Here is a 72,089-nt window from a genome sequence, read left to right as displayed (position 1 = left end):
CAAACACAAAGCAGAGACAAACAAACACAAAACACATACACACTCTCTTTCTCTCTTTCTCTATTTCTCTCTTTCTCATCGTCGCTTTATCTTCTCGCCGTCACTGTGATTTCATCGTCTATTACGTTCTGTATTTATCAGGTAAATCTCGCCGTCACTGTTAGTTTCATCGTCATTATTTTGTTTTTCTATTTATTTCTTTTGCATGTATGTGTTTTTATCGACCATTATGTTATTTGTTTAAGTATTGTTCGCATAATTAGTTAGTAAAACAATGAAGAAGCAAGATGAAGAAGTAAGATAAACATAATTAATATATATATATATATATATATATATATATATATATATATATATTTATAAATACATAAATTAAAAAAAAAAATTACATATGTAAAAATGCAATTCTTATATTTTCATAGAGGATCTTATTCTGCTCTATCGTATCCGTCCTCTCCTCCTTGGCTATTTGGAGGTTCCGTTCAGCAGTTGCTATATCGTCATATAGCCGCAAATCTTCTTTGCTCCGTCAAGCCATCTTCTTTGGCGTGCTTGATGCGGATCGAGCATCCGCAAGGTAGCTCTGAAACTTTCCTCAATATGGAGGAACCGGCGGATGAAGTTGTTGTTGTTCTCGATCATGGTAAGAGTCTTAAGGATGAAATCATTCATTTTGTTGGAGTTTTTGAGTTTGTTTTGAAAGATTAAGTAGAGTTTGTTTTAGCAGTTAGAGTTTGGAGATGAATATATGAGATAATGGAAATGTTAGTTGAGATATGCAATGTATTTATACTAAGCAATGCGTGGGTTGAGTTAATTGCTTTTTAATTAATATATATGTTAGGAAGTTGTGCCATAATCATCATCATATCTCTCAATAATGCTGCTTCAAATCCTATTACTAACCCTTCTCATTCGATATTATCCGTTCATATGTACAGTGATGTCAGTAATAATGCATGCATCGGAATTCTAACAGGCCGTAATTATGCATGCATCTAGTAATATTTAATTTAATTTTTTTTTATTTTTTAAGAACAAACAACAACGGTTATTTTAAAACAACCCGTTGTCTTTAGTTATAACAACGGTTTTGTATATTAAAACCCATTGTTATAACTTTCCCCCCAAAATTGAGTCACACTTTCCACAACGGGTTTTTATACATAAAACCGTGGTTAATAGTTTTAACAACGGTTTCCTTAAGTAAACCAACCGTTGTTTAAACCTTCTACAACGGACGCTTTAACAACGTCCGCTTTTTTATATAACAACGGTTTTTGACCGTTGTTATAGCCTGTATCTGTAGTAGTGTCTATTTTATGTGAATTTGGAAAAGTTGTTTGGTTGCATGTGAGAACTCCATTTCCATAGGAACTTTCACTTACCTAGGGGGGCCTCCGAGGCAATTCTAGGATTTGATGGACAGAGGATTGAACTCATGACCTCTAAGAAAGAAATAGTTTTAACAACCACTAGTCTCACATAATTTATGTGCTCCTTTACTAAACAAAATTGTACTCCCTTCATCCCGGTCATTTGTTAACCTTTTCTATTTTTGGGTGTCTCAGTCAATTGTTGTCCTTTCGATTTTGGGAATGCATTTGATGAGCAATTTGGTCGTATCAACCCAACTTGTTCCACTTGTCATTTAATTATTGGCTCCCTCCTCTTTTTTTGGTCTTTGTGCAAAAATAAAAAAACAACAATTGACTGTTGGAAATAGGGGCTTATTTAGCCAAGATGAGTTTTTCCAATTGTCCCACATTGGTGAGGAGATGTGAGATTTATGGGTTTATATAACTCCTCACACTTTACACTATCACTAGTGGGTCAAGGGAGCCTTTTGTGAAGGGCTTGCGATGTGCTTAATTCAGCTCGCACACGCGCGCGCTGTGCCCTAGCCTGGCCCGGCCTGGATTCGGATTCAGGATTTGACAATCGCCTGCGGCGAGCTGTGCCTATATTTTTGGGCCAAAGTCATGTGGTTTGTTATGGGCTAAAGTGACCAGGTGCTTCGTCAAATGTGGCTATTAGTGGGTGAGAGTTTCTCTCCATTTCCAGCCTTGACTACTTCGTAATAAGGACGGTTTTTGGCTCCTTAACTGCTCCTGATTCCACTTCGGAATACACAACATACATACTCTTTTTCTTTCAATCTTAAATATTTATGGGTAAAGATTTCAGTCGTTCCAATGCTCTCAGTCTCGAGTGGGCGTGCGGCGTGCCTGAGTGCAGTAGTGTAAATCCTTGGGGAACTACCGGTCAATTGCTGATCGCCACCACGGTTGTACCGGAAAATAGTTTTCAAGGCAGTGGCTCTCTTACCACGGCACTACAATTCGGGTTATATCTTTCTGTTTCCTTTATTTTCATTGTTACTGCAATATCTCACATTACAATTTGAAAACTATTTGTTGTTGCTGTAACAATGTCGTCTGTCTTATCAAAAACCCTTCCTGATTTGACTAAGCTTGAACAATTAGACGGTAATAACTATAAAAGGTGGTCAAAAAAACTGCTGATGTTTTTTGAGCAACTAGAAATTGACTATGTGTTGTTTAGTGACCCTCCTGCTCCTGTCAAGGAGGCAGTTGCCGCTCCGTCTGTAGAGGACACCCCCCTGTTATTTCAGTTTTTAAGTCAAATGAAGAGACTATTAAGAAATTTGATAAGGACAATAAAACTGTTAGATGCCAGCTTCTAAACAACATCACTGATGCCCTGTTTGACCTTTTTATGGTTCATAAGTCTGCCAAACTGATATGGGAGTTCTTAGAGGCTAAGTATGAGGCTGATGACGCGGGGAAAAATAAATATGTTGTGGGTAAATGGATGGAATTTCAGATGGTTGACGGGAAACCTATTAGAACAAGTGCATGTCTATGAGAATTTATGTGCTGATGTTGTTAATGAGGGTATGAAATTAGATGACGTTTTCGCGGCTAATGTACTGCTGGAAAAATTCCCTCCATCCTGGTCTGACTATAGGAACCACCTTAAGCATAAGAAAAAAGACCCGTCTCTCCAAGAACTAGTAGGACACATGATGACCGAAGAGGCAAATCGCCTTAAAGACAAACATGTTAGTCTATCTTTGAATACTTCTGTTGCTGCTGTTAAAGCTAATTTGGTTGAGTCTGGTGGTCCGTCCAATTCTGAGAAGTTAAAGGGTAAGGGTAAGGCCAATGTTAGTCAAGGTAAGAACTAGGGTCCTGCTAAGCATAATGGTCCAGGGAAGCATACCAAACCAGTAGCTAAGATTCAAAAAACCTAAGGGTCATATTGTCTGCTATGTGTGCGGAAAAACGGGTCACAAAGCCTATCAATGTATCGAGAAAAAAACTGCTGAAGCCAATGTTGCTGTGAGTGATGATGTCACAGTTGCTGTGGTTGTGGAGGCAAATCTGGTGGGTAATGCTGCTAAATGGGTCTTGGATACTGATGCTTCTAGACACCTCTGTGCTGATAAGGGGTTATTTGCTGAGTTCGAGGAGGTAGCTGATGGGGAATATGTCTACATGGATAACTCTTCATCTGCATTGATCACGGGCAAAGGCAAGATCTTTCTCAAACTCACCTCGGGGAAAAACCTTGCTCTCACTAATGTTTTGTTTGTACCCTCATTGCGTTGAAACCTCGTGTCTGGTGCCTTATTGAACAAAGCTGGTTTGAAACTTATTTTTGAGGCTGACAAGGTTGTAATGTCGCATAATGGGGAATAATTTGTGGGCAAGGGTTATATGTCTGGGGGTTTATTTGTATTGAACACTGATTCAGTTTTTAATAATATTGCTTTTACCACTACTACAAATCCATCCAACTACAACGCCCCTTTAACAACGCTTATCCACGAAAATCACCATAAGACGTTATAGAACGGATGGCGCGAATTTTACTAAAACTAATTACAACAGTTATGGTTCCATAACCGTTGTTATAGGTTTTAACAACGGGTCAAACATGCACAACCGTTGTTAATAATTTGGCGCAAAATTGGCGCAAAGTTAGTGAAAAGTAATTACAACGGTTATTTATAAACCCGTTGTTAATACTTTTTAACAACGGTTTACTATGGTCCCGTTGTTAATATTTTCTGTAATGACAACGGGTTTTTGTTTAACAACCGTTGTCAATACTTTCCATACTATAAACCACACAAACACAGATCAGCTACAGCCACACCACACAAACCCTAACACAAACACAATAAACATACACAAACAAAAACACAAACACAAACACACTTTCTCATCGTCTCTTTCTCTCTTCCTCATCGTCGCTTTATCATCTCGCCGTCACTGTTGGTTTCATCGTCTCTTACTTTCTCTAATTATCAGGTAAATATGCATGATTTAATTTAGGTTTTGTCATCTCAGTCTTTATTTTCTTTCTCTAATTATTTCATTTGCATGTGTTTTTATCGATCATTATGTTCTTTCTCTAAGTATTATTCGCTTAATTAGTTTTGTCACTGTTGTTTTTCTGCGTTTATTAGCTTGTAAAACAAATTAAATAAAATAAAACAAAGAAGAAGCAAGATGATAGAGATGAATTAATGCATGATAAACTTAATTAATATATATATATATATATATATATATATATATATATATATATATATATATATATATATATATATACATAAATTAAAAAACGAATTACATTGATAAAAATGCAATTCTTAGATATGCATAGAGAGTCTCATTCTCTTCTATGATATCCATCCTCTCCTCCTTAGCTATTTGGAGGTTTCGTTGGCCAGATTGCTATATCGTCATATAGCGCAACAACAATCGCCGCTTTCTGTCAAGCCATTTTTTTGGCGTCCTTGAGTGCGGTCCGAGCGTCCTCAAGGTAGCTCCTGTACCTGCCCTCGATGTCCAGCAACCGACGGATGAAACTTCTGTTGTGCTCGGTCATAGTAACAGTCTTACGGATGGTATCATTCATTGTTGATGAAGTTTGGAGTTTGTTTGAAAGATTTAGGGTTTGGAGTTTGTTTTAGCAGTTAGGGTTTGGAGATATATAGTGAGATAATGGAATGGTGGTTAGTTGAGATAATGCATGTATTTATACTAAGTAATGTGTCTTTTGAGTTGTTTTTTAATTAATATATGTTTAGGAAGTTGTGCCATCATATCTCTGCTTCAAATCTTATAACCCTTCTCATTCCATATATTGTCCATTCATATGCAGGGATTGGCAGTAATAATGCATGCATCGGAATTATAACGGGCCGCCGTAATAATGCATGCATCTAGTAATATTTAATTTAATTTTTTTATAATAAACAACAACGGTTATTTAAAAAAAACCCGTTGTCTTTAGTTATAACAACGTTTTTTTATACTGTAACCGTTGTTATAACTTTCCCACCAAAATTTAGTCACCCTTTCCACAACGGTTTTTCTACTTTAAACCGTTGTTAATAGTTTTCACAACGGGTTTCTTAGAAAAACCAACCGTTGTTAAAACCTACTACAACGGACGCTTTAACAATGTCCGCTTTTTTATATAACAACGGTATACCGTTGTTATAGCCTGTATCTGTAGTAGTGTACTTGTGCTTATATTGCCGAGTCTCTTGATGTTTGACACGGTAGATTAGGTCATGTGAATGTTGACTACATTAAAAAGCTTGGAACTATGAGTTTAATTCCAAGTTTGACGTGTCAAAAATTCTCTAAATGTGCTAGCTGTGTTGAGGCTAAATTAACAAAGAAACCTAGAAAACCCGTTACAACTAGGAATACGAGTCTTCTTGAGCTTATTCACACCGACCTAGCTGACTTCAAAAATGTTGCAAGTAGAGGTGGTAAAAATTATTATGTTACTTTTATGGACGACTGTTCAAGATACACCCGAGTATATTTGTTTAAGACCAAAGATGAAGCAGAACAATCGTTTATAAACTTTAAAAAAGAAGTCGAAAATCAACTAGACACGAAAATCAAAAGGGTAAGGTCTGACCGAGGAGGCGAGTATAAGTCTAGTTATCTAACCGATTTTTATGCTACAAATGGTTTAATACATGAGACTAGTCCACCTTACTCACCTCAGTCTAATGGTGTAGCTGAATGGAAAAATAAAACATTAAAAGAGATGATGAATGCTATGCTTTTAAGTTATGGCCTATCTGACGATATGTGTGTGAGGGGGGAAGCGGTACTTTCAGCTTGTCATATTCTTAATCGTGCACCTCATAATAAAATTGAGAAGACACCCTACGAGATTTGGAAGGGCTATCCTCCTAACCTAAGCTTCCTTAGGGTATGGGGGTGTTTGGCTAAAGTGGGTTTACCTGAATTTAGGAAACCTACCGTTGGACCAAAAACCTATGACTGTGTTTTTATTGGTTATGCTCAAAATAGCTTTGCTTATCGGTTCATGTCTTTAAGTGATCGTTCTGTATCTGAAGCTAGAGATGCTGTATTTTTTGAGCATGTTTTTCCATTACAGAAGAATGTTGATTTATCTCGTAGTTTACCTGTTACATCTAATGATATCTATTCACATACTAGTAGTAGCACTTCTACTGATCATATTGTTGAACCTAGAAGGACTAAGAGACCTATATATCCAAAGAACTTTGGAGCTGATTTTGTTTCAACTTTGCTGTCTGAACATGGATACACTGTTTATGCTAGTGATGAGTTTATTTCAGCTTTTTTAAAAGAAGATGATCCAAAAACGTATAATGAGGCAATGAAATCAATTGATGCTAATTTTTGGAAAGATGCTATTAAAAGTGAACTTGATTCTATTATGTCTAATCAAACTTGAGAGTTGACTGATTTACCTAAAGGTAGTAAACCCATTACGAGTAAATGGATCTTTAAAAGGAAAATGAGACATGACGGTACAATCAAAAGGTTCAAAGCTAGACTTGTGGTTAGAGGTTTTTGATACTTATTCTTCTGTGACTAAAATTTCGACTATAAGAACTCTTGTCGCCTTAGCTGCCATTCATAATCTTATTATTTATCAGATGGATGTTAAAACTGCTTTTTTGAATGGTGAACTAAGGAAAGAGATCTATATGTCGCAACTTGAAGATTTTGTGGTTAAAGGTCAAGAGAATAAAGTGTGTAAACTAAACAAATCACTATATGGTCTAAAACAAGCACCTAAACAGTGGTATGAGAAATTCAGCAACACTTTGGTAAGTAATGGCTATATGGTTAACAATTCTGATTCATGTATGTATTCCAAACTGGTAGAATCTGATTGTGTAATTATATGCCTTTATGTTGATGACATGTTAATACTTGGTAATAATTTGGAAGTAATAATTAAAACCAAAGATTTTTTGTCATCATAATTTGAGATGAAGGACTTAGGAGAAGTTGATGTAATCCTAGGGGTTAAGGTTATTCGAAACTCTAATGGAATTTCTCTAAGTCAATCTCATTATGTGGAAAAAGTGTTGAAAAAGTTTAACTGCTTTAATGAAGTGCCCACTAGAACACCCTACGACGCTAGTATACCGTTGTGTAAAAACTTGGGTAAGAGTGTTTCCCAAATAGAGTATGCTAAAATCCTAGGTAGTGTGATGCTTCTTATGAACTGTACTCGACCAGATATTGCATATGCGGTTAGTAGACTGAGTCATTATACACATAACCCTAGTAGTGAACATTGGAATGTTCTTCATCGTTTACTAAAATACCTAAAAGGAACATTTGATTTATGTTTGCATTATAATAAATTTCCTAATGTGTTAGAAGGATATTGTGATGCAAATTGGGTTTCAGGTAACGATGATATTTGTTCTACTAGGGGTTATGTCTTCACCATGGGTGGAGGTGCTATATCGTGGAAGTCTTCTAAACAGACTTGTATTGCATGCTCTACCATGGATTCGGAGTTCATAGCTCTTGAGTTGGTAGGACAAGAGGCTAATTGGTTGAAAAAGCTACTGACAGATGTACCAGTATGGGGAGGACGACAAATACCGGTCTCCTTACATTGGGACTCATAAGCAGCTATAGGTGTTGCCAAGAATAGTGTCTATAATGCTAAAAAATGACACATTCGAATCAGGCACGCTGCAGTTAGACATCTCATTGATAATGGAGTGATCGCTTTGAACTATGTGAAGTCTGAAAGCAATTTAGCAGATCCCCTTACTAAAGGGTTGTCTAGGAGACTAGTCGTTGAAACGTCGAGGGGAATGGGGCTTAAGTCCTTAAGTCAAGAGTGACTAGGTCTAAAGACTTTATTCCTATGGCGTTGTGTGATTCATAGCCTTAAGAGGTGGTGCTTTTGAGACGCTCTTGATAAATTATGCACCAGGTTGGACTTATGTCCTTAATGACTCGTGTGAGAAGTGCTATTGAGAAGCACTTGAGCCACCTACGTAGGTGTAATAATCATAAGACTATGAGAAGTCTTGTGAACACATCTTGATAGGTCCATTTTATATACATTTTGACCCCCTATTTTAGCTCTATTTTACATGTCATTTGCACTAATGTTAGTGTTTGTGAGCTAATTCCGTGTTCTAGTTGTGTTTGCTTGTTTTTCATTGTGTTTTGTAGGAAATTAAGCTTTTAGTAGTTTTTTCCCATCAAAGTATCAAGTACAAGAGTTCACGAGGCTAATGAGATCAAGTCTTAATCATGCAAAGGAGTTCCGGGAAGTTTAGGGGCATTTTGGGAAGAAATTTGAAAACCCGAGCAAGAGGAAACCAATCATAGTTGGTGGATATGTATAGAAATGAAATCCAAATGAAATCCCATGATAAGAGTTTGCATTGGATGCCAAAGGATGCCTAAGATACCTTAGACGGACACATTAAGACATAAGCATCGGATTCCGCATCAACATTAAGTGCAAAGTTACGACGGTATTAAGAGAAAATTGAGAAAACCCATGACCCCAATCGGAGTGGGGTGGCCCCGATCAGGGTTAGCCTCCTCTAGCTTGTTTCCATTACTCCCTTCACTCCTATATAAAGGGTGTTGATCTGGGACCTAAAACACATCTCTTAGACACTTCTTACACACTTCGTACACCACTTTTATACTCTCATTTTAATTCTTAGTTTAGTTTAGATTAGGTTTCCCTTTATCATTTCCTTTATGTTATAAACAATTTCTTTAAGCATTTCAATTTATATTACAAGTTCATTTACAATTTCCATTTTAAATATTTGTTCTTCTATATTAAAGTTCTATTTCCATTATCAAGGTAATTTCATTTCTAGTATTATTTTGTTATTCCTTCGTCCTTTACATCACTAGTTAGTATGTGATCTTTATCATTTCATATGTCATTAGATTAATTTTCATTATGCATAAGTAATTCAATTGTCTATGGAATAAGGGAAACCATGCATAAATAGTTCTTGCAATGTTGAAATATGATGTTATAGTATCGTTTCATTGTTTCTATCACATATTTGTATCGTCACGTTTAATCTTTGTTTAAAGGCCTTATACATTGATTAAGTTTGTTAATTTGTTCTATAAGTCGAGAGGCACGGAATCGGATTAGAATAAGCATGTGTAGTAGGACGACCTAGTAATAAACGAGAGTTTCTCTACGACCCGGTCTATGGTTGACACTAATATCGAGAGGTGGGTGTCTCTAAGCCTAAACAAATAACGATTTATCAACTTCTATGTTTAATTTGAGCATTTACATAATTTGCATATGTGACTCGACCTCCCTAGACTATTTCTTTATCATTATTGTTTTCTTCCATTATCCAACAAACCAATCATACGATAACCGACCTTGATAAATTTACTCTATAACAACTAATTAACAAACTACCGTCTCTCTGTGGATTTGACCCATACGTACTACATTCATTTGTGTCTAGGGTATTTATTTTTGCATAGGTGTGCGATAGCCTATCACATCTATTAGTACCAAGGTAAACACATGGCTCTAAAAGAGCGCGTTGCACATTGAAATCACGGAACGATCACAATCTAAAGGTATAATATGTGTTGTGGGGGGTATCAACCGAAACTCAGTTAGGAATTCAAATCACAAGATATTCTCTTACTGTAAGTAAGTTGTTTCCTCATCTCACTAAAGTGTCAATTCAAATCGAAAGATATTGATACCTAAGTATTCAATCCTTCTTTTACCCAGGAATTTTTCTCTCTCTGTCTTGCGCCCCTAGTGGGGGATTGTTGGAAATAGGGGCTTATTTAGCCAAGATGAGTTTTTCCAATTGTCCCACATTGGTGAAGAAAAGGGAGCCTTTTGTGGAGGGCTTGCAAGGTGTTTAATTCAACTCGCACACGCGCGCGTGCGCCATGCCCGAGCCCGACCCGGATCCAGATTTGTGATTCGGGAATCGCATGCGCGCGGCGGGTTGTGCCTATCTTTTTGGGCCAGAGTCATGTGTTTTGTTATGGGCTGAAGTGTCCAAGTGCTTAGTCAAATGTGGCTGCTAGTGGGTGAGAGTTTCTCTCCCCGTTTCCAGCCTTGACTACTTAGTAATAGGGACGGTTTTTGGCTCCTTAACTGCTCTCGATTACCTATATAAAGCGCGCCCCTCTTTATTTCAGAATACACAACATACATACTCTTTCTCTTCTTTCTCTTTCAATCTTAAATATTTATGGGTAAAGATTTTAGTCGTTCCAATGCTCTCAGTCTCGAGTGGGCGTGCCTGAGTGCAGTAGTGTAAATCCTTGAGGAACTAGCGGTTTATTGCTTATCCCCACCACGGTCGTACCGGAAAATAGTTTTCAAGGCAGTGACTCTCTTACCACAGCACTACAATTCGGGTTATATCTTTCTGTTTCCTTTATTTCATTGTTACTGCAATATCTCTCATTACATTGACGACCGGGACGGAGGGAGTAATTATTTATGGGAAAAGGGGTGCAGATGAACCTCCAGCACCCCCATCAGAAACGCCTCTGAAGGACTTAGGTAAGCAACTTTCTTCATTCACTACTACAGATACAGGCTATAACAACGGTTAAAAACCGTCGTTATATAAAAAAGCGGACGTTGTTAAAGCGTCAGTTGTTAAAAGTTTTAACAACGGTTGGTTTTTCTAAGAAATCCGTTGTGAAAACTATTAACAACGGTTTAAAGTAGAAAAAACCGTTGTGGAAAGTGTGACTAATTTTTGGTGGGAAAGTTATAACAACGATTACAGTATAAAAAACCGTTGTTATACCTAAAGACAACGGTTTTTTTTAAATAACCGTTGTTATTGATTTTTTTTAAAAAAAAAGAAAAATTAATTTATATATTACTAGATGCATGCATTACCATTACCGATGCATGCATTATTACTGCCAAATCCCTGCATATGAAAGGACATAATATATGGAATGAGAAGGGTTATAAGATTTCAAGAAGATATGATGGCACAACTTCCTAAACATATATTAATTAAAAAACAACTCAAACGACATATTACTAAGTATAAATTCATGCATTATCTCAATAACCATTCCATATTATCTCACTATCTCCACGTCCTAAACTACTCCAAACCCTAAATCTTTAAAACAAACTCCAAACTTCCTTCAACACTTCCTTCAACAATGAATGATACCATTCGTAATACATGCATCATGACCGAGTACAACAAGAATTTCATCCGCCGGCTGCTGGACATCGAGGACAGGTTCAGGAGCTACCTTTAGGATGCTCGGACCGCACTCAAGGACGCCAAAAAAAATGGCTTGACAGAGCAGAAGATGCTGTAGCTATATGACGATATAGCAAATGCGGAACGAAACCTCCAAATAGCAAAGGAGGAGAGGATGGATATCATAGAAGAGAATAAGACTCTCTATGCATATCTAAGAATTGCATTTTTAGCAATGTAATTCGTTTTTTATGTATTTATATTATATATTAATTAATTAAGTTTATTATGCATTTCTCTCCATCTTTTTCTTCTTTTGTTTTATTTAATTTAATTTGTTTTACAAGCTAATAAACGCAAAAAAAACAACAGTGATAAAACTAATTAAGCAAATAATACTTAGAGAAAGAACAAATAATTATCGATAAAACACATGCAAATTAAATGAAATAATTAGAGAAAGAAAATAATGACTGAGATGATGACAAAACCTAAAACCATGCATATAAAGCGATACCTGATAATTAGAGAAAATAAGAGATGACGACAACAACACTGCCGACGGAGATGATAAAGCAGCGACGATGAGAAAGTGTGTGTTTGTGTATGTGTTTGTGTTTGTGTTAGGTTTAATTTGTGTTTGAGGCTGTAGCTGATCTGTGTTTGTGTGGTATATATTGTGGTATTTGCTTGAAAGTATTGACAACGGTTATTACACATAAACCCATTGTCATTAGATAATATATTAACAACGGTTCCTTTAAAATCGTTGTTAAAAAGTATTAACAACGGGTTCAAATATAACCGTTGTAATTACTTTTCACTAATTTTGCGCCAAATTATTAACAACGGTTATAATGTGTTACAGAGTGAACTGTTGTTATTAGTTTTTATATTAACAACGGTTGTGCAAGTTTGACCCGTTGTTAAAACCTATAACAACGGTTATCAACACATAACCGTTGTAGTTAAGTTTAGTAAAATTCGCGCCATCCATTCTACAACGTCTTATGCTAATTTTCGTGAATAAGCGTTGTTAAAGGAGCATTGTATTTGCCTGGATTTATAGTAGTGATTATTGAGAAATTAGAGTCCCTATGAAGTTCCAACTGGTTATTTTTATACTCCCCCCATAAATTACAACTCATGTATTTTTAATCGGCAACCAAACAAGTCTTTAGCCTCAACCAAACAAATCCTTAGTTTTTTTTTTTTTTGTAAGCCACCCCTTTTGGGGCTGCAGTGGCCAAGTGATCATCGCCCCAGCTGGTAGTCGAACTCGGGACCTCTCAACTCCTGCATTTCTGCAAGTTTCAAGGTTTAACCCGGCTACCACTTGGTTAAATCCTTGGTCTTAACCAAACAAGTCGTTAGTCTTAACCACTAAGCCAAAAATCATACGATTGTAATATTAGTTAAGTGAAAATTCACATTTAATGTCGACTCTTTATTTAAAAAAGGGTAAATTAATAACTTATACCTGAAATAACTTCACTTTTCAAAGATTATACCTAAGATAACTTTGTTTCAAAACTTATACCTAAAATCCGAACTTTTTCCAAATTCAATACCAAATCTCAAAAACAACAAAAAATGACCATTATGACCTTATTCACTAAACCATCAACCACATAAATTCATTCAATCCAAAATCCACTATAATATACCCTACCCTACAACCACAACTAAGAACCACCTACTTCCCCCACGACACCCATCACCTGTGTCGGCACCTCCGGCGACGTGGTATCCCGTCGGAACTTGTCACCCCTCTTACTCAATTTAACCACCATCCCACCCACCAAAACAAACGCAGAAATCTACCGCCAAAAATCGACCACCAGTCAATCAATTCGTACGAGCACTAGGCGGTTTTGGTAAAATTCTACCAATTAGGGTTAAAGCGGTCTTATTGTTACGTCTGAATTATGATTATTTGTTTGTTGAATGATAGTTTGAATGCGTAACGTAAGTAAATAACAGAAGCAATTTTGGTGACGCGGAAAACCCAATTTGGGAAACAACCGCGGGGGGAGACGGAATCCCACCAAGATTTTCACTATAATTCGTGGGGAAGTACAGTTCTGACGTTTATGCTTATGGAGGATAGAGTATTAATCTCGTATTTTTCGATGATCTTCCTTCTTTGTATTGAGGCTCCTTATATAGTGGAGCTTGCTCATCTAGGGTTTCTTGCTTTTCCTCCAAGTATCCCTAATTTTACACGGGATAGGACTTTCCTTCTCTAGATATAGCTCTTCCACACGGATCCAAGGCCCGTGCCTTGCGCCGCACGCTGATGCTGCCACCCTAGCTCCCCGATGCCCTGCGTCCCACACTGCTTCCAGACCTGCTACCCTGGATCAGCCCATATCCAGATTTTGGGCCTAACAGTTTGCCCCCAATTTTCCGCTGACAGGGCTGTCGTATACCTATAAAAAATAACCAACTGGCTCTAACTAATATAGTTAGGGAAGTCGGGTCGATCTCCTCAGAGAGATGGGAAAATGTTAGCTTTGTCTAAGTTCGTCACGGTAACCAAACTGGGGGGGAGGGGTTGTATTTGAGTAATTGTTCTAAACTAATGAGAATGAGAAAGAGAAAAGGCAAACAAAAAGGATTAAGTAGATAAAGAAAGCAGCTAAGACAGACGGTTCACCATGATCATTCGGTCAAGTAATCTAGGTCTCAGGTCAATGCAAGTATGGTCCAAGGAATAGTGAAAATCTCCTTCCGGTCTCAATTCGCCCTAAAGCACAAATAGCTTAGCTTCCGCCCTCACTACAGTGCCCTAATGTTCGCTACGAGTCTCACCCCTTCCAACCTTCCGGTCCAGGTCAAGGTTTACTATGATTTAAATGCCTAATTGCGTCGACTCAATTAGACAGATACAAATAAATGCAGCGATTAACAACAAGGACTACACCAGCATTAACCTAATAATTCAATCACTATCCCTTCATAATCATGGATCCCTTAGTCTTAGCCAGGGAAATTAGCTATGCATCATCATCGAATTAACAACAATAACATATAAATAATAGGAATTAAACATGATAATAAAGCTAGTAAAGATTGAATAGGGTAATGATGAAAGCAATAAAAGAAAGATATGAATAAAACATCAATTATGATTAAGGAATTTAAAAGGAATAATAATACCGATCACAAATCCGAATCCGAGTAGCAAAGGTTAGAAGAAAAATAAAAATGAAGAAGCAGTAGAAAAATATAGAGTGAAAGTCCCCCCGGAAGAGTTGCGCGGTCTACTGTATTTAGTAGTATACGAAAATCCTCCTCTAAACCTAATCCATAGCCTAATTACAAAAGCCCATACGAAATTAGGCGGAAAAACTCTATTACAGGCAAAACCACTCGATCGAGTGGAAATAAACCACTCGATCGAGCAACTAAGCGACAAACCCCTCGATCGAGTGGAAATAAACCACTCGATCGAGTAACTCCTTGTAATGTCTTCTCGATTGAATACTCGAACTGCTCGATCGAGTAACCTTCAGTATATAAAGCATTCGATCGACTAGAAAAGTAGTCGATCGAGCTATTTTGGCACGTTAGACACTATGACACCTTCCGAAACCAGCTCACGCGTCTTCAAAGTGATAGATTCCTAGCTCTGGCTCCTTGTTCTCCATAAATGCATGCAAATGGGACGAGTTTAGGCTTGATTTAGCTCCTCTTCCGTTTATTCCTGCAATTTACATAAAACGAACCAAAGTAGACTATTCGGGGGTATTTGTAGCTAGATGCCACGTAAATAGTACGGAAATGCGTGTAGAAATGAGGTAAAAACCTTATATAAAATACACGCATCAAATCTCCCAAAACCAAACCTTTGCTTGTCCCCAAGCAAACTATGAATGCAACTAAGAAATAACAATGGAACGGGACCAACGCATCAGCCACAAATCATCCACCAAAACCAGTTTAAGGCAACAACTAACAAAGTGGCAAATGATAAGCGTAAACGAATTAAATCAATGTTTCAAACTTACTGAACCGTCGACCTTGCAAGACTCAAAAGTATCGGACTCTCACGGGTCGCTCATCACTCAAAGTTAGGCACAAGGTGAGTATATATGTGAAAGATAGAAAGAAGTGAAGACACTCACCTAACTCGACCTATAAGAACATGCATGCAGTTAACATGAATAAAGTCTCTACAACCGTACATATGCAATCCAACCATACTAATGACCAAGACACATGCCGAAGACTTACATTTGGGTAAGTGAGGTAATGGGTAAGAAGGGGCTAAGATGAATTTGGATATGTGGAGTTAGTAGCCAGGCTAGCAACAACGAATCTAAATATTGAACTGCATCCCAGCTTCGTACTCAATATAACAAAACATAACGGTGCAAATTCAATGCAGTCATCTCACAATACGTCATAAATTTGTCAGCTCCCCATAAAATATAAGTAAAACATGGGAGTAAAAATCATCCATATAATTTTCCATTTTTTCGCACATGATTTTTTTCTTTTCGTATTTCCAATTTTTTCTTTTCATTTTTTCCTTCTTTTTTTTTTCGTTTTCATTCATCATTTTTTCTTTTCATTCCCTTCAGTTCTTCCACCATCTTCTGAAATCAGATAAAAGTAACCAAACTGAAGTAAAGCATTCCAAACAGCTACACATCACTAGCTTGGCCAGGGTAGAAAAATTATAGTTTGTAGCTAGTAGGACAAAAAGGGCAATTTGGCTATGTGAGGCTCATGGGTAGAATGAAATAAAAGGGAACTGCCTCTCCTAACATGTGTCACCATCCACAGACCAAATGCATACATGTATTAAGAAGACTAGACTCATGCAAATCGATGTTACATGCCTTACAGAGAGTACTACTCACATCCTAAATGAAACCGGTCATGAATGTCACCAGTTTATAAAGCTCTAACCTCAGAATGTAATGTAGCTTGCCGATATGCGAGTCAAGTCTATTCGTTCAGATAAGAGAGAAACAAAAACTCGTAGATCATGCACATAATCATGCCAGCTGAATGTCAAGAATATGCAAGGCTAAGGTAAGGATTCAATGTAGCGTCAAAGTTCAAACGTTCCGACTCAAATTAAACGTGATTTTTTTTGAAATTTATGTGATTTTGGAAATTTGAATTAAAAAGAACAATGCATGCGAAAATAAATAAACGTGCAAACGAAAATGCAAGAAAACATGCAGACACAGATATGGATGCATACCTCCCCAAACCAAACCGTACAATGCCCTCATTGTACCAAAAATAGGGAAAGAAATGATAACTGAGGAGAAAAGGATAACTCGAGGCAGAAGACTTACAAAACGTCATGAAGAGGGACCTCCCCAAACCGACCATGAACATGGGAGGTCAAAGGAAGTCAAGCAGTAGCTCAACAGACGAAAAGTAGCAGCTGGGAGACGAAACAACTCGATCGAGTGTCTTGGAATAGCTCGATCGAGTGAATTGGTGTAAAAAAGGACTCGATCGAATGAAATAATCACTCGATCGAGTAAACGTGAATTCGCAGCTTGTCGATCGAGTAGAAATATTACTCGATCGAGTGAATCTCTTGCTAAAAGTACTCGATCGAGTAGAAAAACCTCTCAATCGAGTAACTGCACCTGCAAAACACGTATAAGAAGTATAGGGAATGTAGAATAAGCATAGGTTTGTGTTCTAAAGTTCAACAAAAAGCTAAAGGCAAGGAAATAGTTCAACAAAAATACAACAAAACAGTCCGGGTTGCCTCCCGGAGAGCGCAGGTTTAGAAGGTCCCGCACGATCTTTCTGGCATCAATTAACTGGCGCGTCAAGCTCGTCAAAGTACAAGACTTCAACACGATTGTCTGCTTCATTTGCCTCGTGATAATGCTTCACATATTGCCCATTCACCTTGAACCGATTTCCCTCGGGGCTTTCTAGCTCAACGGATCCAAATTTAGTAACAGCTGTCACCGTATAAGGACCACTCCACCTAGACTTGACTTGCCAGAAATAATCGTGATCGGGCATTAAACAAAGAACACCTTTTGCCCAACATGAAACTCCCGAGGTAGAATTCTTTTGTCGTGCCATCTCTTCGTCTTTTCTTTATAAATGCGCGAGCTATCATAGGCATTAAGCCTAAATTATTCCAACTCATCTAGCTGCAAAAGACGATTCTGACCACACAACTTAGGATCAAAGTTAAGCTCACGAATTGCCCACCAAGCCTTACATTCCAACTCAACAGGTAAATGACATGATTTCCCGTAAACTAACCTATAAGGTGATGCACCAATTGGTGTCTTAAAGGCAGTTCTGTAGGCCCATAATGTGTCTTCTAATTTAAGACTCCAATCCTTCCGTGATTTAGAAACTACCTTAGACAATATCTCTTTCAGCTCGCGATTAGAGACCTCAACCTGACCACTAGTTTGGGGGTGATACCCTAAACCACGCCGGTGTTGAACACTAACTTTAGACAGAATGGAAGTTATTTTCTTTTCTTTAAAGTGCATTCCCCCATCACTAATGACGACCCTAGGGACACCAAATCGGGGAAATATGACCTTTTTGAACATTTTTATCACGGTCTTGACATCACAATGAGGCGAGGCAATTGCCTCGATCCACTTCGACACATAATCTACAGCCACTAAAATGTACCTGTTACCTTTACTGGACGGGAACGGCCCTTGGAAATCAATGCCCCAGACATCGAAAACCTCAACCTCTAAGATACCATTTTGTGGCATCTCATGTCTATTTGAAATGTTCCCTGATCGTTGGCAGGCATCACAAGCTGAAACAAAAGACTTAGCATCAGCAAACAAAGAAGGCCAATAAAAACCAGACTGAAGTACCTTAGCCACGGTGCGCGATGGACCGTGGTGACCACCATAGGAAGAGGAGTGACAGCCTTCCAGGACTACTTTGGTCTTCCACTGCGGAATACACCGTCTGTAGAGACCGTCTGCACATTACTTAAACAAATAAGGATCGTCCCAAAAAATCTTTTAGCGTTATACGTAAAAACTACCTCTGTGGGATGAGAAAGGTCAGGCGGCAGCTTGCCACTGACAACGTAGTTAGCTATATCTGCATACCAAGGCTCTTGGTTAACAATATAGGATAATACAGCAAATAAAGTATCGTCAGGGAAAGAGTCATCAATAGGTAAAGAATCTTGTCGCGACAGTCGCGACATATGATCAGCTACAACGTTCTCAGCTCCTTTCTTATCTTTAATCTGCAAATCAAACTCCTGGAGAAGGATTATCCATCTCAATAACCATGGTTTAGCCTCCTTCTTAGCAAGGAGATGCCTTAAAGCTGCATGGTCATTAAAAACAGTAACTTCTGACCCAATCAAGTAAGAACGAAATTTCTCTAAGGCATAAACTACAGCTAGCAGCTCTTTTTCAGTGGTAGTGTACTTCACTTGAGCCTCATACAGAGTTCGGCTCGCATAATAGATTGCATTTAAAGCTTTGTCTTTCCGTTGGCCTAACACTGCTCCTAGTGCATAGTCACTGGCATCACACATTATCTCAAACGGCAAGTCCCAGTTGGGAGGTTGTATGATCGGCGCAGAGACCAAAGCCTGCTTTAATCTGTTAAAAGCAGAAAGACATTCATCAGTAAACACAAAAAGGGCATCCTTAAGTAGCAGCTGTGTAAGTGGTTTAGCAATTTTCGAGAAATCCTTGATAAACAGGCGATAAAAGCCGGCGTGGCCAAGGAAACTCCTCACCCCCTTAACATTAACAGGAGGTGGTAATTGCTGAATCACTTCCACCTTTGCTTTATCAACATCTATTCCCCTATCAGAAACTAAGTGCCCTAGGACAACTCCCTCGTTGACCATGAAATGACACTTCTCCCAGTTAAGCACAAGATTAACCTCAATGCAGCGCTGCAACGCTTTATCAAGGTTAGACAGATAGTTAGAAAAATCACTTCCATAAACACTGAAATCGTCCATGAAAACTTCCATAATAGACTTAATATACTCTGAAAATATCCCCATCATGCACCTTTGGAAGATGGAAGGGGCATTACATAAACCAAAAGGCATCCTGCGATAAGCAAACACGCCCTGAGGACAAGTAAATGTAGTCTTAGCTTGATCGTCTGGGTGGATAGGGATCTGAAAGAACCCTGAATACCCGTCTAAATAGCAGAAAAACTTATGAGAAGCTAACCTTTCTACCATTTGATCAATAAAAGGAAGGGGAAAGTGATCTTTCTTAGTGGCGGCATTCAGCTGTCTGTAATCTATACACATCCGCCAACCAGTCACTACTCGAGTGGGTATTAACTCATTTTTGTCATTCTAACCCCGGTAGTCCCTCCTTTCTTCGGGACCACCTGCACTGGACTCACCCATTTAGAATCAGCAACAGAATAGATAATACCTGCGTCGAGCAGCTTCATTACCTCAGCCATCACAACATCTTGCATCTTCTCGGTTCAAACCAAGATCGACCCTCGTCTACAAGGTTTGTGATCTTCCTCCAGCTCTATCCTGTGCATACAAATATCAGGACTAATCCCCTTGATATCGTCCGAAGAATAACCCAAAGCTTTCCTGTTTTTCTTAAGCACAGCGAACAAAGAAGTTAGCTGATCATTATCAAGCTTAGCACTAACGATGACTGGATATCGCTCAGTATCATCTAAAAAAGCATATTTTAGATGAGATGGAAGAGGCTTACGTTCCAGCACCTTTACCTCAATGGAGCAAAGGGTACTGATCATCTGCTCCACTTGCTCTCCCTCAGCGTCGGTGAGCTCATGCTCATCTAAATCATCTATAAGCAAATCCATCACAGCATCATCGTCATCTGGGTTATCTGCACACTCATCCAAAAGCATAAGAGCTTCTAGTGGGTCCTTCATAAAAGAACCCGACCAGAAGTCATAAATAGACTCGTCATTAATATCAACTGAATAGCATGTGTCCTCTATCATTGGCCGAGCCAAAATGCTAGGTAGACTAAAGGTGATCGCATCATCCCCTACTGCAAGAGTCAAACGCCCTTGTTTGACATCAATAATGGCCCCAGCTGTAGAAAGGAACGGTCTTCCTAATATAATTGGGGTCCGGGTGTCCTCAGCTATGTCTAAAACGATGAAATCTACTGGTATAAAGAACTTGCCTATTTTCACAGGCACGTCCTCTAAGACACCCAAGGGTCTCCTAACAGATCTATCAGCCATCTGTAGGATAATTTTTGCCAATTTAATATGATCCATATTCAATTTCTTGCAGACAGATAGGGGCATGACATTGACGCTGGCTCCTAAATCACAAAGAGCCTTATCAATAACCACATTGCCTATAACACAGGTAATAGAAAAGCTACCCGGGTCTTTCATTTTAGGTGGAGCCTTATTTAAAATTAAATTACTAGACTCTTCCATAAATGAAATGGTCTCAAATTCACTTAGCTCTCTCCTACGCGTCACAATATCTTTCATAAATTTAGCGTAAGTAGGTACCTGGGTAACAAGTTCGGTAAAAGGGACAGTTACCTGAAGGTTCTTCACAACGTCCACAAACTTACCGTACCGTCGCTCGACTTTCGCGTCCTTCAGACGACTTGGAAAGGATACTCTGGTAGCAATGAGTGGACCCGCGACTTTCTCTTTACCTTTATCAGTGTGTGATGTCTCCACGGCAGGGGAAGATGATACGGTAGCAGAATTAGATATCAAAATAGGGTCTCCGCTGCTTCTGGTACTCGATCGAGTACTTTCACCACTCGATCGAGTGGTTTTGTCTTGGACTTTACTCGATCGACCATCTTTATCACTCGATCGAGTGATTTTACTCGATCGACCACTTTGTTCACTCGATCGAGTAAAAATATCACTCGATCGACCATCTGTAATTTGGGCAATACTCGATCGACCACTTTTATCACTCGATCGAGTGATTGGATGGAGAATTTCACTCGATCGAGTAGATTTTTCACTCGATCGAGTGTCTGGACAACACGCAGCAAGGATTTCGTCTAGAAATTCATCCAAATCATCATTCGGGGTATTTTCAGCTGTCACAACCCCGTCTTCTGGTACTTTTGGCCCCTCATGAACAAAGCCACTTCAGAGATTCGTTGCATTATCTGGATCACATGTAGGTGGATGGTTAGCTTGGTCTTTCGCGAGTGTTAACTGCGCGACTTGTTCTCTCAACTCCACTATAACAGTTTCATTCTTGCTACATTTCTCCCCAAACTGTTGTGCTAAGTTCAACATCAAGGATTTCAGTTCGGCAATTTCCTCGTTTGTAGAAGGAGAGACCGGCTGCGGCGCCGGCGTAGAAAGAGTAGAATTATTCTTCATTTCCTCGTATAATTGAGAAAAAGGGACTCCTTGCTTGTATTTTTGATAAGTAAGGACATGCTCTATACTTGCCAGACAATCAATAGGGTCATGCCCTTCCATGCCACATCTACCACATAACTCCACATGCTCAGTAATTGAACAAACCTGTGCACTCTCACCTATAGCTTCCGTAATCTCCACATTACCTAGACTTTTGCTAGGACTTTCCACTGCAGCTGCTACCAATTCATTAACTTGCCCACTACCTCGGGGATTTCAATATTCTGCAACATGGATAGTCATCTCTTTAATAAGACACCACCCTTGATCATCTTCCACGTTTTTAGTGAATCTCCCCTTAGCTACACTATCAAGAATAGCTCTCTGGTTCCGATATAACCCGTTGTAAAATTGGGTGCAAAGGAACCAACGCTTGAACCCATGGTGAGGCACATAACGGACAAGCTTCTTGAACCTAGTCCAAGCCCCATCCAAGTCTTCGGTAGGCAATTGCTCAAAAGAAGTAATCTGAGCTCTCAAGGCATTGGTGCGCTGCGGTGGGAAATATCACCTGTAAAAGGCCAAAGCAAGGGAACTCCAGTCGGTTACACCGGCTGCCTCCTTATCTAGATCCCTCAACCATTCCCGGGCATCATCAGCTAAAGAAAAGGGAAAAAGAACTCCCTTCACTTTGTCTGTGTCACCCAAAGAAGAAGAGGAATGGTAGAGCAATACTCGTAAACAAACTCTATATGCCTCGCATGGATCTTCTTGTGTACCCCCCAAAGAGATTTCTCTCGACCAGCTGTATGTAAGATGGGTGGATTCCAAAGGTTCCCGACTCAGTAGTGGGTAATAGGAAACCTTTTGGAAGCGAATCCACATTAGGCTCTGAATGGCTGGCTATATTAGGCATCCTGGCAAATAGAATTTACAAAGCAAAGCAGGTGCGACGATGTTCTCTTATAGAACAGATAATCTGCAAAACTAATCAAAAACTTCGCAAAAATGAGATCAGTCTCAAGGAATAAATTCCTTGAGACGAGAGACAAACTTAAATAAAGCAACAAAATTGCGCCACCTCCCGGCAAGGCGCCAAAATTTGATGTGGTGTCGTATACCTATCAAAAATAACCAACTGGCTCTAACTAATATAGCTAGAGAAGTCGGGTCGATCTCCACAGGGAGATGGGAAAATGTTAGCTTTGTCTAAGTTCGTCACGGTAACCAAACTGGGGGGTTGTATTTGACTAATTGTTCTAAACTAATGAGAATGAGAAAGAGAAAAGGCAAAGAAAAAGGATTAAGCAGATAAAGAAAGAAGCTAAGACAGACGATTCACCATGATCATTCGGTCAAGTAATCTAGGTCTCAGGTCAATGCAAGTATGGTCCAAGGAGTAGTGAAAATCTCCTTCCGGTCTCAATTCGCCCTAAAGCACAAATAGCTTAGCTTCCGCCCTCACTACAGTGCCCTAATGTTCGCTACGAGTCTCACCCCTTCCAACCTTCCGGTCCAGGTCAAGGTTTACTATGATTTAAATGCCTAATTGCGTCGACTCAATTAGACAGATACAAATAAATGCAGCGATTAACAACAAGGACTACACCAGCATTAACCTAATAATTCAATCACTATCCCTTCATAATCATGGATCCCCTAGTCTTAGCAAGGGAATTTAGCTATGCATCATCATCGAATTAACAACAATAACATATAAATAATAGGAATTAAACATGATAATAAAGCTAGTAAAGATTGAATAGGGTAATGATGACAACAATAAAAGAAAGATAGGAATAAAACAACAATTATGATTAAGGAATTTAAAAGGAATAATAATACCGATCACAAATCCGAATCCGAGTAGCAAAGGGTAGAAGAAAAATAAAAATGAAGAAGCAGTAGAAAAATATAGAGTGAAAGTCCCCCCGGAAGAGTTACGCGATCTACTGTATTTAGTAGTATACGAAAATCCTCCTCTAAACCTAGTTCATAGCCTAATTACAAAAGCCCATACGAAATTAGGCGGAAAAACTCTATTACAGGCAAAACCACTCGATCGAGTAGAAATAAACCACTCGATCGAGCAACTAAGCGACAAACCCCTCGATCGAGTGGAAATAAACCACTCGATCGAGTAACTCCTTGTAATGTCTTCTCGATTGAATACTCGAACTGCTCGATCGAGTAACCTTCAGTATATAAAGCATTCGATCGACTAGAAAAGTAGTCGATCGAGCTATTTTGGCACGTTAGACACTATGACACCTTCCGAAACCAGCTCCCGCGTCTTCAAAGTGATAGATTCCAAGCTCCGGCTCCTTGTTCTCCATAAATGCATGCAAATGGGATGAGTTTAGGCTTGATTTAGCTCCTCTTCGGTTTATTCCTGCAATTTACATAAAACGAACCAAAGTAGACTATTCAGGGGTATTTGTAGCTAGATGCCACGTAAATAGTACAGAAATGCGTGTAGAAATGAGGTAAAAACCTTATATAAAATACACGCATCATCCGCGAAAGTCCAACCCTAATTATTTGCGCGGGAAATTGCAGTGTATCGTTGAGTGACTTCTCGCATACTCCTTTTCAATTCACATTTTCAAAACTCCAACCAACTCATCCTATTTAATCTCATCTGTCCCCCCACCTTCTCTCTCATCAATCATTTCACTTCCTCAAAACTCTCAAACTTTCCGTCTCCCCAAACCCATCCTCTCAACGTCCTTTCACTTTCAGCGCCGCCTTCCTCCGTATTTTCAGGTATTCTCACTTCTCTCTCCCCATTTATCATGGCCAAAACCCGATTTACATCATTTTCGTCTAATACCATTGACCTCATCGAGGACGACGACTTCTCTTCGCAGGGAGTCCTCAAAAAACCGCATTCTTGTGACTCCCACCTAACCCAAGAGGACATCCCTAGGATCAAAGCCCTGCTTGGCCTAGGTGATGATGTGGTGATCCACATCCCCAAACCTGGTCAGAAGGCAGACGCCTTTCGTGTAGGGTGGATCTGCCTGTATACCTACCATTTCGTCCTTGGCCTTAAATTCCCCTTTCCCCTGATGATCCAAGAGTTCATCCGCCTGAACTCCCTTCCCATGACCCAAATCGCCCTTTATACATGGAGGATCCTTCTGTACACTGTCGCTTTGAACAATAGTCTGGACGCTGGGATTGGGTTGTCAGATCTGGCCCATAGGTTTGAGTGCCGGTCGTTAGGGAACGGCCAATACATCTTCAGGGCCGTGGAGAAGACTGAAAACTTCCTTCAATCGGCGGCTAAAGGGAAAGATGATGGGTGGTACGAAGATTTCTTCTACGTCAGGCTTGACTCACTCCCTTTCCATGCTGATTATTTGTTCCAGCACTCGGGTTTTACCAAGAGTAAGTGTATTTGCATGTCTATTTTTGATTGCCCCTGTCACTAACTGTTCTTACTCTTTGATTTGATGCAGAACTCAAGAATCCTGAGAAATTTGAAGACGAAGAAATCTCTGTTGTCAAGCTCTTCTCTATCCCTGAAGACCGCAGACTGTTCCCCCTCCTGCTCTCTGGTTTAGACGACTCCGCCACTGAAGAAACCATGTCCTCTAGTAAATGTTCTCTTCTGGCTTCCAAAAGCTTCCACATCCATTTGCCCTTTATTCTGACCTTTTGTGTCCTGGTACCTCCATAGGAACTGCTAGACCCTCTGCTTCTGAGATTCTGATGCGTCAAGCCAGGAAAAGAACTGCTGACTCCGTTACCTCGCCTGCCTCTTCAAGAAAGAGATCCACCTCAAGAACTGCTCCAGAACCTATCGAGGTAACCCCAATATCACGTGCCCCTGGGTCCCCTATCCATGTTGATGACCTACTGCTGCGCTTCCCTGCTAACTTTGGGGATACTGAACGTGCCAATTATTGGCCTGCATTGGAGAGGCTCCTGACTCCGGCTTGCTCCAGGACATTTGATGAGACTGACCACCAGGAGATGACTGACCTAGCTGCTGAACACTGCTTCCTGGTGAGTCTACTTTCTACCGTCCTTTTTGTTTTCTTTTGCCCCTGTGCTTCTCTGATTGGAGGTTTTCTATATTGTAGGCTCTTCAATCGTCCCTCTACCTCCGCAATATGTTGCAAAGGGCCAAGGTTGAGTGCCTGGCTTCTGTTGGGAAAAACAAGGAGCTCACAGCCACCTGTGCCAAACTGAGGGAGCAGCTTCACGCGGCCAAAAAGGAAAAGGAGGCAGCCAAAGATCAGCTTGCGAGGACGCAGTAGGCCAACTGCGTTCTGACTTCTGGGCTGACAAAGGCAGAGGCTCGTGCTAAAGAGATGGCAGAGCTGGCCAGGAACGTGGGAGCCTACACTGCCTTTGAGGGAAGGATTGACTGTATCCGTGCTTATACTGAGGGGAGGCACACATCTTGGAACCTGGAGAAGGAGCTGGCTGAGTTTGCTCGTGCCTTTCCCAATGGTATGGATCTGAGCGCCCTGTTCCCTCCTGACGCTGAGGCTGTTGATCCGGAACCTGATTTCACTGCCATGGATATCTCTGGGGCTATCTCTAGGATTAATGCTGTAGAGGAGATCCTGGCTGAGGAGACTGGTGACAACGCTACTGTGACCCCAGAGGCGGTTCAGGTACCTGTAACAGAGAAGCAGATGGAACATGGGGAGCAGAGTACTGGTCAGGATGCAGCTATTGAGAGGATTGGCCTCTCTTAAGATTTTTACTTTAAATTATCTGGGGACTTGGCCCTGTGTGGCGCAAGTTTGTACTTATATTTCCAAACTCTTTTTATTTTGGTTTGTTTTGCGCCTGCTGGTATGCGAGCTTTGAAACTTTGATGGTGCCTGCTATAAGTAGCAGGCGCCTTAATTTGAAGTAGCGCTGGGCCTAGCTTTTAGGCCCTCCTTTTGTTATACTTGCGTTTTTGACATTGGTTTCTGGAGTTTTAATTCCACATAGATATATTCAGGAGGCTGACCTGGCTCCAGGTGCACAACCCTTGCCCCTGGTGATAGATATTTGATAAGATATTTTACCCATGACGTAAAATATCTTATCACTAGGATTAGCTGATTAGAGCGTACCTTCATTGATTGTTTCTGACTAACAAGGAATGTTGCGTTCCTTGTGGTTCCAGACGTTTGAAATTTTGTGCATGCACTTATGGCTCTACGTCATAGCTATGGATTTACTGAGATTAACGTCGAGGTATAGGTGGTCTTAGCATGCCGTACCCTGCGCGCTACCTCGGCGTATGCTCCCCATGTGGCTTGACTTAGTAAACGTCTCGCGACCTCACATGGCGTAGGTGGACCTCAAAGTGTTCCTCATCTAACAAGCAACCAACATTAGTATCAAAGCCTTTCCTCGTAGAAGCATAATGATCTCCAAAGTAGTGCAAATTACCTGGTGCTATCTCATGGTGTTCCAGGGCAACAACTGGATCTAGGAAGCCACAGCCTGGACTACTTGGTTTAAAAACGACTCCATTGGCTCAAAAAATGAAAAGTAGGGAAAATAAGTAAAAGTAAAAAAGTTTTCTAAAAAATAAAACACACCAGTACCTAAAGCATATACTACCCCCCCCCCCCCCCCCTCCCCCCACCCCACTTCCCTCCTTTTTTTTTTTTTGCTTCACGGACTTTTGAAAGGTCCTTTATACACTAAAGTTTTGGCACTTTGTCAGACAAAGTACCGTTTTAAGTGACGAATGTTCCAGGGTTTATCCAGGATTTGACAATGCTCTCAACCTGATATGGTCCTTCCTATTTGTAGGCGAACTTGCCTGCTTTGTAGTTCTTGGTATTTTCAAATACCCTTCTGAGTACAAGGTCCCCTACTGCGAGGGTCTTGATTTTGACATTCTTGTTATATGTCTTGGCTACAGATTGTTTATATGACGCCATACGTATGTAAGCGCTTTCTCTCAGCTCATCAACTGTATCCAGGCTACTAGCCATTTCAGCCTGGTTCTGCTCTGCTGTTTGACAACCATATCTACGCGTGGGTACCAGAACTTCGGAGGGTATTACTGCCTCTGCTCCGTATACGAGGCTGAATGGAGTTTGGCCTGTTGCCACCTTTGGTGTTGTCCTATCTGCCCAGAGTACTATTGGTAGCTCATCTGCCCACTTTTCTCCCAATTCCTCCAGCCGCTTTCTGAGATTCTCCACAATGATCTTATTACTGGACTCGGCTTAGCCGTTAGTCAGTGGATATCTGGGGGCTGACTTTCTCAGTGTTATGTTCTAGCGAGAACAGAAGCCCTCGGTGTTATCTGATATGAACTGGGATCCATTGTCACAAATGATCTCGGATGGTATCCCAAATCTGCTTATGATGTTGCGTTTGATAAAAGAGATCACCTGCCGCTCTTTTACCTCTGTCATTGCCTCTAATTCAATCCACTTTGAAAAGTAATCAGTCATGACTAGCATATACACTCTGTTTCCTGGAGCCCTGGGCAGCTTACCCACTATGTCCATGCCCCACATCATGAATGGCCATGGAGAGATACTTGGATGCATTGGTTCCGTCGGCTGATGGATTGCTGGAGCCACCTTTTGACATGATTCACAGCGTTTGGCATGATTAACGGCATTTGTGCGCATGGTGGGCCAGAAATACCCCTGTCTCAGGATTTTGTTAAACAAACTTCGTCCTCCAGCGTGGTTCCCGCACTCTCCGTTGTGTACATCGTGCAACACCGTTTCTGCCTTCTTTCGGCTCAAGCACCTGAGGCATGGTCCTGCCAACGATTTTCTAAAGAGAATGTTATCGATCAAGATATACCTGGAGGCCTTTATCCTGAAACTTTGTGCTTCCTTTTTGTCCTCGAGGAGCGTCCCATCCTTTAGCCAATTTACGTACGGTACTCTCCAATCTGGATTCTGCTGTCCTTCACTGGAAACCAGAGTCCTGGCCTCCTGCGTATACTGCACGTGTGCTGCTTCCTTCAACGGATTCTGGTCTGGCTCCTACTGAATGGCTGGGGTCAATACGTGGGTGATAGGTATATTTGACAGTTCTGTGGGCTGGAAGGTGGCCCCTAACGTGGCCAGGGCGTCTGCCTCCACGTTCTGATCTCGCGGCACCTGAGTTATTTTGAACGTCCTAAACTTTGACTTTTGCTCTGTGGCTATCTTCAGGTAGGCTATCATCTTTGAATCACGTGTCACGTATTCGTTGTTTACATGATTCACCACAAATAAGGAATCGCTATACACCCTCAGGTTCCTCACCTTAAGCCCCGACGCCATCTGCATCCCAAGTATAAGGGCTTCATACTCGGCTTCGTTGTTGGTTGCTTTGGACTCACACCTAACAGCTTGTACTATCATATCACCTTTAGGTGATCGGAGGACCAAACCTACACCAGCCCCTCTTGCATTTGAGGCTCTTTCAATGTATAAGGTCCATATTCCGCTATCCTGATTTCCCACTATTGTCAGCATTCCTTTTTCTGCCTCCCTGCGGGTAGCAGGGCAGAAGTCAGAGACGAAATCTGCTAAGGCTTGGGATTTTATTGTTGTTCTGGGTTCGAACTGCAAGTCATACCCACTAAGATGCACTGACCATTTAGTCATTCTGCCCGAAAGTTCGGGCTTCCTCATAATCTGTATACTTCCCTTTAACATGAAGGATTATAACGATTTAATAAAGACGATCTAAGGTCATAAAATAAAATACATAAACAAAAGTAAAAGGATTTAGAATTAACCTCAGGTCCTAGCAAAATTGGCCTAAGAACAATATCAAAATTGATATTCGCCTATTAGTTGCACCCAAGACGATCTGAGATATACCCTTTGATTATGCTAGAAATCAATCTAAAATTTTCTGTAAAATTTTATTGTCTTTGTGTTTTTGTGATGAGAAAGAGTAGGCCAGGTCAGAAAAAGAATTAGGTTAGAAATAATTCTCTACCTTTCTTTTTATATAGACCGAAATCCGAAATCAATTAGGAAAGAAAATTACTTCCCTAATTTTCGGCCATCGGACCGAATTATGGAGCAAAAATCTCTTTATTTTGGTCTTTCCAAAAATATATAATATGTGTTGAATTGTCATCTAGTGAGGATCGAACCCATGACCTCTTGGCTTGTGTACCCTCACTATTACCACTATGACACATTCAGCTTGTTGATATTAAATACAACTGATTATATTTAATTACGAATTAACAGATTAATTCGTCCAAACTAACCTTATATATATTTAATTAAATATAACTTATTATATTTAATTTATTTAATTGATGATTAATTCGTCTCAACTTAATATTATTTAATTTTCATTAAATAATTATCTCATCAACACATTGACTAACTTTTTAGTCATTTTGGGCATCAATGTAATTATATTTCTATAACCACATTTCTCAAATACGTCCTATAGGTGTGACCTTTAGGGACCAGTTGATTACCGCCATCTGTATGATAATAACGTCAAACTTTCTAGCAAGCCAACCGTTATTAGGTAAACGTTAATCAACTGATTAAATATACGAAGTATACCCTTGTGAACCTATAAGAGATTTACAAATGTTATCTCACTAATTTGTGGAGGACACAAGCTCCAACAAACTCCCACTTGTCCTCACAAGTGTATGTGCGATAACCGATTCTCATATCCTTTAAAATTTCTCCCACTCAATGTAAAACAATTTGCAAATCCGAATTCACAAAGGTCGTATTTTACAAGCGATCATTATCAAGAGTGGTTTCCCCGACTAGAGAGTAACTTAACTGATAAACGAATCATCATTCGAGCATGGCCATGCATTTCAGTTACTACTCCTCGAGTGGCCCTGAGAAATAACTATACCTGATAAGGGATGGATATTTTCCTCAACTCGAATCCTGCAGACGTAAGCACAGTATGAAATGACCCAGAAAAAATCTACTTGGCCCCAGTTACGGTAGACCGTGAGAAAGAAACCAAAGTCACCCAAAGACTGCCTTAATCCCAAGAGACAATTGATAGTCAAAAGAATCAACTCTAGGTACACAATGGATGTCCTATCCACGACCTGGCACCAAATGTTATAAAACATTTAGGACTCCATTACGTTGTCACAAAAGTTGTCCTACGAGGCATCGTCATAATCTCGTATCGGTGATCGATTAGTCAACCGTTTAACTTATGGCTCGTTGAACCCACCATCAATCGACTGCACAATATAATAGCCGGAGTTATCAGCTCACATTGGCGATTACGGACCAAAGCAAATATAATGTAATTCAGTTCACTTTGTGGCGTTCAATGTTGTCAGTACAATCCACATGAAAAACAAAATATTATATATATAAAACGATGAAGTTATAAATAATATATGAAAAAGATAATGTATCAAATCCATAATCAAGTACTACAACTTAGGAACATGTTTGATTCCCATGGAATTAACATGCCCTACATGCTTATCATAATTCAACGGTTTGGTGAGAGGATCCGCGATGTTATCATCCGTCGCAATCTTGTCAATCACTATCTCTTCTTGCTCCACGTAATCACGGATCAGGTGAGCCTTCCGAAGTACATGTCTAGATTTGTTGCTAGACTTTGGCTCCTTAGCCTGGAAGATGGCACCTCTATTGTCACAATAGATGGTGATCGGGTCATTCGAACAAGGAACTACTGAAAGCCCTTGTAAGAATTGACGCATCCATATCGCTTCCTTTGCTACCTCCGAAGCGGCATAGTACTCGGATTCAGTAGTAGAATCTGCTACAACACTCTGTTTGGAACTCTTCCAGCTGACCGCAGCACCATTAAGAGTGAAGACGAACCCGGACTGAGATTTTGAATCATCTCGATCCGTTTGGAAGCTAGCATCTGCTCAGAATCGGTTGCGCATAGCTTAGTATCGCCTCCATAAGTCAATACCCAATCCTTAGTCCTCCGTAGGTACTTGAGGATATTTTTGACTGCTATCCAGTGTGTTTCACCTGGAGTCTTTTGGTACCGACTCGTCATACTCAATGCATATGCCACGTCTGGACGTGTGCATATCATGGCATACATGATCGATCCTATTGCAGAAGCATAAGGAACACGACTCATGCGCTCAATACCTTCAGGCCGTGGGTGATCGAGACTTGCTCAACTGCATCCCAGTCGTCATAGGAAGGTTCCCCTTCTTGGAGTTGGTCATGCTGAACCTCTCAAGAACCTTATCTAGATAAGACTCCTGACTAAGTGATAACGTCCGTCGTGATCTATCTCGGTAGATACGGATTCCCAAAATACGCTGTGCTTCACCCATATCTTTCATCTGGAAATGGTTCTTCAACCATCTTTAACCGAAGATAGGAGAGGAATGTCATTCCCAATCAAGAGTATGTCATCGACATACAATATCAAGAATACAATCTTGCTCCCACTCGACTTGATATATAAGCATGGTTCCTCGACCGATCGAGTGAAACCATACTCCTTTATCACTTGGTCGAAACGATGATTCCAACTCCGAGAAGCTTGCTTAAGTCCATAAATGGAACGCTTAAGCTTGCATACTTTCTTAGGATGTTTAGGATCTATGAAACCTTCGGGTTGCACCATGTACAACTCTTCCTCCAAATAACCGTTTAAAAAGGCGGTTTTTACATCCATTTGCCAAATCTCATAATCGTGAAATGCGGCAATCGCTAAGATTATCCGAATGGAACGTAGCATGACTACAGGTGCAAAAATCTCATCATAATGCAATCCTTGCACTTGAGTGAAACCTTTTGCCACAAGTCGTGCTTTATAGATATCTGGTTGCACGTCTACAGAACGCTTTATTTTATAAAGCCATTTGCACTGTAGAGGTTTTACCTTATTAGGTAAATCAACTAGATCCCATACGTTATTCTCATACATGGAGTCCATCTCGGATTGCATGGCTTCGAGCCATAGCTTTGAGTCGGAACAGGCCATAGCACCTTTATAGGTTGCGGGTTCATTACTTTCTAGAAGTAAAATATCATTCTCCTCGACCATACCAATGTATCTGTCCGGAGGATGAGAGTCTCTACCCGACCTCCTAGGTTCCTCAGGAATATTAACCGTATCATCAGTTGGAGGTACAGCTTCCTCCAGCTGTTCCTCGGTTGTTGGTTCTGGAATCTCCGACTGCTCGAAGGTTCTATTACTCGACTTGTTCTCGAGAAATTCTTTCTCTAAGAACGTCGCACTAGCCGCAACAAATACTCGATGTTTGGTAGGCGAATAGAAGTAATGACCAAATGTTCCTTTTGGATAACCTATAAAGTATGTCTTGACCGATCGCGGGCCGAGCTTATCCTCGTGTCTCCACTTGACATAAGCCTCGCAGCCCCAAACCCGAATAAAGGACAAGTTAGGTACCGTTCCGTTCCACATTTCATATGAAGTCTTGTCTACAGCTTTAGACGGACTTCAGTTAAGTATAAGAGCAGCTGACAAAAGAGCATAATCCCATAATGAATCAGGCACTACGGTGTGACTCATCATGGATCGAACCATATCAAGTAAGGTTCGATTTCTCCATTCGGACACACCATTTAATTGAGGTGTTCAGGTGGAGTTAATCAGAGAGCGATTCCACGATCTTTGGTGTTGATCAAACTCATTTGAAAGATATTCGCCACCCCGATCCGAACGGAGTGCTTTAATCTTTCTACCCAGTTGGTTCTGACCCTATTCTGGTATTCCTTGAATTTCTCAAAGGACTCACTTTTATGCTTCATTAAGTAGACATATCCGTATCTACTCAAATCGTCCGTGAAAGTGATAAAATATCTATAGCCATCTCTAGCGGTAATTGACATAGGTCCACATACGTCCGTATGTATGAGTCCTTGGGGCAAGCTTTGTTTAAATCTGTGAAGTCTACGCATACCCTCCATTTCCCATTTTTCTTGGGCACTACTACCACATTAGAAAGCCATTCAGGGTAGCTAACTTCTCTGATTTTACCTGCTGCCAAGAGACTGTCTACCTCTTTGTTGATGACCTCGTTTCGTTCTGCCGCGAATTTTCTTCTTTTCTGTTGTACCGGGGTGCAGCCTGGGTTCACGCTTAACTTATGTGAAATAACGGATGGGTCTATACCGATCATATCATCGTGGGACCAAGCAAAACATTCCATGTTCGCTTTTAGAAACTGAGTCAACTGATCGCGTAGCTCCTCACTGCAGGTTGCTCCAATTAGCACTGTACTGTCCGGGTGCGCCTCGTCCAGGTGGACCTGGTCTAGTTCCTCCGAGGGTGGTTCCTTGTATTCTTTCGAGGCACCCCGGTCCTGTAATTGCTATGAGGGAAACCTGGTTATAGCTTTCAGGGCTTGAGCGTAGCAATTCCTAGACTCCTCTTGATCCCCCTTCACTGTGACGGTGCCCCATGGTGTTGGGAACTTGAGACACTGGTGATACGTTGAGGGAACTGCCTTCATCTGATGCAACCATGGTCTCCCTAGTATTACGTTATAAGTAGTTGGGCCCTCAATGACTAGGTACCTCACCAGTTTGTTAACTCCTTCAATATACGTTGGAATGGTTATCTCACCTACCGAATGTGCTGTCTCGCCATTGAATCCCACCAGGAGTACAGACTTCTTTATCAGATTCTCTTTATCGAAACCCATGATTTTGAGAGTTTCCAGCATAATGAGGTTCACAGAATTTCCCGTATCTACTAATGCTTTCCGTACAGTGCAATTTTCAATGGACAATGTTATCATCAGGGCATCATCATGTGGTTCTGCGCCGCTTTCTATGTTAGTTTCGTCGAAAGTGACTAAGGGTAAATTGCTCTGGCTCACTCTGTATAAAGTTTCTGGATGATCCCTTTACTTTCGGTGGCTTTCCTCTTGGCTGCGGAGTATGTTAAACCTGACAACTCGGACCCGCATGTTATCACGTTAATAATTTTCGTGCATATGGGTGGGGCAGAAGGAAGCATCTGGTTTGCTGCCTCTTTCCTGTCATGCTTGCCTCCACGTGATAACAGGTGGTCCAGGTTTCCCTTGCGTACCTGGAAATTCACTTCCCTGCGCAACCTGTAGCAGTCTTCTGTTCTGTGTCCGATATCCTGATGACACTCGCACCTCTTGCTGCTGTCTCTGTCGTCATTGGGTCGACTCTGTGTAGGAGGCTTTGGCCACCTCACCTGATCACCTAAGCCTCTTAATGCTTTCAGCAGCCCTTCCATTCCCGTGTTGAATCCGTACTCAGATAACTTGGGAGGATGCTGTGAGTCGTCAATTTGCTGGGTTTTTTCTGCTACTCTGCTGATGTTGGGTCTGTTGTATGGCTTAGCTCGTTCGTCTTTCTTTTCTGTTGAGATCTTCCTGTTAGGCTTGTCGAAGTTTGACATTCCCTTTCTAGCTTGTATATCCTCTTCTAATCTTAGTGCCGCTGTAGCTCTTTGCCGGACTTCTTCGAATCTTTCACAAGGATGCATCGTTAATTCTTTGTAGATATCTGATTCCTTATCCAGGCCCTGCCTGAAGGCGTTGATGGCGGTGGGCGTGTCGTAGCCTCGTATTGAGACTTTCTCTGCGTTGAACCTGGTGACGTAGTCTTTGATTGATTCGCCTATTTCTTGAACAATCCTGTACAGATCGCTTGGCTGCTTCGGTGTTCTCCGGCTGCTAGAGAATTGCTGATTGAAGGTGTTGACCAAATCAGCGAATGAAGATATGGATCCGTTAGGTAAACCAACAAACCATTGTAGCGCTGCTCCGGTTATGGTTGAACCAAATCCTTTACACATACATGCCTCCTTCGAGGCTCTTGCTGCCGTAGTCACCATCATTTTCTGCTTAAACTGGCTAATATGGTCGCAGGGGTATGTGGTTCCATCGAAGAGAGTCATTGTTGGGACGTTGAATCCTTTTGGCAAGGCCACTGCGGCTATATCGTCAGTGAAAGGCGAGTCGGCGTAGCTTTCTGGGGCGGCCATCTACATAGGTAGCGGCATCCCTGGGACCCTCCGGAGGAGACTGCGTAGTTCCTGGTACTGCTGCTCTATGTACGCCTCTCTCCCGGTGGGTCGCTGGTGCTCCGGTGGCTGGCGCTCTTACGAGGTCTTGTTGTTCTGAGATTGCCGGTTGGTGTATTTGTGGTGCTGCTGCGGCCATGCTGCTTTCCCAGGTATACTCAGTTCGGTTTGTGATTGGATCTCTGGTCACCGGGTCGTGGTGCCATTCGTTCATTTACGTCTTACGCATCCGACATGGGTGTCGGATCTTGGCGTATCGGCTCGACGTCTGGCGTCAGTGCTCCCAGTCCTGTCGGGACCAGGCCTCCCCTTGGTTGTGGTGTTGTGTCCATGTCCAACCTGGTTGCTATGTCGCGTGGCATCGTCCGCGTCTGCCTCCGATCCCTGTCTTCTCCTGGGGGTCCCCTGGATCTATCTTCCTGCATCCAAGGGGCTGAATTGGCAGCATGGCTTCTTAATTCGTTGATCTGGGCTCGGAGGAAGCTGTTGTCTTCTTCCATCTGGGACCTCATGCTCCTGTTCTCGTTCTGCATTGCTCGGATTGTCTTTGCTAGAGTGTCCAATCCGTTTATCATGATGCTGGTGGGTCTCGGAGGAGCCTGAGCTTGTTGCCTAGATTGTGCTCCTTTCCAAGGTTGTGGGATTCCTTGCCGTCCCTGGACGACTCCCGAGTCTCTAGCCTGGACTCTCTCCGAAGATGGGCTTGCCGCTGCCTGGGAACTCTGACTTTGCTTGACGGCTGGTATCTGGACGGCACTGGCGGGTTGAACCGGGGTTGTGCGAGCCGTTGCTGCTGTGGGAGATGGTGCCCGTGTTGTTGGGGCACCGCCTGCGTTGCCTGAGCTGGTTTCTTAGTGTCCGGACATGTTGTGTTTGCTATGTAGACCAACTAACGAAGACGACCGGTATGCCCCACGGTGGGCGCCAAACTGTTTTGGTAAAATTCTACCAATTAGGGTTAAAGCGGTCTTATTGTCAGGTCTGAATTACGATTATTTGTTTGTTGAATGATAGTTTGAATGCGTAACGTAAGTGAATAACACAAGCAATTTTGGTGACGCGGAAAACCCAATTTGGGAAACAACTGCGGGAGGAGACGGAATCCCACCAAGATTTTCACTATAATTCGTGGGGAAGTACAGTTCGGACGTTTATGCTTATGGAGGCTAGAGTATTAATCTCGTATTTTTCGATGCTCTTCCTTCTTTGTATTGAGGCTCCTTATATAGTGGAGCTTGCTCATCTAGGGTTTCTTGCTTCTCCTCCAAGTATCCCTAATTTTACACGTAATAGGACTTTCCTTCTCTAGATATGATAAGTGATGGAGTTCCCATATACCTCTTCCACACGAATCCAAGGCCTGTGCCTTGCGCCGCACGCAGATACTGCCACCCTAGCTCCCTGATGCCCTGCGTCCCACACTGCTTCCAGGCCCGCTAACCTGGATCAGCCCATATCCATATTTTGGGCCTAACATAGGCCATTGGCAGCCACTATTCAACCACCACCAAGCTCGAGAAACCTGCTCTCATAGCCCTTGTTCTCCCAACTAGCAACCCCATAAACGACGCCCAATAGCACTACCTCGTTACCGCGCTGAAATAACGAGAAACCTTTGTGCATCACATGACCCAGGTGGTGCGACTGTAAGAATTATCATATTAATTCTCTATTATGTGGACCTAATTACTGACGTCAGTCACTCTAATAGATAATAGCTAAATATGATGTTTCGGGTTTTTAGTCGGAGTAATAGACTAAGTGGATTACGGTTAATGTTTACAGGCCATTAACATATTAGGCCCACTTATCTAATTATGCCCCTCCTGCCACCTATATAATAAAAGCTACACCTGTTTGTGGTTTTAACCTAATTCATATTCATTAAGAGAAACACACAAGAAGAGAATTAGAGAATAAGGAAGGCAGGAGAAGGTAAAAGATTGGAGTTTATCTTCTTATTGATTTCAAGGAATCTCTTTATCAGATCTAATGACTACTCCACGTAAGTACTCATCTGTAATTATCACTGCAATCAAGATCCTCTAAATTTATGTTTACATGTGGTATCAGAGCAGGATTGTGATTGCAATTATAGTTCTGATTAATGTTTCAATTATGTCTTTTAAATGAAATTAATGTTTAATTATGATGTTATTATTTTCATTCATGGTTGATTGTTTACTCGTTTGATTATGATTGTTTCCGCTGCCCTAATTGAATTATTTCAATTCTTATGATGTCCTAATCGAATTATTTCAATTCGTATGATGTTTGTATTTTATTGTTTATGGTTCTTTATCGCACATCTACACTGTTCACCGACAGCACTATTCACGAGCAATCATTCACGCAGAGTTTCTTGTTCATCAGTTTTGAGTGTCGGATTTTGATGTTATAATAATGTTTTTCGAGTCTAAACGGCGTTCTAAACCAGACTGCATAGCAGGGTTAGCGTTTTTAAGCCTAATTCTGACGTCTTCATTGAGTTTCAAGACGTTTTTGGTTAAAAATTATGATTTTTTGTTTTATTCATAATAGTTCTCGATCGAGCTAATGTTTCACTCGATCGAAGCTCTTAAGCATGAATAAGTTCCTTCTCGCATTATAGTTTACGATACCTTATGTTTGATTATGTATGCTCGTGTGATATTTATGTTATTAAGTACATAAGTTAATATAATTATCATATTGTTGTTGTAAGCCTACATATTATTTGTGTAAATATATCATTTGATATCGAATGTAAGAGACTTTCGCATTATGACAAGTTGAAATTCACCACAGTGATTTCATCTCGTACGCGATCAAATCTTATAATGGAATCATATTGAACATTCACATTAAGTTGAGGTTCGCCATAGTGGACTCAAATTATGTAGTGAATTTCCGACTAAGCATCTAATGGGGTAAAGTAACTTGTATTAAGGTTTTACCCACAGGTAACCCGACATTAAAGTAAAACACCCATTAAGGAGAGTAAAGTAACTTGTATTAAGGTTTTACCCACAGGTAACCTGACATTAAAGTGAAACACTCATTAAGGAGGGTATACTCTATTATGTAATTAAGCATGTGTAGGTTGTCCACAGATACTATACTTACTTTCGATAAATGTTTATGAGTTACTCATTTAAGTTTCAAGTCTTAGTCATAATTGCTATTGTGTGTTAAACTCAAAGCCTAATGTTTTGAGCATTGTTCATAATGCGATCGATTTGCAAAGCTCTCTCAATAATCGTGTCCAAGCTGTTCCACAACATGATGGTACAAATTACTCTTAATGGAAAGAGAATCTCGAGTTCTATTTAGGGATCCTTGAACTCGATCAAGTGCTTATTGGTCACTCCGGTGAACCAAACTTTTCGATGCGAGTAAAGAAGTAATTGAAGAGTATAAATCGGGTGGAAGAAATCGATAGGCTTTGCCTAAAGTTTTTGTGTCTTACCACCGCACCAAACATTAAGTCCTCCATTTCGGAGACAGTCTGAACACAGCCAAAGCAAGTACATGGAAATCATTAAGGAACGCTTTCGGACTACCGATAAAGCGGTAGGTGGAAGGCTTATGTCCGAACTTACCATTGCTAAGTATAATGAGAGTGTAACCACCATGCTGCAACATGTGTTACACATGACGAATCTGGCAAACTAAGTTGGGAAAACTGGGCATGAAAGTTGAGGATCCGTTCGCTTGATTTATCATCAACTCTTTGCATGATAAGTTTGATGCTTTCCATCTTCATTACAACACTGTTAAGGAAATTTGGAGTGTTAATGAATTGACCAATAAACCGGTTCAGAAGCAAAGCAAGAATCAACAGAAAGATGAGGTGATGCCTCAAGTAAAATCTTGGCTTATCCAGGCACATCATGTGCATCATGTAAGCGGAAATCTAAGGGTAAGTTTGGAAACAGAAAGGGCATGAAGTCGGCCCTTCCGATAAGTCGTCTGGATCGGCATAAAGAAGGATATTAAGAAGCGGTGAAAGTTGTTTTTTTCGAAAAAACCCGAGCACTTTCGAATGATCGCATAAAGCGTAAGAATTGGTTCAAAAAGAAGGGTAAGCCTTTGGCTTTAGTATGTTTCGAATCAAATTATGTTGAAGTTCCTTCTAATACATGGTGGCTAGATTCAGGCTCTAATGTACATGTTTCAAATTCCTTGCAGGGATTCCTTACGACAAGAACCATAAATCCAAATGAGGCCTCCTTATACATGGGGAATAAAGATAAAGCCTCCGTAGAAGCCGTTGGAAGGTTTAGCTTGGAATTAAGCACTGGATTTAAGTTGAAGTTGGAGGATACCCTTTATGTTCCCTCCTTCGGACGCAATTTAATTTCAGTTTCTAAATTAGATAATGATGGTTTTAAATTAAGTTTTGGACAAGGTTGTTTCAGTATGTTTCGAGACAATATTTTTGTTGGTTCTAGAATTTTGGAAAACGGATTGTATCGAATTTATTTAGATAAATTGTTTTCAGAATCTCTTTGTGTTTCTCATAATGTTTCCCTGCATAATAATGTTAGTTCGAAACGTGGTAGGTCTAATGAAAGTTTCTTCTTCTTGTGGCATAAACGTTTGGCCCATATTTCAAGAGAAAGAATGAGCATATTGGTTAAAGACAATATACTACCTTCTCTTGATTTTACGGATTTTGGGACGTGTGTGGAAGGCATTAAAGGTAAGCAAACCAAACACACCAAGAAAGGGTCCACAAGAAGCACTACTCTTTTAGAAATTATACATACATACATATGTGATCCATTTGATGTTCCCTCCATGAGCGGAGAGAAATATTTCATCACCTTTATTGATGATTATTCACGTTATTGTTATCTTTACCTTTTGCATGAAAAATCTCAATCAGTAAACGCTTTAGAGGTTTACATTAAGGAGGTGGAAAGGCAATTGGGAAAGAAAGTGAAAATCGTAAGGTCAGATAGGGGTGGTGAATATTATGGCAAATATGATGAATCAGGACAACATCCTGGTCCTTTTGCAAAACTCCTTGAAAGTTTGGGTATTGTCCCTCAGTACACAACTCCTGGTTCTCCATGGTTGAATGGTGTTGCTGAGAGGCGTAATCGAACCCTATTACAGGCTGTGAGGACAATGATGAGTAATACCAATCTACCCATGAAGTTGTGGATGCATGCCCTTATGACTGCTGTGTATGTTGGAAATCGGGTTCCCAGTAAAGCAGTTTCAAAGACACCATTTGAACTGTGGAAAGGATGGAAACCGAGTTTTCAACACTTACATGTATGGAGATGCCCAGCAGAGGCACGTATTTATAATCCACTTGAAAGGAAGCTTGATCCTAGAACCATTAATGGTTTCTTTATCGGCTATCCAGAAAATTCCAAAGGGTATAGGTTTTACTGTCCTACACACAAGACAAGAATTGTTGAAACCGGAAATGCCAAATTCCTTGAAAATGGCGAAGTTAGTGGGAGTGATCAGGTAAGGGATGTCGTCGTCAATGAGATTAGGGTGGCAATTCCAGTTCCTTTGCCCCCAATTTCTATTTATGAAGTTCCACATAATGATAATGTTGACTCAGTCAATATTGTGGAACCTAATGTTGATGATCCTCCACTCCCGAATGATAACATCGCCTTTGGGTTGCGTCGATACACACAAAGACGAAATAACATTAAGAAGGTCCACAAGACCTAGAAGGCCAGCTATTTCAGATGACTATGAAGTATATCAATGTGAATTTGACATTAGTGTGGATAATGATCCGGTTACGTTTTCACAAGCTATGAATAATGATGATTCCGATAAATGGATTAATGCCATGAAAGAAGAGATGGAGTCTATGGCTAAGAATGAGGTCTGGGAGTTGGTCAATTTACCAGTAGGTCATAAGGTTTGTCACTGCAAGTGGGTCTTTAAGACCAAGCGCGACTCCTTAGGTAATATTGAACGACATAAAGCCAGACTGGTAGCTAAAGGCTTTAATCAGAAAGAAGGCATTGATTATAATGAAACCTTCTCTCCAGTTTCTAAAAAGGATTCTTTACGGATCATTTTAGATTTAGTAGCTCATTTTGACTTAGAGCTACATCAAATGGATGTGAAAACGGCATTCTTGAATGGGAGTTTGGAAGAAGAAGTCTATATGGCTCAGCCTGAAGGCTTCATTATTGATGACAAAGAGGACAAAGTCTGTATATTAAAGAAGTCCATTTATGGGCTTAAGCAAGCTTCTCGGCAATGGTATATTAAGTTCCATAATACCATCACCTCCTTTGGGTTTCAAGAAAACACTGTTGTTCAGTGTATATACCTGAAGATCAGTGGGAGTAAGTTTGCATTTTTGGTCTTATATGTCGATGATATACTCATCATGAGCGTGATTTGGGACTATTACATCAAACTAAAGATTTTCTATCAAGCAACTTTGAGATGAAAGATATGGGAGAGGCGTCCTATGTGATCGGGGTGGAAATATCTCGAGATAGATCACAAAGGACATTAGGGTTGTCTCAGAAAGCCTATATCATGAAGGTCTTAGAAAGATTTAACATGGTAAAATGTAATCCCAATGATGTTCCTATTCAGAAAGGGGATAAGTTCAGCTTAAGTATGTGTCCTAAGACTGAACTAGAACGAAATGCCATGAAAAACTTTCCTTATGCATCTCTAGTTGGAAGCTTAATGTATGCGCAGGTCTGTACAAGACCTGACATAAGTTTTGCAGTGGGTATGTTGGGTCGAAATCAGTCCAATCCTAGAATGGGTCATTGGAGTGCGGCTAAGAAAGTTTTAAGGTACTTAAAGGGAACAAGGGGCAAAATGCTCACTTATAGACATACTGATCAGCTTGAGGTTATTGGATATGCCGACTCAGATTTTGGAGGATGTGTGGACTCAAGGAAAAGCACCTTTGGTTATGTGTTTGTTTTAGCTGGGGGGGGGGGGGGCAATCTCCTGGAAGAGTGCTAAACAGACAATTATTGCCTCATCCACTATGGAAGCTGAATTTGTAGCGTGCTTTGAGGCTACTATTCAAGCTTTATGGTTGCGGAACTTTCTTTTAGGGATTAGCATTATGAATTTCATTGTTGCAAGGCGCTGAAAATTTACGTGATAATGCCGCATTGTCTTCTTTTTCAAGAATGATAGGTATTCTAAAGGTATAAAACACATGGAAATGAAATACCTATCAGTTAAGGAGGAAGTTCGGAAAAACACTGTGTCAATTGAGCACATCACGACTAGTGCCAATATAGCAGATCCTTTAACTAAGGGGTTACCTCCAAAGACATTTTTAAAGCATGCTACTGATATGGGTCTGGAGGATAATCATTAAGGCTTTTCATTTGTGTTTGGATCATGCTAGTGTTTTGTAATGATGACACTTATGTTTTGATTAATCAACTCATGTTTGCTTATGATGATGGTTTCCGAACGATTTTCTGTATCGTATTATTGTTATTGTATACATTATTATTGCACGATTAACAGAATCAGTCCTTTTCCTCAAGGACATTATCGGGGATTATGTTTGCTCCTTGTCTGATCGATTATTCTAAATGATTGGTCCGTAGTTCATGGAAGGACCACTTCTCTTGTATAGTAGTGTTTCCGCCATGACTCAACCAGTTGTTCAGAATGATCAGGGTAATTAAGATAAACCCATTATGTATTCATTTAATTTTCTGCGCGACTTATGACTCTGTTTGCACGTGACATTATGTTTAGGTCAGTAATATGGTCCAAGTGGGAGAATGTAAGAATTATCATATTAATTCTCTATGTGGACCTAATTACTGACGTCAGTCACTCTAATAGATAATAGCTAAATATGATGTTTCGGGTTTTTAGTCGGAGTAATAGACTAAGTGGATTATGGTTAATGTTTACAGGCCATTAACATATTAGGCTCACTTATCTAGTTATGCCCCTCCTGCCACCTATATAATAAAAGTTACACCTGTTTGTGGTTTTAACCTAATTCATATTCATTAAGAGAAACACACAAGAAGAGAATTAGAGAATAAGGAAGGCAGGAGAAGGCAAAAGATTGGAGTTTATCTTCTTGTTGATTTCAAGGAATCTCCTTATCAGATCTAATGACTACTCCACGTAAGTACTCATCTGTAATTATCACTGCAATCAAGATCCTCTAAATTTATGTTTACAGCGACCACGTTCTTGCTCCGACCAGAACCACCATAGTATCTACAGCTGAGTTAAGTAACCAAAAATTCGTGGGTGGGGGAATGGTTTTACTAAGGTAAGTGGTGATTATAGTGGGTGGTGAATGGGGTTCGACGGTGGAGGATAGTACAAGATGGGTCGGCGGTGGGAGTGGATTCCACGTGGGGCGGTGACACCAGCAACAGTGGATTGGTGGACGGGGGAGGAGTTTGTGGTAATAATTGAGTGTATGTGTGAATTAAGGGGTTAGTGGTGGTGGGAAAAAGTGATTTTTAATTAGTAAGGGTAAAATGGTCCATTTATGTCATTTTCTGGGATTTGGTATCGAGTTTGAAAAAAAATAAGATTTTTGGTATAAGTTTTAAAACAAAATTATCTTAGATATAAATTTTGAAAACTGAAGTTATAAGAGCTCATTATAATTTTAGTTTGATTATTGTTTATCATCTACTAATTTGTTGATTCTTGACTATCTAATGGATAACTGTTGTGTCTGTTTCAAAGTGGATTTTGTTCATTCACGTTTTTTTGTTTTTTCATTTCAAAGTGGATTACCAGGTTTCATTCACAATTCACATGCATAAAATAATAACGTAAAGAAATCATAGAGACATCCAAATAAGAAAGATGGAGAGAATTGATCGGAATGGAGGGAATAATAAATAATTAACACGACCTTGAATGAGTTTGTAGGCTTTGTGATATTATTATCCTCAATTTAATACCAAAAACGTGGACATGTTTCATGTTTATTAATAAAGTATACTTAGTAGATAATCTATGGCAATGTATCTGTATATTTAACATTCAATTTGCTTGTTATAATGTTATATATATACCTGATCAAGAGAAAAGTGAAATTCAATTCCATAGATAATATGAGTAACATTTTTAGTAAAAACAAATGGATATCGACAGTTGCAAGCATATGGATACAATCAGTGATGGGTGGGACATACGCATTTAGCGTATACTCACCCATCCTGAAATCCTTGCAGTCATATGATCAGTCCACCCTTGACACAGTCTCTGTCTTCAAAGACATTGGCAGTAATGCTGGTGTACTAGCCGGCTTTCTGTATACCGCCTTTGAAAATGTACCTCATTACTCTTATAGTGGGCCCTGGTTAATCCTAGCAATGGGGTCCGTCTTGTGTTTCATGGGTTATTTCTTCATTTGGTTATCGGTCGTAGGGCCGATCCCCCGGCCTCCTGTGCCTGTCATGTGCCTTTTCATGTTCATTGCCGCCCAATCTCAAACGTTCTTTAATACTGCGAATGTTGTTACGGGTGTTCTGAATTTCCCTGATTACAGCGGAACTATTGTGGGGATTTTAAAGGCTTTCCTCGGACTCACCGGAGCAATCTTGATCCAACTATATCAATCCTTTTTCGCTGGAAAGGCGAGCACTTTCATCCTAATGCTAGCATTTCTGCCAAGTACAGTCTCAGTCTCGCTAATGTTCCTGGTGAAAATTTACCCTGAAAACAAAGTTGATGACAGGAAACACCTTATTGGTTTCTCTTTAATTTCCCTGGCTTTGGCTGCATATCTGATGATAATTGTCTTATTCGAGAGTATTTTTGAGTTCCCATCTTGGGCACACTTTCTTATCGTCCTCCTCCTTCTATTTATGCTTTCCCTGCCTGTTCATATTGCTATGAGAGCTTCTAGGAAGGAAATATCACATCCACCAGTACCAGCACCCGTGGAAAGGGAGCCATTTCTTCACGGTAAGGAGTCGGGACAGACTTCAGAGGATATTATTGGAGCCGGTGAAAACATGAACATCTTGCAGGCCATATGTAGCTTCAACTTCTGGTTGTTGTTTGTATCTGTTTTATGTGGAATGGGTTCCGGGTTGGCCACCATAAACAATATCAGCCAGATTGGTGAATCACTTGGTTACAATGCCATTAAGGTACATATTTTAGTTTCCATTTTCACTGAAGGTAAAAAAATTACGAAGTGAGTACTATTTTTTGTTTCGGAAATATGGTGAATGAAATAAAATACTGTACTCAACTTTTTTTTTAAATTTGGAATATGAGACCGTCTCATATAAGAATTTGTACAGGTAAATACCTTAATTTCAGTATGGTCAGTGTGGAACGTTTTAGGCCGAGTTGGAGCAGGGTACTTATCAGACATGTTATTACGGGAGAAAGGTTGGGCAAGGCCTTCAATGATGGCAATCACTCTCGCAACCATGACATGGGGGCACGTCATAATAGCATCCGACTTCCAGGGGAATTTGTACATAGGAACGGTCCTGATAGGAATTTCGTATGGAGCTCAATGGAGTCTAATGTTGTTGGGTATAAAAATATCACTTTTTATCCTTGATGGGGGTGTCACCATTTCATTGGAGGAAAGGAAAGAAAAGGATTGATGAGTTGGAAAAGGTGGAGACCATTGGATTAGTCAAAGTAAACAAACACATATAAGATATTTGTTAAACAAAGCCCACGTAAGAAGGAGTCAACCAACCACCTCCTATTATCAAGCAACTACCCCCTACTTTACAGGAGCAGACGCAGGAATCCAGGGGCAGAGGCAGGAAAACAATGTGGACTCAACCCTAGCAAGACAACAACTATATAAAGAGAAGCAAGTCACAATTAGAGATCATCTCATTCCACACACGAACACTCTCATACTCGACATCCCGTCTTCATTTAACAATATCCCGCTAGCAAATTAATCCTTTTATTTCTTTACTTACATACTACCGTCTCGATTATACTGCCAAATTGGTGGGATTCCGACTCCCCCCGCGGTTCCACATCGGGTTTTCCGCGTCACCAAAATTCCTCGTGTCACTCTCTTATTTTGTTGCATTTTCGCTCATCTTTATCGTCGTATTTTATTTCGTTCATAGGCCATAGATCGATCGCTTTAACCCACAAATTAAATCAATAACTCGGTAATTTTTTACCAAAACAATTTGGCGCCCACCGTGGGGCATGGTGATCATTTTCTATAGCCAAATCTCGTAAGACCGAACCAGCCGTCACCACGTCCGGAACCAGCCAGAGCATGTCAGCCCTTTCCTCTGGAGCAGGACCTTCTCCTGCGTCTGCAGGATCCGTGAGCGCTCCTCCAGCATCCAGTCAGATGGTTTCCATCAGCATGTCACCCAGAACCATGCTTCCGCCTCTGAAATCGCCGCAGGTACCCAAGGAAGCAGGCGCGCCTAGCCAGCCCAGATCTAGCAGGGAAAGCAGCCCCAACAGAGGTGAAGCTGCATCCAGAAGCCCGACCCAGGAGGGATCAGGTGCATAAGTTCTCAGAAGCAGAGGATCACCAGCGCTTGATCCGATGCAGGTGATGATTCACGGGATGGACACTCTGCGTCAGGCCGTTGAGAATCTGAGGAAGGACAACGTAACCCGATTGCACAGATCGTGACAAAGTCCGGACAAGCCAACATCAGCACCAGAGGCTCCGACCGAACCCGGTGGAGGATCGAGTCGATCAATTCCGTCGAACTAGTCACGGTGGACCTTGCAGAGTAGCACCCAATGAACCAATTGAGCCCAGAGGATTGGGATGCCTATCATTTGATAACCCGTCCAGCTTGCAGCAGACATCAGGTAATGCTTTGTTTAGCACCCCGTCAGGATATGACCTTCCGCCTTTTACAGGTACCCCCGCACACCTGACGTCAGGATGGCAATCTGGACCTGTCATCAACGCAGCAGCTCCATCCTGCGGCCCGGTTCACCGATGGAGCCTGGATCGGAGGATCAGCAGTGAGACACCAGGATGGCAGCCTGGATCCATAATCAGTGCAACACCAGTAACCATTTATCCAGCACCAGGCCAATTTTCTGGAGTGCCCTGGCTAAGAGGTGCGCCTGCTGGTTCCTTCCCGCCTGTTTCTAACCCTCTTGTAGGAGCAGGTAACTCGTTTGGCAATACGGGAGCCGAGGAGCGATGTACTGAGGATACTGGGCGTAGCCCGTCCGTTGGAGAAAGCAGCCCGAGACAGCTACGCAGACTCACCTTTGGTGGATGACATAGCCCTAGTCGGTGTTCCTAAGGGATGTGTGCCGCCAGCCATGACGTTCTACGACGGAACCACAGACCCACTCGATCATATCAACCACTACAAGCAGAAAATGATGGTGATAACCGCAACTGGATACTTAAAGGAATCTTGTATGTGTAAAGGATTCAGGTCAACCTTATCTGGAGCAGCTCTGCAGTGGTTCGTCGGCCTGCCCAACAAGAGCATATCCAACTTCGCCGACCTAGTCAATGCCTTCAACCAGCAGCATAAAGCCAGAGAAGCAGACCAGCGACCTTTACCGGATAGTACAAGGGTTCGAGGAGTCCACCCGTGATTACTTGAACAGGTTCAACAAAGAGAAGGTGGTTATCCCGAGATGTGATATAGCAACCGCTATACAAGCCTTCCGCCTAGGACTGCACCAGGATTCAGATCTTTACAAGGACCTGACGAAACACCCTTGCACCACCTTTGAGGAAGTACAGTCGAAAGCAATTGCTGTCATAAGGCTGGAGGAAGACTATGCGCCCATCAGGGGCATTTATGATTCGGATCCAGTATCCAGAAAAGCTCCAGTGGAGAAGAGGAGCGAAAGACCAGGACCCTACAGCAGAAGCGAGAATAAGGTGTCTGGAAGCACAGAAGGGAAGGACGACGCAGACCTACCTCAAAAGGAAGACTCAAAGACTTGAGTGGATAGAGGAGTAGAAGTAGGATTGGTCCTCAAATCACCCCAGGGAGATCTCATAGTCCAGGCTGTACGATGTGAATTCAAGGTCACAAACAACGAAGCAGAATATGAGGCCTTGATCCTGGGTCTGAAGCTAGCTCTGGATCTGAAAATCAGACACCTCCAGGTTTGCAGTGATTTTCAACTCATAGTTAACCATGTAAATGACTCTTATGAAGCCAGGGACTCCAGGATGATGGCATACCTAGATATAGCAAAGGAGTTGACCCTCAGATTTGCCACGTTCAACATCAAACAAATCCCTAGGGACCAGAACGCAGAAGCAGATGTGCTAGTCACCTTGGGGGCAACCTTCAAAGCAGGAGCCATCTCCACAATACCAATTGTCCACGTGTTGGAGCCAGCGATACTAAAACCTAAGCAGGAAGCAGGAGTATTGTGCAGCACCAGAAGTGAAGAAGATACTCCAGACTGGAGGAAACCGTACTGGACTGGTTGCAGAATGACACACCGCCAATGAGATAAAAAGGAGGAAATCCCTCATTGAACCCTACCTCGGATGCCTGGATCGGGAAGAATCTCATTTGTTTTGCATGCTCTCCACAGTGGAGAATGTGGAAACCATGCAGGCGTGAGTCTGTCCAATAAATGCGAGGCGGAGATACTTTTAACCCACAATGCGCAAAGATGCTGTAGAATTTGCAAAAAGGTGTGACGCCTGTCAGAGGCACGCACATGTCAGCCACCAGCATGGTCAGCAACTAGGTACTCAGTCTACAAAATACAGCTCAGTCAGGTTCTAGATTTTGCTTTGAACATTCTCCAGTTACGAATATTTTTCAGTTACGAAAATTTTCTGCATATATTCTGATTTCAACATTTTCTGGTTCTGAAAATTTTCTGCATATATTTTAAGTTCAATATTTTCTGGTTCTGAAAATTTCCTACACATATTTCAATCTCAACATTTTCTGGTTCTGAAAAAATCGTACATGTATTCTGACCCTAATATTTCCTGATTCTGAAAGTTTTTCAAGTTAGTAAACCACTTTAATATTTTAAGTGAAGAAGTTCCTTTTTATAAATATCTTTCAAATAAATGACCAAGTGAATAAAAATGCATACTAATCGACGAGTCAGTATTCACTGATAGGCGTGTGTTCGTGGCTAAGCACGTACAACCGGGACAATCGATCTCCGCGATGCATTAGCACCCACGCAAGCCTGACTCCTCTGGACGAGTGGGCATACTAGACCCCTTATCCAGCAATCAAACAGCGATGGCCAAACATACAGCGTAAAACGTGCATGCACAAATCAAAAGTACGCCAGAAACGGCAAGATACAAAGCAAATGATAGAACACATGCGACACTCGCAACACACGCTCAAACATGATCATTCTCATGACACATTGATAAATATTGCATTCCCGACATATAAGTTCACAACGTGTCTATATTGATTAGATCGCTAGATCATGCATTAGAAGGTCATCGCATACACCTAGGTTGCATTACTAACATTTCTCGGTACGGTGCATATAAAGCTGCGTAGGCAAGTTTTGTGAGGTTCTCAACACCGAAGCACCTATGCGACCAGGGACTTGAGCAGTGAGAGAGTAAGGAGGAGGCTGGACCTAGCATCCATAAGCTGGATCCATCATTCACCAGCAGCGTGGGATCCAGATGCAGAGTTAGACCCAGAAATAGGAACAAACTAGAGGCAGTAGTTCGAATACCAGGAGCAGCAGAAGTCACTTCTTCCTCAACATCTGGCGCGTCAGGTAGGGGCACCTTCCCCCTCCAGACCAGATAGCACGTCCAGGTTCAGACCCACAGGAAATTCTGCAGCCAGCTTTCTCTCTTCTGCTTCCAAATTCCAGCACCTGCACCTTGAAGGCTAGAGAAGCTTTAGTATCCAGAGCCTGTGAGAGGCGAATCTCAGCATCAAAAGTGCAACCCTCAACATCATAGAAATTTAAATTTCTCGAGAATCTGAACTTGCCAAAAGCTCCAGGGAAACTCAGCAGCAGGAGAACAAGATTCCAGAGTATATCCAGAAACAGAAGCATTTCCAGAAGCAGAAACACACCCAAATGGTGGAGCATGCCCACAGATTGGGGGCATGGTTGCAAGTGAAGTAATCTCAATAGAAGTAGACTCTGGCCGAAGCAGTAGCAACCCTCTTTCTGGCGCTGGATCTAGATGCATAACCAGAATATGCCTTTCTTTTCTCTGCAGGCTTAGGAGCAGCCCAGAGGCCCTTTTCCTCCTCTGAGTCAGAGTCATTTCCAAAGTAGCCTTAGGCTTAGCAGATCCTGGAAGAGGGTGAGAAGTCAAGAAGCAGCAACAACAGTACAACAAGTCAAGCAGCAGCAGCAGTACTGCAAATAAAGCAGAAGCATGGGATGCAGAGACAGAAGACTCAGAAGCAGGGTTGATTCAGAAGCAGGGGATGCGTAGAAGCAGAGGTAAAGCCACGAGGTGGAACATATCCAAGAATAAGAGGCTTCGTAGCAAGAGGAGTGACCTCAATGGGAACTTGCTCCTTGGTTGAACCAGAGGCAGATCTCCTTTTTGCACGGGCACCAGAAGCAAAGGCAGGGTCATTTTTTTCTCTTCTCGGCTGGCTTGGAGGCATCTTCAGCACGTTTCTTCTCCCTCAGAGTCAGAACCGCAGCAAGTGCAACCGTGGGTTTGCCAGAACCTGGGGGCAAAAGCTTGGTCAGAGGCAGAAAGTCTCATCGGCAATTATGCGGAGTTAGGAACACAAAGTGACGGTAAGAGAAGATTAATTGAGGGGAAGTTCGAAGTCGGCAGCATTGTCAAATCCCGTCAGTTTTTAACGCCTCGAAGAAGAAATTCCCACCTAAAATATATTGAGACGGAAATTTGGGGGCAATTGTTGGAGATAAAAATATCACTTTTTATCCTTGATGGGGGTGTCACCATTTCATTAGAGGAAAGGAAAGAAAAAGATTGATGAGTTGGAAAAGGTGGGGACCATTGGATTAGTCAAAGTAAACAAACACATATAAGATATTTGTTAAACAAAGCCCACGTAAGAAGGAGTCAATCAACCACCTCCTATTATCAAGCAACTACCCCCTACTTTACAGGAGCAGACGCAGGAATCTAGGGGCGGAGGCAGGAAAACAATGTGGACTCAACCCTAGCAAGACAACAACTATATAAAGAGAAGCAAGTCACAATTAGAGATCATCTCATTCCACACACGAACACTCTCATACTCGACATCCCGTCTTCATTTAGCAATATCCCGCTAGCAAATTAATCCTTGTATTTCTTTACTTACATAATACCGTCTCGATTATAGTGCCAAATTGGTGGGATTCCGACTCCCCCCGCGGTTGTTCCCACATCGGGTTTTCCGCGTCACCAAAATTCCTCGTGTCACTATCTTATTTTGTTGCATTTTCGCTCATCTTTATCGTCGTATTTTATTTCGTTCATAGGCCATAGATCGATCGCTTTAACCCACAAATTAAATCAATAACTCGGTAATTTTTTACCAAAATAAATGCCTACTATAACTTCGGAAATATTTGGGGTGTTACATATGGGTACGATTTACAATGCAATTGCTATCGCGAATCCTTTGGGCACTTGTTTACTCTCGGTTTGGGTAATTGGATATCTATATGACAAAGAAGCAAAAAAGGAAGCAAAGTCTTGCACTGGGCTTCATTGCTTTAATACGTCTTTCTTTATATTAGCGTCTTTTAGTTTTTTCGGGTTTTTTCTCGCCTTAACGTTGTTCATCCGAACAAGGGTGTTTTACAGGTCTGTTATTCAAAGAAGACTATGTCGTTCTCTAATACAAATGTGAGTTATGTGACGGTTCGTACGCATGGTTGATTCTTGTATAGCAAATTACAACTGGGTATTCATTTCTGGAATTACCAATTGTTTGGGTAATTCATGATCATCTTCTTATGGATTTGCAATTCTTGTGGATTTGTAGTAAATATGTTTTGGATTCTGTTGGATTGGATGTGATTTAATTAAGTAACTCTTTGTTCTATTGAACTCAGTGATATATTTGATTGATTCTAGTTTGTGAATTCTTTGTTGTTACGGAGTACTTGTTATTGTGTTGTGACGTAAATTAAACTAGATTAGATTAGATTAGATTAGATTAGATTAGATTTTGGCCGGTTTTAAAGTATTTGCTTTGGATTAAAGAAAATTTGTTACTTTCTATTTTGAGTTGAAGGAAAATCGTTTTTACCGTCCTTTTGTTTTCTCGGTTTTTCTAACGTGTGTGTGCCCTAACTAAGGTGCACACGTTAATAAGTCGAATATGGAAAGAAAATTAGATATTATCATCAATTAGAAAAAAAAGGCGGCTTATTAATGTGTGCCTTTAGAACACACGTTAGAAAAACCGTTATATAACAAAGTCGCTGACTCATTCAATAACTTTCTACAAATCTCCAAATTCAATTTTTTTTTTTTTTTTTTTTTTAATTCACTCTCAAGTCACGACTCATTAGCCTCGCCAAAGTTATTTAGTGCAATATGAAAAAGGAGCTCAAGACTCAAGAGGTCAAGAGAGTGAGTTTGAAAGCCTCTATAAAATGTGGACGGGGTCGTTAGATCAGTAAAGCGATAATTAGAAATTTTCCTTTATAGAATTGGAATTTGAAAGTGCCAAGGAAATTCTGATATTCAAAATTTCTACTAAACAATTCAACAATTTTGCATGGAAGTTGAGAAAAATCAAGCTGAGGAGTGAGGACTAAAAAAAAAACAATAAAAAACGATTTTGAACCGAAATTGGAAAATACTAAATTGCCCCTTAATTTTTAGTTTTTATTTAATTTTTTAAAAAAGAAAAAGACCATAAAACCCTTGCCTCCTAAATTCCTAAATTTTCCTTTGTCGTCGTCTCCGAAGACACTACTTCTCTTCTTACTAGCCCTAAATCCCTAATTACCCTAACCCCTACCTCTTTAGAAAAAAAAAATCTGGAAAAATAAAATAAAAAAAATACCCAAAAATTTACCAATTTATTTACCCAAAACACAAGTAAATTTTTAGCAAATCCCAAATTTTAAACAACCAATTATCACTCCTACATCAACAGTTTTTCATATTTTGTTTTCTTCAAATTTTGCACAAATCACATATTTTTCTTGCCCAAATACTTAAAAAAAATATTTGGGATTACATATTTATACATAAAGTTTTAATCTTTTTCCCAATTTGATGTAACTGAGAAAAAGAAGAAGATTTGTTGTGTGATATGATGCTTTATGCATATTTACTGGGCATTATTCAGAATCTTTGAGTGTTTTGAGTACCCAGAAAGTTGAATTTGTTGATTAATAATCATTTGTTAAGTGTATTTTATGTAAAGTTATGATCTCTTGCTTAATACTCAATGTTTTGATCTTTTATTGAGCATGAACGACACCGTTTTGGACCCGATCCAGGGATCCTCGGGTGGGTTGGACGTAAATGGAGATACCAACAAACCCGAAAGCGAAAACCCGGGTTTAGTTGAGGAGAAGTTGGATGGGATTAGTAGTAGTAATGTTGTTGTAAGTAGTAAAGGTGTTAAAAATGGTAGGAATAGTAGTGAAAATGTTGTAGTTAGGAGGGAAAGGCCTACCCGGGCCTGCACGACCCGGCCACCAAAGTATGTGGACCCACCGGTGATCGAAAGGCGGCCCAGGGTACCGAAGAAGGAGAAGGTGGTGGCGGTTGTGGAAGAGGCGGATGTTAATGTTAGTGAGGAGGAGAATGAGGGTATGGGGCAATGTAGTAAGGTGGTCACTTCATTTGTTAATTCACCTACACCTGAACAAATGCCACGGTGGCGCTTGCGGTCCATGTGGGAATTGGCTTCAATACTTCATTTTTTCAATGTCAGTTGAGATTTTATCAAAAACTTATATTTCTTGTGTGTTATTGTTGTTTTGGTTTTCATGTTTGAGGCTAATGTGGTGGATTTTGGTTTGGGAATGTAGGTGTTTCGGCCGCTTTTGAACATTACAGTTGAGTTTAGTGCTGAGGAGTTGGAGTCTGCATTGCTTACTCCAAATGGTACATTGGGTGATGTACATATACCCTTGCTAAAGGTTGGTGCTGTGAAACTCTTCATTTTCGAGTTTGCACGTCTTTTTTCAGTTTGCATTGTCTGTGACATGCTGCAAGTGTTGGTGCCTAGGCTGCCATTGTTTGTTGGTTAAGAATTTTATTGGGCTGTGTGCATTGAATAGTGTTGTGAACTAACCATTTTAGCTCAGAAATATTAGCAGGCTTGTCTTTTATATGGCACTGGCCATGATTTATGTGACATTGTTCAGTTTATATAGGCAGTCATCTTTAGATAGCTTGGTGCTCCTATTTGCTGAATAGTTGTAAGACTTGACCAATTATGTTTGTAAATTACCCATTTGGAAAATGACGTGGTGTACAAATGTGACATGAACCTTGGTAATTTTGCACCTTACCACCTTACCTTGCACCTATGTAGTCAGCAAGACAGCTCTTTACCTTGCTTGTATGCATGGAGGAAGCCTCGGAGTCATAATTTGGAATCTCGTCACTTCTTTCTAAAGAATTATATTATAGAAGCTTGGGGGGATGAAATGAGTGACTTCTTAAGTCGTGGGTTTGGGTGGCTAGTCATTTTGCTATTTGGTGGGAATTATGCCTCAAGAAAGTACGCATTGTTCTAAATTCAGATGAAGTGATCATTTCATGCTTGATGTTTGAGGTTATCAGCTTTAGAGAAGCAGGTGGATATGAATTAGTGTTAGGTATCAAGTAGCTTGACAGTATCACTAACCCATGGTGCTCTAGTTAAGGGCCAGAAGTGCCTGTGTGGAGTACGCTTTTGTTCACCTTGTGTTTTCTGCTGAGCTCTGTTCATATGAGAGTATGTCAACTACTGTTGAGCTTCTGGTAGAGGAAGGTGAATTGAATCATTTGAAGACATATTTTAATGTAACATTTCGAAGACGTGAGCTCTAGTAGAAGAATATACTCTATATTCCTACTGTATTACTGGCTCATATGCGGAATCTTGAAGGTCGAGTCCGGTATGCAGTGATAATTGATAAGGGGCATTTTACAAATGTGTATTAATTAGGAGGCTCCTTTGACGAAGCTAAACAGACATTGTCCTTTTTCCCTGTGCATCAGTATCTCACATTTTGAGGCCATTTCAAATATATGCTGAAGAATACCTGTTTGTTTCTTGCTCGCTACCTTGCCGGAAGAGCAAAAGATAGATAACTTGCTTTACTATTATGGCACTTAAACTCTTGTTTGTGTCATCCATTGGAGACAGAGTGACGTATGTTTTTCATTGATGGTTTGATAATGCTATGCCCTCTAGACCAATTTGGATTCGAGAAAAGCAATGGGCATGCTCAAATTCTTGCCGGAGGAAATAAGGGAGTTCGCTTTGTAATGTGTGTCCAAGGCTTTGTTGGTTTTGTGACCAAGGTAGTCTATAGAATAAACACCAGGAGACCTCCGACCAAGGCTTTGTTGGCTTTGTGAGTCTGTGACTAAGAGAGTTTATATAATAATTACGAGGGGCATAGATGTGACTCCCATTTACAAAAGTAGGTGATGTATGCAGCTTACGTCCTATTCTCTTTGCTGTAATTCATTCCCAATGTGTGCTTCCCCAGAAATTTAGGATGTCTTTGAAATTGTAGACACAATTGCTTAGGTACATGTAATCCTCCAGCTTTTCATTTGTGTTATTGCCTAATTTTTTTATTGAAATTATAACAGAATCGTTTTTTGTATTATGTTTCACTCCCTTTTTATTTTTCAATTTTTCTTTTCTATTTTTTCGCTTTTTGAGGTGTGCGTTCACCCATGGACGGTTCTAAAGGATGATTCATGTCAGCCGACCCCAAATCATTTTGGGATTAAGGCTCTGATGTTGTTGTATAATAGAATCGTTTTATTATAGCTGTTGTCTTTGCTATTTGAGTTTGTGGAAGACGGAAAAAAAAATTCACTTTTGAGTACTTAATAGCCCTGCGACCAACAATTATATCCTGTATTCCTATAGTTTGTGTTTGACTACATGGAGTCAGGGAGTCATTTGATTGCTAATTGTGGAGCTTGTATGTTGATTAACTTCTCTGATAAAGCGATAATGGAAATTGTTGCATTGATTATACATGACTTATGATTGATGAGTTTATATCTTGGATTGATTTGTATACACTGTGTGATGTGTACTTTTTTTTATGTTCCTAGTCAATCCCTCCAGTTACGCGCATGGCTTGTGGACGTGATACTTGGGTAACCGTACTGTGTAGAAAATTGAGAGACTGGTGGCACTGGGTAATCGTCTTGTCTTATTTATTTATTTATTTATTTATCTATCATTTTCTTTGTTGTACTTAGCCTGTTGTAGTCCACCTGTTTGTTTTGGCGGCATTAATTTTAGTTGACTTGTAACTTTGCAGGTTGCTGAAGGAGAGTTACCTATTGTTTCTTCTCAGGGGTGGGTGTCAAAATGCTTTTATGGTTTTCTCCATTTGCTGATTGGATTCCAACAGTTTCAGCTATGTTTATATGCAGGGCTGAGACCGAAACATACAAGAATCTTGATCCCGCAGTTCGTGTTGTGATTCTGAAAGCTTTATGTGACATTCGCGTTGAGGTATCACCATCTTATGCAAGTTATTTTGCATGCTTAAGAGTAGATGATGTTGGAAATTAGAACTTATCATTTAGACAGTGCTGTTGTCTTGAATAATAAAATAATATACATATGATTGCTGTTGGCATTACATTCTGATACCACATGATGCCATCAGTGATGGTTGCAGTAGTACCTGCAGTGGTGTAATCAGATATGAATCTACAATAAGATGCAAATATACAAATCCCTTAAGGACTAGCCTTGCCCTGTTCAATCTCCTGACGTACAATGAAATGTAGAAAGAAGGGGTTGTGTTTTTGGCTTTTTGCCATGTTAGCTCATGTGGCTACTGGTTCCAGACAACCATATGTTATTTTGGCTGTGTATTGGTGAATGTCCTTTTTTTTTTCTTTTTTTTTTTCCCTTTTAACAAGAATCCTTTGCCACAAAGATAAGAGTTGATTGGAAATAACTCCTTTGTTATTAGGGATTAGGGAAGTTGCTAAGTCTGGCCCCCTTCCGTCTTTAACCCTCTTAGTAATGGAGCTTCATGGACAATGGGCATACTGATAATACTTTTGCTTCGTAGCTGCTCATGTTGTTTGGATTTTGCCTTTTATCTGCAGCAAGATGATATCAGAAGTTATATTGATAACTCGGTAAAACAGGGTGTTCAGCTTTCAGCATTTCGCAAAGCGCGTATTGGGGGTGACTCACATGGAATTTCATATTGGTAGTATTGCTAATCTAGTATTATATCTCTGTCGCTCGTCCATTTTTTTTAGTTTTTAATTCTTATGCTTTGATTGCTTTATCCTGCAGTGTAAATAAGTGTTTGTATAAGTTGGAAGTGAATTTGACAAATTTTCTACGTTTGCTGTTGTGTAGGTATGAAGACGATGAATTAATTGGCCATAGGCTTTATCGTGAGTCCCGGAAAGTCGAGAAAAACATTGAGGTGAAGAAAGGAAAGACAAAGGGTTCCCATGTTCTTCCAAGCACATGTTATGAGTGGGAAACAGTGGCGACTAATTTGGATGAATTCCTAGATGTTTCTGTAAGTGCCCCGTTGTGCAAGAGTATCACTTTTCACCTACTTTCTGTTTCAACAAATTTGCTAGGATGAGTACGACTATTTTTTCGTAGGCATGGTATTATTTAACAAGTTGCATTACCCTTCTGGCTGGTAGGGGGGGCAAGTTGAACACTTTTTAGGCAGGCTTTGACAGATCTATGTGATGAAGTAGTCTTCAGCTTGGTTCATGCTTTGGCTACCGGATTCACCCAACCTCAAGGAATCGTGAATCAGTTGAAGCGTATTCTATCATGAACCATATTTAAAATACATATATCCCACACTCTATCTGGGCAAATCTCAAATTGGATGTTACGTATTTATAACGAATTCGGTAACCGTACTACTTCATGCCACAAAGTTAAGCTGGATTTTTCTTGAGTCTAAAACAGTCCGACATCTTGGCTCTTACCAAACTCATTGTATCACAAAATAGTGTACCCCCCATTTAGGGAAGTAAAGGAACTTTCGTTTGTGTATTATCATGATTATTCATTTTCATACATAAATGCCTGAAAAAGAATCACACTTGAGTGAGTTGACGCCTTCTGTTGTGGTTTGAGTTTGCAAAGTGAACATCAAGTTGAGCTCGAGCCATTTGGTGAATTTGCTAAAAATCAAGCCAAACTGGCTCATCATCTTCCTCATTGAACCAAACTGAAGTTATTTGCCTAGTAGAGGTTGAATTGTTTATGAAGAGCTATGAAGAAGCTCAGCAATGTTTACGTGCTTAGAATTTGGTGGTTACCCCATTCATAGAAATTATTTGCTTCAGATCTTTTCCAGTTTCGCCTTTGAAAGCAAAATTATGGAAAAACCCCATCAGAGTTGAACTTGGAGGAAATCAGTGGATCTTTGTGATAGTGATGGTACAACACGCAGTCACCTCCATAATGTTAGCGTCTTTGTCGCCTTCTCGGTGATGAAAAACCATGTTAGTGGACACAGCTAAACTTGTCATTCTTTAATACATATAGCCACTAGGAATTGTTTATTTTGCAGACAAAAGTAACTCAGCTGTGCCCTGATTGATGTCAAATTCATTATCTTGTATCAATTTATCATTACTTACTGATAAAATTGCGAGTTTTGCCTCTTTATTTTTCTGTTTATTCGCTGATCCGCATGCTACCCTGAATTGGATTTAAGTGATTAAGCATCTCTTGTTTTGCTCTTCTGAGTGTTTTCATGTTCTTGTTGGGGGAGGTTTTTTGTCTATGACCTGCTAGTATGAATGCTTCTTCCAATATGACGCGGCTCTACCTGCAGGAAAAGCTTTTCTCTAGCACAAATAGAACCGAAGTTTCGCTTGGCAAGAAATTGAAAAATGATATGATTCCTGAGATTGAGAAGATACAAAAGGTATTAGAAAATTCTTTCTCCCATATGTACAACTTCAGTAGTAAATGGTACTGGTGTCTTGATTTGCCCATGATAGTTTTTCGGTTTTTACTTTAAAAAAATTGTTTTGCACCAGAAAAAAGAAAAGTGGCTGAAAAAGCAACAGAGGCAAGCTCTTCTACTCGATAATTTTGTTAGTATGGATGGACTTGGAGCTGGGCGCTCTCTTCGTGACAGAAAACCTGTTACTTACACATTTGGTAAGAGATCATCTTTGATACTAAATGTTGGATGCTTTTTAATCATCCATTTTTCCCCTACTCCTGAACCTATGGAATAGTGGTATAATCATGGCCACTTATGTTTAGAACTTTTCGGTTTTTTACCCAGGAAAATTAAATGAAACCCCGAAAGTTGCTAAATGTGGATGGAGTAACATTTAAGGTCACATATGCTGTATACTTAGATGCTATGTTATTCCGACTCGGCTAAAAGTGTCAGACACGACACGATGATGGATGTAGTTATTTTGTGCAAACTTTTTAATTTCTTGGTCTAAAATGAAGCGTTGAAATTTGCCACGGGACTCACAACAAAAGTGAAGTGTTGGAGTAACTAACATAAGTTGGCTGTTTATAGAGTTTGGGACTATTTTTTTTTCTTTTACCTGGGGAATCATATTATGTAAATTAAATCATGGGAGACTGACAATTTCCTGGTTTATTATATGGACAGTCTTTTATTGGATGGTCACTTTGTTTTGTCTTATGATGAAAGATTTTATTACAAGGACAAACTCTGTCATTCGGATGATTAGATGTATTGATGATTAAACAACTTGTGATTGTTCCTGATGCATGATTTTTCTTCTGCCTCCGCTTTCTCAACATTGTGTTTAGCCAATGTTACTCCAACTCGGCTCCAAGTGTACGATTGTCGAATGCGGTTACTCTCCGCGAATTTTTTAATTTTTTGGTCTAAATGAAATGTCGAAGTGTCAAGTCAGACACTCCGAGTGTCTGACACGCGACACGCCACCAAAGGAAAGTGTCGGAACATTATAATTATAATTAGTTAAAATGCTTTGTTTTGTTTAGTATCTTCTTTATTCCCTTCAGTCCCCAACTCATCTAGACAAGTCTGACTATATTATTGTATTATATTATATTGTGCAGATGATTTCGATCGATCAATCAATGAGGCTATTAAAGTCACCAAGTATGCAATCTTTAGATAAATGATACTTCGTATAAGTTATCTTCTATGAATCTCCCAGTCCATGTTGTTTACATCAATTTCTTGCATTTCCTAATCAGGCGCAAACAGGCTTCCCCAGAACCTGGAGTTAGAAGAGAACTAACTAGATCTGAACCTTCTACAAATGGTAGATGCAATGGCTCTTCACGTTCTTCGATGCATGTGTCATTTAGCGCCCTATCTCCTTCCGATGTTGATGAAATGGATGAAGATCACAATTCCGGACCATTGGATCGTAGGTAAGATTATTTATACTACATTTTGGTAATTAATTTTTGGAAGCATATTGTCACAGGTGAATTATATCCTTCCACGGGAGATCTTAAATTTTACTAGATCGCCCCTACATTTTGGCCCTCTATTCCTTACTTTCTGTCCTCATTTGAACTTGGTGGTCAGGTCAAACGATGCCGACTCTGACCAATATTTTCTCACCCGATACAAGAATTACAACATATTAAAAATTTAACGTCTAAAGTATAATACGGAGTATGAAATACTAGTAGCTTTTTGGATGAATCAAATATGACAATTTTACGTTGTATGTGTACATATCTTTGGAGAACTTCCATGTCTAAAGTGACATTCGTCGACTAGCAATGTTAAAATGAGGACAATGAAGTACAGAAAGAGGGCGGTTGGGGATGTTGCAAATGAAATCTATGGAAGAATGTATGCCACCCGTATAAATAGAATTTCCCTTAATTTCTAGCCTGAATTTTGTTCATCTTACAATATTCTCACCGCTGACACAGTTCCCGAAGGAGACAAAAATCTCAGAGATATTCAGAGGAAGAGTTTGTTGGTGCATTATCAGACGATGAATACGTTGCCAGTGATGACGATATTGTTGGGGAAGCTGTTTATTACGATGATGAAGAGGATCTTGAGGATCATAAACAGAAGAAGAAGGTGACAAGCAGCTCAGAGGGCGAAGGAGAGGAGGAGTATGATTGGAGCGATGAAAATGAAGAAGATGAGTTGGAAGAAGAAGATTCGATGAGTGTTAGTGAAGATAGTGACCAACCGAGAAAGAGCTCCAAGGAAACACAAGGCCGGGCCCGCCGGCAAACCAGGTTAAGGTCAACTGATGATATGGACCCTGGTTTAAGGCGGAGTAAACGGTCCACAAGAAACCAGATTGATTACCAAAAATATGAATTCTCGGAATCTGAAACCGATTCTATAAAACAGAGCAAAGCAAACCCATCTGACTACTCGATGGGAAGTCAGGTCTCTGATGATGGTGGTGAAGAAGAGGACCAGGAAAGGGGTTTTGACCAATCAATTCCCTTGGCGGTTGAGAACGATGAAACCCAACCCTCGTTTAAGTCGGAAAGTCCAAGCCAAGATGAGATTGATAAAGTTGGAGAGAGACGCTTTCTTGACCTTAATGAACTTGCACCGGGTTCCGGTTTTGAAGATGGACCCGGTGCTTTAGTGAAGGACGATGATGGAAAAGATGAGTAGTGTTTGAGTTTCCAGTACGCAATATCTTTCCTAGCCAGATCTAAGATCTATAAGAGTTGCAAGTTGACAGTGATCCCATGGAGAATATTTAGTCCATTTTCACTGTTCGGGTTACTTCTATGAGACGGGCAAGGGATTCCTGTTGTGCAATTATTCCGTACTTTCTGCAGGGATCAACACGATGCAGAAAAATTTATTAGATTTAGTAGTCAGTTTTCGAAATAGTACATGGATGGAGAATAGAAGAGATGTTGAGATTAGCGGTAGTTTGTTTAGTGTACGGTAACTTATTAGCCAGCCTTCCTAGAGTAAAGCCCTCTTCTCAAAATTTTGGCTGCGCGTGTATTTGACCCCTTTACCCCGCAATTTGCGGGAGATTGAGGCAGTGGGGTAATGTTGTATATTGGCTGGAACTTCATGTACTTGTGGAGTTGAGGTTTCCTATGTTGTAATCTAACTCACCCCCTACTCTGAAAGGCTTTATGGTTTATCTTTGTACCTTTAACAGATCTGAACTGAACTTATAGGAACTGAACTGAATTTATAAGAGCTAAACTAAACTTATATGAGCTGGCCTTATAAAAGTAGATCTGAACTTATAAAAATTTTACGCTTTATATATACTCCCTCCTATTCATTCATTTTGTTCCCCTTTTATTTTGCACAAGAATTAAGAAAATGATTTTAGATCACACAAAACACTCTATTTCACTCTACCCCACATGTAATTAAATTTGGACCACACAAAAGTTATCAAAAAAGGAAAGAGGGACAAAAATCCAACTAGCTTCGATAAGGAAAGATGGACAAAATGAATGAATAGGAGGGAGTATTAATTTTTTTTACAACTAATACAATACATTACAATAAAAAATAAATTATATATTACATTTTTTTTCTAACCATTTATTTCCATACTAGTTGAGATCCCGTGTTAAAACACGGCATTTGTAAGGGTTATATTATTTGAGCTTTAATTTTTATATAAATGAGTTGTAGTTATAATAGCATGTTGTGATGTACTGATTGTAATGTTAATAATATTATAAAAAAAAAAGTTTATTATTCAAAGGACTTTTAGATTAAGTTATTTTTGTATGAACTTATTTTTCTCATTAAAAATAATGATAGCATCCTAGATCTTTTTATAAAAAGAATATATAAAAAAACACAAAATAACAATAATAATATTACATTTTTATATTGGACATTAAAACATGTTAGCTTGTATAGTTGTATAAGATGGAAAGATTAAAAAGAGCGAAGTTGACACGTTTTTTTATATAATCAGTTGGTTTTTTACTTAGCTTTAATCAAACTCAGTTTCAATGTCAGACTTTATTTATACATCATAGCTAACTAGTTTGGATGCCCGTGCGTTGCAATGGGGTAATTAACTTAGTAACAAAAAAATGGTTATAAAGTCTTAATATTTACATCTTATGTCTTATCAATTATTTAGATATGATCAAAAGTCAAAACATCTTATTTAATAGACACAAAAGATGTTGGGTTGATATATAAGTTCCAATGATGCCTCATATTTATAATCGTAAGACCATCACATCTTATGTTAATCTTTCGATGTGGGACAATTCTATTCTATTATTTTTATATAATTCTACATTATTTTTCAATGTGGGACATATAACATACTAAGAAGTACACAATTTTATATATGTACAAATTATATGAAATCTATACTCTAATGATAACATTTTCACCACGAATCAAATTATGTTATTTTCATAATTTTCTTAACGATATTTTTTTTGCCAAATGAAATGTAAAAATTTTTATATAAAAATTAGAAACATCACTTGAATATAATATAGGAAATAAATATTATAATAATTAAAAGACTCTCCACTTTATTTTTTACATCAAAAAATATTATTTATGATACCTTCCTAAATAAATTTTTAGGATCACCCCACCTTATGATAATTTTCTAATGTGGGACAATTCAACTATTTATATGTAGTATATTTACCACACCTACATTATTTTTCAATGTGGGACAAATAATGCAAAAAAAGTACACCATCTTTTTGCACCTATTTCGATATCCAACCCGATTTAATAATGAGAAAATACTATACTATCTATTTATATTCGTACGTATTTTTTTTCCATTTTTTGTCATAATTAAAATATGTACAAATGATATGATTTAAATTACATTTTTTTCCTAACACGACTTTTAAGATGTAATTGAGGGAGCAATAAAATGTATAAACAAATGCAAAATATTTTATTTTTTTAAGTGCGATTTTGATTAATGGTTAAAAATTATGATGTGTTTTAGTTACTCAAATGTAATGAGGCAGAATAATTACCTATATTTGAAAGTTAAAAGATTTAATTCTACTATTTATCAAAGTAAAAAAGCTCATTATTGATTTGTTTGTGGATTCAAGATCTTTTTATGCAACACTTGATTGTATTATAATTCATAAATTTTCTATTTTAGTGCAGAGATTATCATTATATATGACACGTTAATAACCAATTTATGTATATTTAGCATCCGATTTTTGTCAAATGAAATATAAAGTTTTTATATCAAAATTATAAACATCACTTTTATATAATATAGAAAATATATATATATAGGACAGTTCTATTATTTATACATAATATATTCACCACACCTACATTATTTTTCAATGTGGGACATATAACATACTAAAAAGTACATATCTTTTATATTTATAGAATGGACTTATGGGGTGGGAGGGGATAAGCAGGATGGCGACCTATTGTATTTTGTATACTTTGCTTGCCCTAGAATTTTGTATCTTAGGTTATTATATTGCCTCTCCTATATATGTACGCTATTGTTAATTAATGAAATACACACAAATTACACAACTTCTACATATTTAACTAACTCATGGTCTCGTAGACGGGTTATCTAGCTCACTTCTACACAACTTCTACATATTGTATTACTCGTAATATTTTGTAATAGTTCAATGATGAACAATTGTATGTGTAATTCTAAATAATTAATATTGCTCCTTATTGTTATAGTGTAATGAGACGATGATTGAATGAAATGTTGTTCTATTTTACCTTAAAACTTTGGGTTAATACTTAAGTTTCAAGGATGCCTCCTATTTATATTTATAGAATCACCCTACCGTATGCTATTATTTCAATGTGAGATACATAATTTAATTATTTAGACGTATTATATTCATCGTGCCTACATCATTTTTCAATGTGAAAGATATAACATACCAAGAAATATATGTCTCTTCTTAAAAAACCCACTATTGTATACATATTATTTTTCTTTGAAGGTAAAACCACTTAGTCTCGATCATTAGATAGAAATCTCTAAATCGTACATATAATGACTCATTAACGCTCTATTACTACTCTGTCAGGAGACTACAATTAGTAAAACCTTTAGTTTTGTATTTTTTTATTTTCTTGTTCATGTTCTTAACTATTTCCCGGGTAGTTCCCAACGATTTTCACTTTATTTTTTATATCATATCGTAGATAATGATAGAAAATCTTAAGAGCTCTTTAAAACAATATTTATGAGACTCAAAAAAATTTGGGTGGATACATAAGTTCCAAATATGCCTCCTATTTATAATCATAAGATCATATCACCTTATACTAATCTTTCAATGTGGGACAATTATACTATTTATATGTAGTATATTCACCACACCTACTTATTTTCCAATGTGGGACAAAACGTACTAAAAAGTACACAATTTTACGTATTAAGGAGTACACAATCTTTAATATGTGCAAATAATATGAAATTTATACTCTAATGATAGCATTTTTTACCACAAAGCTAATTATATTATTTTCATAATTTTTTTAATGATATTTTTTTACCAAATGAAATGTAAAAGTTTGATATAAAAATTGGAAATATCACTTGAATATAATTTAGGAAATATACATATTATAATAATTAAAAGATTTTTCGCTTTATTTTTTACATCAAAAATTATACTTTCCTAAATTGATTTTTGATGATGTGGACGCTCTAAGATCGCTCGAAAAAACTCTCTTTTATATATATACTAGTTTGAATGCCCGTGCGTTGCAACGGGGTAATTAACTTATTTATAATGCAAAAAAAAAAAAAACGTTATAAGGGTTTAATGTTTACATTCTATGTCTAATGATTTGTTTACATATTATTAAAATATCTCTTTCAAAAAAAATAAAAGATTAATATATACGTGGGTTAACTCTTATTTATAATCATATAATCACCTCACCTTATACTAATCTTTCGATGTGGGACAATTCTACTATTTATAAGTAATATATTCACCAAACTTGGATTTTTTTCTGATGTGGGACAATTCTACTATTTATACGTAATATATATTCATCAAACCTGCATTGTTTTTCAATGTGGGACAAATAACATACTCAGAATTACATCATCTTTTTTGCACTTAGTTCGACATCCAACCAGATCTCGGATACCGAATACAGACAATTGCTACTCATTATATCTAATAGTTACATTTAAATTTAATAATATGATCAAGTACTCTCCATTAATATTTGTACGCTGTTTTTCTTCAAAAAATTTTTAACATAATTTAGATACGGAAATTTCCTGTGTTACCTCTTAATTTTGTCAGATTTTCTATGTTACCCCTACTTTTAAGAATCTGCCTATGGTACCCTTGAGGTTCCATTTTTTTGCCCATGGTACCCCCTAATATAAAGGCTGTTAAATGGACGTTAAGTTTGATGGCATGACGATAAAACAACAATTAAAAAATAATACCCCTTTATTGTTTTATTGGTACGGATATCTCTCACTTTTAAATGAAAAATCAATTAATTATATCATTATAATATTGGAAAATTTCTCATGGTAACCTCTTTGATAGATTACACATGCTACCATGGACGTTTGTTTTCTATTTTTTTTTATCATGATTAAAATATGTGCAAATGATAGGAACATATACTCTAATGATAGAATATTTTTTAACACAATTCTAATTATATTATTTAAACGTAGTATATTTACCACATCTACATTATTTTTCAATATGGGACATATAAAATCTATAGATAGAAAATATAATGATATGAACTTTTAAGAGTTCTCTAAGACAATACTTAAGTGACTCAAAAGATTTTGGGTTGATGCCTAAGTTCCAATGATGCCTCCTATTTATAATCATAGAATCACCCACCTTATGCTATATTTCGATGTGGGAAAATTCTATTTTTTATATGTAGTATATTTATCACACCTATATTATTTTTTAATATGAGACATATAACATACTATGAAATACACCATCTTTAATACGTGCAAGTTATATGAAATCTATATATATACTCTAATGATAGCATTTCTTACCATGAATCTAATAATATTATTTTCATAATTTTTTTACCGACATTATTTTGCCAAATGAAATGTAAAAGTTTTTATATAAAAATTAGAAACATCACTTGAATATAAAATAAGAAATACAGAGTATATATTATAATAACTAAAAGATTTTCCAAATATTAACTTAGGTAGAAATCATTATTGTAGAGACAGTAATACAAACTCTTTTAAGAGCTTTATATATATATATATATATATATATATATATATATATATATATATATATATATATATATATATATATATATATATATATAGAGAGAGAGAGAGAGAGAGAGAGAGAGAGAGAGAGAGAGAGAGAGAGATTTTTGTACGTTATTTAAAATGACAAAATTTATTTATACATCAAAATTTATTTAATTACATCATAAAATTTTGGAGATTTTATTTGTATTAATTATACTCCATAATCTATATTATACTTTATACAAACACTATAATGTTTGGAGTTAGAACTTTTCTGTGTATGGAAATATAGGATACTGAATGTCTGAATATTTTATTTGTGACAAAGATTGCGCATATAGTTATGGAAATTCTATTATTATTAATTAAGGTAATATTAATATAAAATATCAATGTTTGGGGCCCACCGAGTTTCTTGTTTTACATGAAAAATTATACTTACACATTGAATTTTTCGTTGGCCCACTAACGTATTGAATTATCGTGAAGGAAGATAACAAAAAAAATAAGCTCATTTATAGTAGAATGCATTTAGGCGGGAAAAAAATGAGTTTTCTTATTCTTTTAGTTTAGTGGGGATTATTATCATACTCGTCACTTTCATCTTCATTTTCACTACATCATCGAATGCATCTATTTTTTTTCTAACCATCTATTTTTTTTTTAAGAATAATGTATATAGGATAATTTTATATTGGATTTTTTTTTGCATTGATTTTAATGAAAATGGTACTCTTTTTTTTCAATTCGTCAATATTAAAAAACGGGTATGAATTTATAGTTAATATAAGTTGTATGAACTTATCTAAAGTGAACTTATAGAGTTGAACTGAACTTATAGAAACTGAACTGAACTTATAAGAACTGAACTGAACTTAAAAAGGCAAATAAAAGTCCAAAAGAACAGGGTCTTACTCGTTATAATACTTAGTTCATACTGTATTAATATACGGACATGCCGAGCATTGGTATGGGTCAGAACTCAGAAGTGACTGAGAACCGTCAACATGACAAAATATGGCTCGCCAGCCACAAGGGAAACTACTCTTTTATGTTGGGAGTTTACCGTACAAGGGAACATACAACGTTATTTCTTATCGGAGTGTCTTGTCTAGGGATGGCAGTGGGTCGGGGACCCGACCCAGATCCTGAGGGTCGGACCCTAATGGGTCGGGTATGAGTCTCATTTTTTCAGACCCAATGGGTATGGGTCGGGTATGGGTCTTAAGAAAATATTTTGGTCAAGGTCAGGTCTAAGTTATGAGACCCATACCCGACCCTTAAACCCTTTATTAAAGAAAAAAAATCAAAATTACAACTTTTCCAATTTATACTTTAGATAGTAAACCCAACTAAAGTCTCTTTCTCTTCCCCCATCCCACAAAGTGGTAAAACTCAACCAAACTCTTCTGACAATACCACCACTGACACAAGAAAACCACCACCACAGCACTGATACGCGATTGGCAACCACCTCTCTAATAGCCGACGACCGACAACCACCATTAACGGCAGATTAATAAACTCATAATGTTAAAGTAGTATGATTTTTTTTTTTTTTTTTTTTTTTTAATATTATAGACCCTATAGCTATTAATCTTTATTCTTAAAGTGGTTAAACTCCTGACCGCGGAGTAGACCAGCACCCTACCCTTACCCATAGGGTCCAGGGTATGGGTCCTCAAATTTTAGACTTACGGTCCAGTGCGGGTCGGGACGGTCCAAAGGGAAAATCTCGGGTCGGGTCCGGGTCTAGGCGGACCCTACCCAGACCCTACCCATTGTCATCCCTAGTCTTGTCCATCCTAAACTTTTGAGAGAGGTTAATCATATACATTAGCAAACACTTATGCGGGTCAATTTCGAATTTCTATCTTGATCAAGTGAAAGAGCAACATTAATTTTAGGAGGATGGTTTTGACGTCTTAGAGTCCATTCGGTTTGAATCATGACAACATCAAAGGTTTATTCAGCCCCGATTAGTGACGCCTATCGGCATAATGTCAAACTAATTTAGACCCCGTGCACGCACGGTATATAAAAGAAGTTTTTTTCAGACATCCTGAAAGACTCCAACTATTTTAAAACACGATTTTAATTTTTAATAATTAACATACTTAAAGATAATTATATTTGACTAATAAAATAAGAGATATACTAAATCACAAAAAGATTGGTTTTATAATATTTTTACGATTAAAAATTAGAATATGACAAGTTTTCAAATCAATGTCTCTTATCTATAATATAGACTTCTAATAAACTAAGGTATTTTCCCCGATAGTCTTATATACTCCTTCATATTCTATATTTTCTTCCCATTTCCTTTTTACACAAGAAATAAGAAAATGAATTTGGGCCACTCAAACACACTACCCCACATATAATTGAATTTGGGCCACACACATCATCCCAAAAAAGGAAATAGGGAATAAAACACGAATAACCGAATAAGGAAATAGGGAAGAAAATCTATATCTATATATAAAAGAGAGTTTTTTCGAGCGATCTGAGAGTGTCCACATCATCAAAAATCAATTTAGGAAAGTATAATTTTTGATGTAAAAAATAAAGTGGAAAATCTTTTAATTATTACAATATGTATATTTCCTAAATTATATTCAAGTGATATTTCCAATTTTTATATCAAACTTTTACATTTCATTTGGCAAAAAAATATCGTTAAAAAAATTATGAAAATAATATAATTAGCTTTGTGTTAAAAAATGCTATCATTAGAGTATAAATTTCATATTATTTACACATATTAAAGATGGTGTACTTCTTAAGTAAAATTGTATACTTTTTAGTATGTTTTGTCCCACATTGGAAAATAAGTAGGTGTGGTGAATATACTACATATAAATAGTAGAATTGTCCCACACCGAAAGATTAGTATAAGGTGATGTGATCCTATGATTATAAATAGAATGCATATTTGGAACTTATGTATCCACCCAAAATTTTTTTATCATTATCTACGATATGATATAAAAAATAAAGTGAAAATCGTTGTTAACTACCCGGGAAAGAGTTAAGAACATGAACAAGAAAATCAAAAAATAACTAAAGGTTTTACTAATGGTAATCTCCTGACACAATACAAAACTAAAGATTTTACTAATAGTTGTCTTCTGAATGCAGTAATAGAGCGTTAATGAGTCGTTATATGTACGATGTAGAGATCCATATCTAATGATCGAGACTAAGTGATTTTACCTTCAAAGAAAAATAATATGTATACAATAGTGATTTTTTAAGAAGAGACATGTATTTCTTGGTATGTTATATCTTTCGCATTGAAAAATAATGTGGCATTATGAACATACTACGTCTAAATAATTAAATTATGTATCTCACATTGAAATAATAGTATACGGTAGGGTGATTCTATAAATATAAATAGGAGGCATCCTTGAAACTTATGTATTAATCCAAAATTTTTTGATATAAAAGATATAGACTTTTTAGCATGTTATATGTCCCACATTGAAAAATAATGTAGGTGTTGTGAATATATTATGTATAAATAATAGATATGTCCCATATATATATATATATATATATATATATATATATATATATATATATATATATATATATATACATTTTCTATAATATATTAAAGTGATGTTTATAATTTTGATATAAAAACTTTATATTTCATTTGAAAAAAAAGTATCGTATGAAAATTATATAATTAGATTGTGACAAAAAAATGCTATCATTAGATTGTATATTGTATTGTATTGTATTGTATTTTCTCATTATTAAATCGGGTTGATGTCAAAGTAGGTGCAAAAAAAAATGGTGTACTTAGTAGGTTATTTGTCCTACATTGAAAAGTAACGTAAGTGTGGTGAATATACTATGTATAAATATTAGAATTGTCCCACATCGGAAGATTATCAAAAGACATGTTGATCTTATGATTATAAATAGAAGTCATAACCCAAAATCTTTTGA

The 72,089-nt window shown here is 38.9% G+C and overlaps 4 protein-coding genes across 4 annotated transcripts; 2 read left to right on the top strand and 2 right to left on the bottom strand.

The window, feature by feature from the left end:
- Positions 1–27,654: 27,654 nt before the first annotated feature.
- On the bottom strand, positions 27,655–34,595 carry LOC141651202 (uncharacterized). The gene is made up of 5 exons (XM_074458923.1): positions 34,242–34,595; positions 33,756–34,157; positions 28,984–29,517; positions 28,270–28,866; positions 27,655–28,068 (listed from the first exon to the last, which is right to left on the bottom strand). The coding sequence occupies exons 1-5, from the start codon at positions 34,593–34,595 to the stop codon at positions 27,655–27,657; spliced, it is 2,301 nt and encodes a 766-aa protein (XP_074315024.1).
- A 77-nt stretch (positions 34,596–34,672) lies between these two features.
- Positions 34,673–35,818, bottom strand: LOC141651201 (uncharacterized). The gene has a single exon (XM_074458922.1). The coding sequence runs from the start codon at positions 35,816–35,818 to the stop codon at positions 34,673–34,675; it is 1,146 nt and encodes a 381-aa protein (XP_074315023.1).
- Positions 35,819–44,856: 9,038 nt separating this feature from the next.
- Positions 44,857–52,590, top strand: LOC141651200 (protein NUCLEAR FUSION DEFECTIVE 4-like). Its single transcript, XM_074458921.1, has 3 exons — positions 44,857–45,954; positions 46,111–46,340; positions 52,281–52,590. The coding sequence occupies exons 1-3, from the start codon at positions 44,857–44,859 to the stop codon at positions 52,588–52,590; spliced, it is 1,638 nt and encodes a 545-aa protein (XP_074315022.1).
- A 1,090-nt stretch (positions 52,591–53,680) lies between these two features.
- LOC141653191 (DDT domain-containing protein DDR4-like) lies at positions 53,681–63,020 on the top strand. The gene is made up of 12 exons (XM_074460871.1): positions 53,681–54,634; positions 54,737–54,847; positions 56,997–57,083; positions 57,209–57,246; positions 57,324–57,405; positions 58,014–58,120; positions 58,276–58,444; positions 59,732–59,824; positions 59,940–60,063; positions 60,979–61,021; positions 61,120–61,299; positions 61,816–63,020. The coding sequence occupies exons 1-12, from the start codon at positions 54,170–54,172 to the stop codon at positions 62,528–62,530; spliced, it is 2,214 nt and encodes a 737-aa protein (XP_074316972.1). The 5' UTR covers positions 53,681–54,169; the 3' UTR covers positions 62,531–63,020.
- Positions 63,021–72,089: the final 9,069 nt, after the last annotated feature.

This window comes from Silene latifolia, chromosome 4 (assembly GCF_048544455.1).
Source record: "Silene latifolia isolate original U9 population chromosome 4, ASM4854445v1, whole genome shotgun sequence".
Classification (NCBI taxonomy): Eukaryota; Viridiplantae; Streptophyta; class Magnoliopsida; order Caryophyllales; family Caryophyllaceae; genus Silene; species Silene latifolia.
This window is presented reverse-complemented; position numbering and strand designations above follow the sequence as displayed.

What these genes read in the sequence shown, in the direction of transcription:
- LOC141651200 (XM_074458921.1), top strand. Translation starts at nt 44,857, where the DNA reads ATGTTATATATATACCTGATCAAGAGAAAAGTGAAATTCAATTCCATA. An exon ending in TTGGTTACAATGCCATTAAG is followed by an intron (nt 45,955 to 46,110) that starts GTACATATTTTA and finishes GAATTTGTACAG; the next exon opens with GTAAATACCTTAATTTCAGT. An exon ending in TATGGAGCTCAATGGAGTCT is followed by an intron (nt 46,341 to 52,280) that starts AATGTTGTTGGG and finishes TTTACCAAAATA; the next exon opens with AATGCCTACTATAACTTCGG.
- LOC141651202 (XM_074458923.1), bottom strand. Translation starts at nt 34,595, where the DNA reads ATGATAACATTGTCCATTGAAAATTGCACTGTACGGAAAGCATTAGTA. An exon ending in AGAAAAATGGGAAATGGAGG is followed by an intron (nt 29,518 to 33,755) that starts GTATGCGTAGAC and finishes TTCATGTTAAAG; the next exon opens with GGAAGTATACAGATTATGAG. An exon ending in GGACGTTCAAAATAACTCAG is followed by an intron (nt 28,867 to 28,983) that starts GTGCCGCGAGAT and finishes GCCATTCAGTAG; the next exon opens with GAGCCAGACCAGAATCCGTT.
- LOC141651201 (XM_074458922.1), bottom strand. Translation starts at nt 35,818, where the DNA reads ATGGCCGCCCCAGAAAGCTACGCCGACTCGCCTTTCACTGACGATATA.
- LOC141653191 (XM_074460871.1), top strand. Translation starts at nt 54,170, where the DNA reads ATGAACGACACCGTTTTGGACCCGATCCAGGGATCCTCGGGTGGGTTG. An exon ending in TGAGAGACTGGTGGCACTGG is followed by an intron (nt 57,084 to 57,208) that starts GTAATCGTCTTG and finishes GTAACTTTGCAG; the next exon opens with GTTGCTGAAGGAGAGTTACC. An exon ending in AGATTGAGAAGATACAAAAG is followed by an intron (nt 59,825 to 59,939) that starts GTATTAGAAAAT and finishes GTTTTGCACCAG; the next exon opens with AAAAAAGAAAAGTGGCTGAA.